The 62,372-nt window shown below is 43.7% G+C and overlaps 2 protein-coding genes across 2 annotated transcripts; one reads left to right on the forward strand and one right to left on the reverse strand.

Annotated features, from left to right (window-relative positions):
• The first annotated feature begins 9,320 nt into the window (after positions 1–9,320).
• Positions 9,321–26,462, forward strand: cabp4 (calcium binding protein 4). Its single transcript, XM_055924234.1, has 7 exons — positions 9,321–9,370; positions 9,488–9,647; positions 16,895–16,925; positions 17,606–17,749; positions 18,432–18,544; positions 22,015–22,162; positions 26,186–26,462. The coding sequence occupies exons 1-7, from the start codon at positions 9,321–9,323 to the stop codon at positions 26,212–26,214; spliced, it is 675 nt and encodes a 224-aa protein (XP_055780209.1). The 3' UTR covers positions 26,215–26,462.
• Positions 26,463–26,717: 255 nt separating this feature from the next.
• Positions 26,718–54,332, reverse strand: LOC129855872 (LON peptidase N-terminal domain and RING finger protein 1-like). Its single transcript, XM_055923966.1, has 11 exons — positions 53,539–54,332; positions 46,780–46,895; positions 38,304–38,426; positions 35,608–35,823; positions 35,176–35,407; positions 34,490–34,707; positions 34,081–34,202; positions 33,483–33,641; positions 30,955–31,117; positions 30,359–30,511; positions 26,718–29,133 (listed from the first exon to the last, which is right to left on the reverse strand). The coding sequence occupies exons 1-11, from the start codon at positions 54,158–54,160 to the stop codon at positions 28,975–28,977; spliced, it is 2,283 nt and encodes a 760-aa protein (XP_055779941.1). The 5' UTR covers positions 54,161–54,332; the 3' UTR covers positions 26,718–28,974.
• Between the last annotated feature and the right edge of the window lie 8,040 nt (positions 54,333–62,372).

Consider the following 62,372-nt stretch of genomic DNA (forward strand, 5'->3'; position numbering starts at 1 on the left):
TTGTGTTTACAACCACTGAGAATCTCAAGGCAGGTCTACTAATATGTTTGACCTGTAACGTGTACGCTGGGAGTCGGGAAGCAAGTACAGGAAGTGCAAATGTAATAATAAATAGAACAGAATACAAGACAAGAAAAGGGTGCAGACATGAAACAGAAACAGAGTCAATAACGCCTGAGGACAGAACCAAGAGGAGTGACAGATATAGAGGTGGTAATCAAGAAGTTGATGGAGTCCAGGTGAGTGTCATGAGGCGCAGATGCGCGTAATGGGGGTGGCAGGTGTACGTAATGATGAGACACCTGGCGACATCGAGCGTCGGAGAGAGGGAGCGGGAGTAAACGTGACAGTACCCCCTCCCTGATGTATGGCTCCAGCTGCCGGACGACACTGGCCAGAGGGACGGTCCCGAGGACCAGGAGAGGGCCGGTCACTTCTGCTGAGGCGTGGGAACCTGTAGAGTCGGGTAAGGCGCGGGAACTTGTAGAGCTGGCTGTCATGACGTGCCCCTTTTGGGTGAGGATCATAGCCTCTCCTCTCTCTCTCTCTCTCTCTCCCACCATAGGTTTATGACGGCTGTAAATACCGAAACTCCTTTCCCCTCTCTGGCAAAATGAAAGTTAAGAATCACTTTGCTAACACAGAGAAAGACTTTGCAGTACGGTAACCTCAAAAGGTTGAATAATGTAACAATATTTCTGTATTCCAACCAGTTGAAATGGTCCATGAACACTTAAGGAACAGTCATATCGAGTTTGTTTCATTTGGTGACCTCATGAAGGACAGGAGACACACATGACTGTTTCTTTGTTTGTATACACTTCTCAATGATGGGGTTTGCATCTGAATGTTGTATCAAATAAATGATTGAGTACAGGATTACTTTTGTAAAGATGTAATGTGATGTTGGTCTTCTAAATGAGAATTGTTTTCCATAGTAACTTATGATCAGTCAGTGGCTACGCCCCCCGTGAGCACAGACATTACACGACGTCATGGAACACCCCGTTTTCTACTGAAAGTAGAAAACCGGCGGGAACCTGTAGAGCCGGCTGAGGTGCGGGAACCTGATTAGCTGGCTAAGGCATGGGAGCCTCCCGAGCCAGCTGAGGCATGGAAGCCTGACGAGCCAGCTGAGGCATGGAAGCCTGACGAGCCAGCTGAGGCATGGAAGCCTGACGAGCCAGCTGAGGCATGGAAGCCTGACGAGCCAGCTGAGGCAACCCCGGTTGCTTCGGCAGCGGGACTTGGACCTGACGTCACCAGTAAAAAAAAGAAAATCATTGTTGCTTCCCATTGGTGAGGAGTTATTCTGTAAAGTGTATGCTGAGAGTCAGAAAGCAAGTACAGGGAGTGCAAATTTAATAATACATAGAACAGAGTACAAAACAAGAAAATCGAAAAGCATACAGACATGAAACAGAAACAGAGTCAATAACGCCTGAGGAAAGAACCAAGAGGAGTGACAGATATAGGGGAGGTAATCAGGAAGGTAATGAAGTCCAGGTGAGTGTCATGAGGCGCAGGTGCGCATAACGACAGTGGCAGGTGTGCGTGATGATGAGCGAGGGACCGGGAGTAAACGTGACAGGACCTCAGTGTCTGAGGTATTCTCTGTTGCTGTGTTGTGTTCTACTTTGCTGCTCAGCCTAAAGGGAAGGATCATTGGCCGCCTTGCGAGCGGTGGTGTTCAGTCGATGTCTCAGTGTCCCCTCACTGAGTCCCTTGGGCACTTATCTTTTCCCTCTCTCTCTCTCCCTCGCTCTCTCACTCCCTACACCCCCTCTACACGCACCTCCTCTGACAGAGACAGATTCTATTAACCCGACCAGTGAATTGTCCTTAACTCTGACTGGCAGAGGAACGACCAGACACGGCACTTTTCTCTCTCTCTCTCTCTCTTTTTTTCTTTCATCGAGCAAGTTTTCTGTTTCTGTTACATTTGTGACAGCGAAGCCAGCGGTGTAGAACAACGGTGAAATAACACGCCTCATGACAGATTGACAGACGCATTCCCCCGAGGATTTAAGCAAAAAAATATGATTTTTTTCCCCCCTCTCACTTTTGTGACTGTTCTCGTTTGCTGGAGCTTTAGCCTCGATCAAGAACCCTGTGGTATTCGGTGGCCTTATCATTACCGTGTCACGTTGTATTATGGAGGGAGAAGATTAGCATTACATTTTGAGTGATGCAGCGGGCCTACGTAGTAAGGGATCGGTTTGAAGAGCTGAGTGTGGCATCCGTGGGAGGAAGGGATGTTTGGGGTTCGCCTCAAATCCCTCTATCCTCATCTCTCCGGGCATTCAATTAGTCTCATGCTGGGGACGATGTGGTGCCGACCTCTAAGTCAAACTCAGCACTAACTCAGCCACTTTTATTTGCAACTGACCCAATTACATACTGCCAACCTCGTGACACACTTTTATACTTTTCCTCTCTCTCTTTTTCAACTCTTTTTTTCCTTGTTTCTTCACTGTCCATGATGAATGGTTGCTTGCTTTTTTAGGATAAATGACAGGTCAATGATTAATAGTACACTCTCTTTCGCTCTTCCTTCCCACCCCATCTTTTGCCTTCCACGCGCTCACTCTTCTGTTCTCTCCCTCGCTCTTTTCCCTTGTAATCTGGCGTATTTTGTTCTAAACCTATGTTAGCCCCATCAGCATATTTCCATAAATAAACGAGTAGAGCGCAGGGGGGAAGCATGGCCCAGAGGCAGGGCAGTGGACATGTGCAGTATGGAGGGATGGAGGGAGAACGGGATGAAGGGAGAGAAGCCAACTGCTCCAGAATGGAGTGTGAAGGTGACCGCGGAAAGACGTAGAGGGGGACATGGAGAAAGAGGGAGATGATAGGAGAGAGAGAGCTACAGTGTTTCAGAAAGGAAGAGACAGACAGACAGACGGATTCATATTGAGCCACAAATGGGAGAAGAGAGAGAGATCGAGATTAAGGAGAAGGGGCAATCAAGAAGGGAATGCCGAGACAAAGCAACAAAAGATGACGTTCAAAGGTTTTTAATTAAGTACGATCCGCGAGAAAGACAGGATGGAGGGGTAGAGGAAAGCAAATTAAGGCAAGGCCATCGGAAAAGATGGAGGGATGAGAGCAGGAAGAAGAGAGGAGGGAAGGGGAAGGAGGAGAGGGGAGATGAAGAGAGTGTGATGTGGCTGGGTGTTGTGGCCAACGCCCGACGGGCGGTGCCGTCCTGTTGTGGTTAATGAGGCAACGTCGCAGGTAATTAGCTCTCGATATGGCATTATCAGTCACCAATAATGGGACGCTTCATTATGCTCAACCCACCCGGCACACTTACCGAAGGCAAAGCACCTCATCGACGCAAACACAAATCTGTAACTACAAACACCCTCACACACAACATCAGTTTGAGCCCTGTCTTCTTACTTGCGAAGGCATTTCTCTCACCAGATAATCCATATTTCCACTTGAAAAGCACTCAAACACTATACGAGGCACAGTAACCTCTTGAAAAAGCAACATGAACTGGGCCTGGCCTGTCTTTGCACCACAGCCTTGAGGCAAGAGTGAGGCAGTGAGCTGCAATAGCGGATTTCCACTTTAGTAAACATTTCAGTGCCAAGGTACACAGTCCTCCGGGAGCTGACTGATGCGTGTAATGCGACAACATTGTTGCTACCCCATTTATTTTCCAGGTGGAAAGGGGGGTGTTTACTCGCTTTTCAAAAGGCAGAATGCTAAATAAGGGCTTTGTTTGGCCGGACTAAGCATATTTGAGCGTGGCGAGAGTTCGAATAGCGTTGGGAAACAGTTCACCTGCAAAGAACTCCCGTACTGCGCCACTGCTTGGCAAGAGAGGGCGGTATAGGACGACAGTGCAGTAGAAAAGGTAGGATAGAGAGGGGGTTCCAAAACGTTTCGCCCTCGCTGACTGCACGGTAAGACGAACGAACACGTTTGGCAGCCCACCAGTAGGCCAACGCAATTTTCCAGAAGAAGAGAGGTCTGACGTTCTGCATACTTAGCTATCTCGCACTCCACTACATTGATGAAGGTCATTTGAGCCAGGACTTACATAAACGGAAACTTGCACTGACATCATGTATACCTTTCTGCACCGTAGCACAGTTTAGTTGGTTGCGCGGTAGCCTAGATTCCCATGCATCTAGCTTACTGTGTTACAATTTTCCAGAAATGCATTTAAAGCCTTCTGACTGATGCCGAGGTAGCACCTCCAGGACCAACACTGATCCACAGACCACCATTTGGGAAGCTCTTTTGAGACATATTGTACCCTCAAACAATATGAGGGAAACAAAGTTGTAGCAGTGACGAAGCAAGGACAACTAAGTTTCGGACAGAGTAGCAAGGAATACAAAGTTGGAACAATGACACTTCGGTGAATCAATCAATGAAATGTATTTATAAAGCCCTTTTAACATCAGCAGGTGTCCCAAAGTACAGAAACCCAGCCTAAAACCCCAAAGAGCAAGCAATGCAGATGTAGAACTCTGTAGAACGTTGCAAGGGAGATGAGTTTGGAGGAGCGATACGGTCATCCACAATAACCAGGTAACTGCAATGGTTGTAACCTGAGGGTCAACAAAAGGACAAGCTCAGTGCTTCAGTCCATCAAAGGTCTACCTGAACAAATGTCCGCTTGTGAACCGGTGGCTCAAAGAAAGAGTTCCCCGAAAGATACACTGAAGGTTTTCATTGTTTACGCACAACACGACCACCCTACAATGTAATTACACGCCTCTGTCCTCAAGACAGTGACTCGGTCACGCATCTCAAAGTCTAATCCAGACATATTTAGCAAGATAATCACCCGTCTTATTGTATAATCCGGTGAGGCAGGGGAGGGGGAAGGTAGAGGGGCAGGAGGGGTTATACTGCTAATTTACATCAGTCAACACATCCGCGCCAAAACGGTAACGACTGGAATTGTCAGATAAAGGGGGGAAACTCTCTTTCTATTTTTCTTCCTTTCTACTTCTAGCTGCATATTGAAGGTAAGGAGGATAGAGGATGGGGAGGAGGTCAAAGGGCTGTTGACCATTGGCCAAATCGTGCTTGTATTTGTTTACGTCAATCGATCGGCTAATCAATAGATACATTTATCCATTCGTCAATAGGACTTAAATGTGTTGTAGCCCTCTTTTGGGGTTTCTCCAGAGAGTTTGGGCAGTGCGAAGTGTACAGTCTGAATGGAAGAGAACAATTACTGGTGGTAACAAACAGGAACTGACGGACAGACAGGATGCCAGCAGACGCCAGGACAGAAGGCGCTGAAATGACAAGCGCACAGGAGATTGATTGTGTGGGATGCGAGACGGCGGTGTACGGGTGGAAATGACAAGATGTAACCATTGATAGGAGGATGACAGGGCAGCCGGCGGACAAGAAAATCCACCCATCTCCCTCTCCTCTTCTGGACCCCAAGCTCCCCCCTTCCCTAAACGGTAACGAAGGGGAGTCTGATTTCTGAGTCGTGACACAAAATCGGTGGTGGAGATCGATAGGAAGACAAGGAGGCAGCCAGGCCTATTGTACCGTGGGTTGTTTTAAGACATTGGACGAGAAGAGAGTAGCTGAGCCATCTGGGCATTGATCTTCTTTTGAATGCAGATGAACAGCAAGGGAACAGGAGGAATTATTTTCTTTAAATAGGGAAAAACACTGAAGTGAAAAAAAAAGACAAAGGACGAGACCCTCAGCGAACCAGTTCTGGATCACAGCCGGTCTGTGACATCATCCGCATTACCTGAGCTTTAACTCCGCCCCCCCCCCCCCCCCCCCCCCCTTGATCCTCCGTTTCATTATTTCAATTAGCGTGATTAGGATCTGAAATTGCTTGTGTCGACTTGGTGATTGACAGCGATTGGCCACTTAGGGAGCGGCTCATGCTGTCTCTAACGGCTCATGTAGAAGTGTGTGTGTGTCTGTATGTGTGTGTGTGCGCGTGTGTGTACGAACGTGCACGCGTGTGTTTGTTTGTTTACCCTGATGGGTACTTTGCTCATTCAAGAGGAAAGCAGTTATTGAGGCAAACAACAGTTAGGCCTATTGTTAACTATGAACGCGCCACCATGGGAAATTGTATTGTGCGCAAGCCCCTCATTATCTTGGAATCCATTTTGTACAGTGGAGGCTGGTGAGGGGAGAACGGCTCATACTAATGGCTAGAACGGAGCGAATGGAGTGGTGTCAAACTAGGTGATGGATGTATTTGATACCATTCCACTGATTCCGCTCCAGCCATTACCACGAGCCCGTCCTCCCCAATTAAGGTGTCCCCAACCTACTGTGATTATGAGCAACAATTATACAGACAATATGGCACTAAATACCAAGTACCAGCCAACTGCTCACACATTCCTATTTCCAGTTGTTTACAGTCATTCCCTGAACCAGCTATGAGAGAAAAACAACTGTTAAGATAGGCTAGATGGGTGAAACACACAGAGAGCTCGAGGAGTCGGTAGGAAGACCAAAGATGATCTATAATAAAGATAGCCGAGTGACTGCTCCAACAATGGAAATACATGTCCTCAATGATTGAAGGCAGGCGAGATCAGGTGGGACCATTCTATCCAATGAGAGGGCAGATACGCGTGTATCACAACAGGGGCAACGAAGTAGTTTTTCCTCAAAGTTGCAGGAATGCATCCACTTATATCAGTGCATTTGTGTCAGACTAAATATTTCGAAACTTCTAGTCGATCAAATAAGCCTCACGCACTTGCTCATAGACGTCCACACAAAAATGGCTTATCTCACGCGGACCGATTTTGGGCGAGAGTAAATCCTCTCGCTTCGTCTCTTCCTCTCCGGGGAGACAGCATGCTCAGAGAGTTGCAATCAGTACACATCACCTGCGTGCTGCTCGCATTGCCGCTTTCGAGACAATCTCTCTCCTGTAATATTGCCGGACTGAAAAGGGGGTTCTGGTTTGTGCGGAGAGGCACATTTAGGTGGTTAATTGTAATTTATAGGGCCTACCTGTTCTGCTTGTCTCATCTCATTGTGATCTGTGGTCCCTGGGGAGGAGAAGGCAGACTAACACTGCCCTGTTGGCGTGTGTCCCTGCACATCACATGCCTTCAACATTCGTACAACGTATGTTCAAAACGGGGGGGGCATTAGGCACAACTTTATGAGCATCTGAGATGGTCGGGGATGTTAAGGTGTTCTGTTTTACGTGTCCGTGTCAACTGTCTTGAGAGGCAGTCTTGCATCCTGGGCCCTAGCTCTGACAACACAGTGCGATGACAAGGCATTGATCCGTCACTCAAACGTGCAGCCATAAGTCTCTCTGTAAACATCTCGCTCGCTACCTCCCTCACGCTTTCTCTTTCTCTTCTGCATCTCTCTCTCTCTCTCTCTCTCTCTCTCTCTCTCTCTCTCTCTCTCTCTCTCTCTCTCTCTCTCTCTCTCTCTCTCTCTCTCTCTCTCTCTCTCTCTCTCTCTCTCTTTTTCTCTTACGCATCTCTATCTCTCTCTCTCCCTCTCTCTTCTGCATCTCTCTCTCTTTCTCTCTTTCTCTTACGCATCTCTCTCTCTCTCTCTCTCTCTCTTCTGCATCTCTCTCTCTCTTTCTCTCTTTCTCTTACGCATCTCTCTCTCTTTCTATCTTTCTCTTACGCATCTCTCTCTCGCTCTTCTGCATCTCTCTCTCTCTCTTTCTCATCTCTCTCTCTCTCTCTTCCCCATCTCTCTCTCTCTCTCTCTTCTGCATCTCTCTCTCTCTCTCTCTCTCTTCAATTTGCTTTATTGACTTGACGTAGCAATGTACATATTGCCAAAGCTTACTTTGGAGATTTACAATAATAACATAATTCAAAAAATAATAATCAGGATTGTCAACGGGACAACAGTAACAACAATAATCAAGGGTCAAAATAACCATACATTGAAAAATAACAATAACAATGGCATAGAGGACATGTGCAGGTCAGTTGGTCTGTCAGACACTGTCCCTCGTCTTATGGCAGGCAACAATGTATAGCGCTGCCAACCCACAGCTCTCTGCGTCCTCCCCCAACAGGACAGGTAGCCTATTCTCCTCAGAGAGGTCTTTGAAACCTTGAATAAGTGTTTCAAATTTGGGGAAATGACACTCTAATTGTTTTATTTATTTTTGTACATTTTGCCAGGCAATGCAGCTTTGTCTCATGTTCTGCTGTAGTGCAGTGGTTGCACAGCCTTTCCTTGACAGGGAGACAGGTTTTCCTGTGTCTACCCTCACTGAGCCTGTACTTTGTCAAGGTTTTTCTAAGGTTTTGATCAGTAACCATGGTCAAATAGTTTGCCACGGTGTGCTGTCGATTTAGGGCCAGATAGCACTGCGTTTTGCTTTGTGCTTGTGCTTATGTTTCCCAACAAGTGAATTCGTTGTAATTTGTTTTATTCTGATTGATTGGATGTTCTGGTCCTGAGGCTTCAGTGTGTTAGTAGAACAGGTTTGTGAACTCAGCCCCAGGACCAGCTGAATGAGGGGACTCTTTTCCTTGCTCAGCTCTTGGCATTGCAGGTCTTGGTAACTGTATTTTAGATGTTTCCAAAACTTAAATGGTATTATTTGAGTTTTTATTATTAGTGGATATTGGCCTAATTCTGCCATGCATGCATTGTTTGTAGTTTTCCTCTGGACATCTTACAGAACTCATCGTACAGAACCTCTGGAGAATCTTACAGAACTCTGCATGCTGGGTTTCAATGGGGTGTTTGTCCCATTGGGTGGAATCCTGTTTTGCAGGTGGACCCCACACCTCGCTGCCATAGAGTGCAATTGGTTCAATGACACATTCAATTCGTTTTAGCCAAAACATTTTTTTATAGGTATTCAATTTTAATTTGTTTTTTTAAATGGCGTAGAATGCCCTGCATACTTTCTCTCTCAGTTTATTCACTGCCTCATTAAGGTGTCCAGATGAGCTTATTTTTAAACCTAAGGTATTGCAGTGTGTGCAGTACTCTATATATTTTGTACTTCCCTGAGGCCTGGATCTTCTCTGGAAAATCATATTTTTTTAAATTGGGGGGTGGGGGGGGGGGGGTTACTGCCAGGGCCCAGGTCTGGCAGTACTGCTCTAGCAGGTCCAGGCTCTGCTGTAGATCATGTGCTGTGGGTGACAACAGGCAGAGGTCATCTGCGAAGAGCAGGCATTTAACCTCTGGATTGTGGAGACTAACACCAGGGGGCTGAGTATTTTTCTAGAATAGTGGCCAATTCGTTGACATAAATATTGAAGAGTGCAGGGCTCAGGCGTTGCCTCTGGTTAAAAAATATCTCTCTCTCTCTCCCTCTCCCTTTCGTTCTCCCTCTCCCCCTCAGCATGTCTCAGAAAGGGACAAAAAAGGGAGGAGCGCCCTCACCCAGATCAAGGTAAGTGAGACCCACCCGCAGAGATGACGGTGATGACACAATGGCAAAGATGATGATGTTGACAAAGAGGAAGTCAGACCCTTTTGTCCTATTCTCTTTCTCTCCGTCCCCTAACAGCACGTCATCAAACACCTTTGGACATGGGACCCCTGGGCGCCCCGCGCTCCGCCAGCCCAAGTCAGGAGACAATGGCAACAGCTCCAAGAGCGGCAGGAGCCACAGCCAGGGCTCTGTAGCAGCCGTCTATCTGTCCTACCTCAACACTCTCTTTGGACAGGTCAGTAACACTGTCGCCTTTTTATACCCCTGGGGTGATTTACAGTTTTGATGCAACGCAACCTGGACACAGATCCATAAACCAACTGAAAATGAACAACAACCATATTTCTCACACCTCAATTCCCTTCCCTCGACCCTAAGCTGACAAGTATATATCAGAGGATTGGCAACAACCTCTACTCAATACTGACTCTTAACATAGGGGTCCCCCAGGGGTGTGTCCTCAGTCCTCTGCGGTACTTCCTGTTCACCCACGACTGCGTGGCTTTGCACGACACCAACTCCATCATCAAGTTTTCTGAGGACAACACGGTTGTAGGCCTGATAACCAACGACAACGAGTCAGCCTGTAGGGAGGAGGTAAATTAACTGGCAGTGTGGTGCCAGGACAACAACCTCTCCCTCAACGTCAGTAAAACAAAGGAGTTGATTGTTGACTCCAGGAAACAGATCCACATCAAAGGGACTGTTGTTTTAAGTTCCTCGGTGTCCACATCACCAAGGACTTGACATGGACCAACAACACTACCACTCGGCAAGAGGGCGCAATGGAGTCTCTATTTCCTAATGCAGCTGAAGGAATTCGGCATGCCACTCCGGGACCTATAAATATTACTACTGCACCATTGAGAGCGTCCTGACCGGTTCCATCACGGCCTGGTATGAGAATTGCTCCGTCCACGACCGCAAGGCCCTCCGGCATGTGGTGAAGACGGCACATGAGGAAGGCCCACAGCCATGAGCTGTTCACTCCCATGGGGAAGATGGTATGTGTGCTACACACACATCAAACTGATGCTACCAGACTTATTTCGATTGCTAAATAATGCACAATTGAAACAATTGCCCCCCAATCACCCCTTCCCCAAAACACGTGTAAATATTATAAATTGCGCCTTCTTGTATTATACTCATGGTAAAATTGTTATTCTATTCTACTGAGCCATTTACTTCACGTTTTTTAATTATTATCTTGAAATATTTCGTATTATTGTTGCATTGTCAAGAAGGAACCTGCAAGTAAGCATTTCGTTGAACGGTGTATACCATGTGTATCCTCCACATACAACTAAGAAAACGTGAAACTCAAGGAACATAGTGGGTAAAATCGGTCACAGAAAACCAAACATGACAATCAAAAGTGTGAGGAGCACTAAGCAGTTGGATAAAGCACAAACAGATTGACATCCAGGCTACCACAACCCAATTTTCCCAATTAGCAGCCGTATCTCTGCCCAAGTACCTCCCTTGGCCCACCCTGCCCTTGCAGTGACATTGCCATAGAGTATTTGTTTTTTTCTGTGCTTGGACACACACAGTGAGAGGAGGTTACCCCACCCCGTAGCATTCTAATCCCTGCCTCGGCGCAAGTATTAATAACGCCGTTAGCAAGGCTCACTGTCATCCTTCATTAGCCATAATGAGAACAGAGAGACAGACAAACAGACACAGTCCAGATGAATATGTTAGACAGTAAGACAGAGATATAGATATGTGTAAGGCAGAATTTATGGCATTTTTTGCCGCCAATTTCTTAACGTGAGTTTTAGCGTACATTTGTATGTGTGTGTGTGTGTGTGTGTGTGTGTGTGTGTGTGTGTGTGTGTGTGTGTGTGTGTGTGTGTGTGTGTGTGTGTGTGTGTGTGTGTGTGTGTGTGTGTGTGTGTGTGTGTGTGTGTGTGTGTACATGCAGATCTGTGTCCCCGTTCTTCATGTGTGTACACTGACTGTCAATGAATGCGCTTTGTGTGTTCATATGTCTAATGGTTATTTAAACATTTTGCTCAGCCACCCATGTGAAAGCAAGTAGATTGGAATGAATTGTTAATGGGTCTGTGTATTGACTGATGATTGGAAACTTGACTTTTGGCACACTGTCTAATCTTCTCTTGATGAATAAATCAAATGAATGTGTGCTGACCTTGCCGTCTAAACATGTCCTTGCGTACGCCAGAATCTCCTCTACAGTGAGCACAGGAGCACATAGCGTGTCTGTACACCGTTGGATAGTATATTGCTTTTACGATGCCTGACCATTTCGATAGGGGTATTATTTATTTTACATTGGCTCGTTGTTGCTGTTCTAATCTTTAGAAATAAAAACAAAGATGGCATTCAATGTTTACAAGAAATGATGCATAGTAACATGGGATATTCAAAGACTAGGCTTCTACCTAAGTATGTCATCAAAGCACCATTTTGGGGCGTTTATAAATTGCAGGTGCTTTACATTTGTAGAGGGACCTTTAACAGTAGCCTAGATGAACAACATCCGTTTGGCCTGAGTTTGTATTTATTTGACCTTAACCAGGAAGTCCCATTGAGGTCAGAGGACCTCTTTTCCAAACGAGACCTGCGAATGCGTTGTGTTTGTGTCTGCTGCTGACCTTTGGCATGACCCTGCATACATTCAGCTTGACCCTGATATGTCTGTCGAAATGTGATCCACATGTGTACTGTAGCATGTTTCCTGTGTTCTGTAACGCTTGTATTCCACTTTATAGCAACATCCTTACTGTAATGTCCATTGCGCACATCTTTCTGCCTAAAAACTTAATGTAGCAAGAATTCTTATAGGGCGGCAGAGTTGCTAGCTGCTTGTACAATTATCCTTGTTGAAATGTGCCATTCATGTACCTTCATGTACCTGATATGTTTAACAGCATACGTAAATGTGGCTAACATGTCTCGTTATGTATCTATTGAGCTACCTGTAGGCTATCTGTACAGCCTGGTCTCATAGACTTGACATAACATAGTAAATGTAAATCTGGGATACTCATATTAGTATATGTTACGTTTGGTGTGGTTACATAAGACAGATGGTTGCTTAAGGCAAAAAAGAAACTGGGGTGGATGTGTGGGCATATAACATGAACGTCTAGCAACCCAAAGGTTGCGAGTTTGAATCTCATCATGGGACACCTTTAGTATTTGAGCTAACTAGCAACTTTTCAATGACTTACTACTTTTTTGCTACCCTTCCCCTAACCATTTAACCTAACTCCTAAACTTAACCCTAACCCACAACTCTAACCCCTAGCCTACCTAACATTAGCCAGCAAGCTAACGTTAGCCACCTACCTAGAATTCTGGCAAATTTGTAACATAATGTATGCTTTGCAATTTCGTAACATATAATACGAATTGTAATTCATACCATATCGTACGAAGTGGGTGATGGACATCCACAAATGAATTGATCTGTATTCTGCGCCAATGCAAATTAGTTTTTGTGCTACCAAAATTCAGTGTTGTTTGTATGCTATATGCCTTTCTGTTTCTACTAGCCTGTGGGGCCTGTCTTTGTGGAAGAAAGATTCAACGTTATAAGTATCTTAACGTTTTCTATACTGGATCTACAATAGCCTATATATGCTGAGAGAGTTCAGCTTCACTTCTAGCCTGTTTCACTGCAACAAAATAGAAAGACATGAAGCACTAAATATAATTTTCGACTCAATAATTCCATCTGCATTCCAGTGGGATCCGCAGATGGATCCAGCACGCCGTTGTTTTCTATCTAGCCTACAGGCCTATGGGAGTCCAGTAAGACTTATTGACTTTAGCATGTCTCTGCCCCTAGCCTTCTAAGTACTGTGAATTGCCCCAGTGCTCTGAGCTTTGCCTGGCCTTACCACCAGCCACAGTCATAATATATATGTCATGACTAAGGGCGCATACATATATATATATACACAGTGCATTCAGAAAGTATTCAGACCCCTTATCTTTTTCAACATTTAGTTATGTTACAGCCTTATTCTAAAATGTTTGAAATAAATTGTTTACTCATCAATCTACGCACAATACCCCATAATGATGAAGTGAAAACAGGTTTTTTAGACATATTTTCAAATGTATTACAAATAAAAAACAGAAATACCTTATTTACATAAGTATTCAGACCTTTTGCTATGAGACTCGAAATTGAGCTCAGGTGAATCCTGTTTACATTGATCATCCTTGAGATGTTTCTACAACTTGATTGGAGTCCACCTGTGGGAAAGGCAATTGATTAGACATGATTTGGAAAGGCACACACCTGTCAATATAAGGTCCCACAGTTGACAGTGTATGTCAGAGCAAGAACCAAGCCATGAGGGCGAAGGAATTGTCCGTAGAGCTCCAAGACAGGATTGAGGCAAAGAGCTGTGGAAAGTTACCAAAACACAGTGGCCTCCATCATTCTTAAATGGAAGAAGTTTGGAACCACCAAGACTCCTCCTAGAGCTGGCCGCCTGGCAAAACTGAGCAATCGGGGAGAAGGGCCTTGGTCAGGGATGTGACCAAGAACCCTATGGTCACTCTGACAGAGCTCCAGAGTTCCTCTGTGGAAATGGGAGAACCTCCAGAAGGTCAACCATCGCTGTAGCACTCCGCCAATCACGCCTTTATGGTAGAGTAACCAGACGGAAGCCACTCCTCAGTAAAGAGCACATGACAGCCCGCTTGGAGTTTGCTAAAAGGCTGCTAAAGGACTCTCAGACCATGAGAAACAAGACTATCTGGTCTGATGAAACCAAGATTGAACTCTTTGGCCTGAGTGCCAAGCGTCACATCTGGAGGAAACCTGGCACCATCCCTATAGTGAAACATGGTAGTGGCAGCATCATGCTGTGGGGATGTTTTTCAGCGGCAGGCACTAGGAGACTAGTCAGGATCGAGGGAAAGATGAACGTAGCAAAGTAGAGAGAGATCCTTGATGAAAACTTGCTCCAGAGCACTCAGGACCTCAGACTGGGGCGAAGGTTCACCATCCAACAGTACAACAACCCTAAGTACACAGCCAAGAAAGCGCAAGAGTAGCTTAGGGAGAAGTCTCTGAATGTCCTTGAATGGCCAAGCCAGAGGCCCATAAACCCGATCGAACATCTCTGGAGAGACCTGAAAATAGCTGGGCATTAATATGGAGTTGGTCCCTCCTTTGCTGCTATAACAGCCTCCACTCTTCTGGGAAGGCTTTCCACTAGATGTTGGAACATTGCAGCGGGGACTTGCTTCCATTCAGCCACAAGAGCATTTTAGAGGTCAACACTGACCTGACCAAAGGTGTTCAATGGGGTTGATGTCAGGGCTCTGTGAAGGCCAGTCAAGTCCTTCCACATTGATCTCGACAAACCATTTCAGTATGGACCTTGCTTTGTGCATGGGTTATTGTCATGCTGAAACAGCAAAGGGCCTTCCCCAAACTGTTGCCACAAAGTTGGAAGTACAGAATCGCCTAGACTGTCATTGTATGCTGTAGCATTAAGATTTCCCTTCACTGGAACCAAATGAACTAGCCCGAACCATAAAAAACAGCCCCAGACCATTATTCCTCCTCAACCAAACTGTACAGTTGGCACTATGCATTCAGGCAGGAAGCAGTCTCCTAGCATCCGCCAAACCCAGATTCGTCCATCAGACTGCTAGTTGGTAAAGCGTGAATCATCACTCCAGAGAATGGTTTTCGCCAGACGTAAAGAGACCAATCTCATCCAAAAAGTTGAATCAAGTTTACGAAGAAGCACCTGGATCTGACTTAAAATTGCTTCAAAATCAGTCAATGGTGAAATATTGCTGTCTATCAATGATTCCCAACGAAATTTACTGAGCTTGTGTAATTTGGACAAAACCAGTACAGTATGTTTCCCGAAGAGTTGTAGAAAGTCAAATATTATTCAAAATGATTCACAGCTATAATGGCAGCCAAAGGTTCTTCCACCAAGTATTAACTCTGGGGTGTGTCGACATATGTTGCCAACACATTTTTCTTCATTTTTACTTCATTTGGAAAATGATCAATAAACATCTTTCACTTTGAAAATGTGGAGTAGGTTTTATAGATCTTAAGGGGGTGAAAATCCAACATAGTCCCTTTTTAGATGTAATTTAAGGCAGCAAAATGTGAAGACTGTGCTAGAGGTGTGTACACTTTCACTTAGCACTGGAGTCTGAAATTATTGATACCCTTGATAGAGATAAGCAGTAATGACTGTATAAAATAAATACTTCAAATACTGAGCTACAGTAAATTGCTCAAAATAGTACATCTTCTTCTCAAAAAGGTAAGGGTAAAAATTCTTGTCTCTAATCTCGAGTAAAGGGTGGTATTAATTTATGTATGTGTATATTAACGACCTGAGATGAGAGTGATATGATGTGTTAATAATTAATCTGTGTAGGTGCATATGCAATATATATATATATGAGAGAGAGAGAGAGAGAGAGAGAGAGAGAGAGAGAGAGAGAGAGAGAGAGAGAGAGAGAGAGAGAGAGAGAGAGAGAGAGAGAGAGAGAGAGAGAGAGAGCGAGAGAGAGAGAGAGAGAGAGAGAGAGAGAGAGAGAGAGAGAGAGAGAGAGAGAGAGAGAACGAGAGAGGGGAACGAGGGAACGAGAACGAGAGAGAACGAGAGAGGGGAACGAGGGAACGAGAACGAGAGAGAACGAGAGAGGGGAACGAGGGAACGAGAACGAGAGAACGAGAGAGGGGAACGAGGGAACGAGAACGAGAGAACGAGAGAGGGGAACGAGGGAACGAGAGAGAGAGAACGAGAGAGGGGAACGAGGGAACGAGAGAGAGAGAACGAGAGAGGGGAACGAGGGAACGAGAGAGAAAGAACGAGAGAGGGGAACGAGGGAACGAGAGAGAGAGAACGAGAGAGGGGAACGAGGGAACGAGAGAGAGAGAACGAGAGAGGGGAACGAGGGAACGAGAGAACGAGAGAGGGGAACGAGGGAACGAGAGAGAGAGAGAGGGGAGAAAGAGAGAGAGAGAGAGAGGGAGGGGGGAACGAGAAAGAGAGAGAGAGGGAGGGGGGAACGAGAAAGAGAGAGAGGGGGGGAACGAGAGAGAGGGGGGAACGAGAGAGAGGGGGGAACGAGAGAGAGAGAGAGAGGAGGAATGGGTTATTGAGAGTACGGTAGCTGCACTGTATGTGTGTGTGTGTGTGTGTGCGTGCGTGCGTGCGTGCGTGCGTGCGTGCGAGTGAGTGAGTGAGCGTGAGCGTATTCTTGCACATACTGTGGGTGTATATCATTGCTCAGATTAGAAAGGCATGTCGTGGAGTAATCCCATTAGGGTCTCTGTCAGGCGCGCTGGTGGTTGATATGATATGCATGTTACCTTAATACGCTATTTAAAAAAAAATTGATTCAAGTAGGGTGTATTTCTCAAGGGACTACTCTGCTTTAATGGAGCAGAGATTAACAGAACACACTCACGCTCTCTCTTAATCTCCATTCTCTATCTGTTTACTGCAGGATAGGGAGCTGATGCCTGAGGAGTTGGATGGTAAGTCTTTGTTATTGATGATAGAAATGTACTATGCAAGTGTAGCCCACGCAGTATGCGAGAGTCCATTTACCAGTTCACTTAAGGGTAGTGCCAGCAATATGATGTCTTCATACGCAGCGGTGCGACTACCTGCATACATAAATCAACATCAACTAAATTATAATCCTCCAAGAATGACTATTGGCTCGCCCCAACGTGGCCAGGCCTCAAGGGAGGGTGCCAATTTGGGCGCACCAATTTGAGGTATTCTTTGCGGATGTGAATGCAGTTGTTGTTGATGTCTGGAAGCAGGAAATCGGCCAACTGATGTCATATTGCTGAGTATACCTTTAAACCTTTGTTATTGACATGAATAGTGCTAACGCAAGCAATATTATAGGACGTTTTAGGAAACTAAATATTCCACAGGCACACAGTTTATTACCCAAAAGGCTTGAGCCTCTCATAAGCTACACTTACCCTTGTGAGTCATACAACACACAGTGGTAGCTTGTAAACGTTACTTGCTATTAGCTTCTTGAAACATTTCAACAATACGAATGTTGGAGCTGCTAAGCTGCCCGAAAACCACTGCACAACCATTTCTGATGACTGCAAATATTATAACATTATGCAAGTTGTTGTTGGTGCGTGTGTGTATGTGTGTGTGCGTGTGCGTGCGTATGTGTGTGTCTCAGAGCTGCAGGTGGCCTTTAAGGAGTTTGACTATGATGGGGACGGCTTCCTGCATTACAAGGATGTGGCCGACTGTATGAGGACCATGGGATACATGCCCACCGAGATGGAGCTCATAGAGATTATACAGCAGATCAAGATGAAATGTGAGCGTGTGTGTGTGTGTGTTTGCGTGCGGAGGAGTTAGTAGTGTGTGTGTTTGCGTGCAGAGGAGTTAGTGGTGTGTCTGTGTGTGTGTGCGTGTGTGTGTGTGTGTGTGTTCATGTGCATGTGCGTGAGTGTGTGGAGGGGTTAGTGGTGTGTGTGCGTGTGTGTGCACGGGGGGGTTAGTGGTGTGTGTGTGTGTGTGTGTGTATGGAGGAGTTAGTGGTGTGTGTGTTTGCATGCGGAGGAGTTAGTGGTGTGTGTGTGTGTGTGTGTGTGTGTGTGTGTGTGTGTGTGTGTGTGTGTGTGTGTGTGTGTGTGTGTGTGTGTGTGTGTGTGTGTGTGTGTGTGTGTGTGTGTGTTCATGTGCGTGAGTGTGTGGAGGGGTTAGTGGTGTGTGTGCGTGTGTGTGTGCACGGGGGGGTTAGTGGTGTGTGTGTTTGGGTGTGTGTGTGTGTGTGCGTGGAGGAGTTAGTGGTGTGTCTGTGTGTGTGTGCAGAGGGGGTTAGTGGTGTGTGTGTGTGTGTGTGTGTGTGTGTGTGTGTGTGTGTGTGTGTGTGTGTGTGTGTGTGTGTGTGTGTGTGTGTGTGTGTGTGTGTGTGTGTGTGTGTGTGTGTGTGTGTGCGGATGGGTTAGTGGCGTGTGTGTGTGGGTGTGTGTAATCTGATGTCTGTCCCTCTGTAGGGGGCGGTCACGTGGACTTTGATGATTTCTGTACTGAGCTGATGGGCCCTAGGATGCTGGCTGAGACGGCTCACATGATGGGGATGAGGGAGGTACGAAGTGCTTTCAAACAGGTGAGAGAAAGACACTAGGGAGTGTGCAAGATCCAAGGGAGGTTAAATGCAAGTAGAAAGGGTGATATCAGACAGGTGTGAGGACCCTACGGAGTGTACAGTGCTTTCAAATAACTTGATTAGAGGATGCAAGTGGTGCGTTCTCTAATCATTATGAATGATAACAGAGTGAAAGTTAAAGTGGAACTGACAGCGTTTAAGCAATGTGAATTTTTTTCATTTTCTTTTTTTTACATTTTCTGAAAAGCGAACGCTTAGATAGGGTCATTTTCACGTTTTCATGAATCCATAGAATGTTTGGAAATTATATAGAGAAAGGCATTCCTGAAAGTTCTATAGCAATATAGAGTGGGAAAGGGGCCGTGCGTTTGGACAATTAATAGACACTGCAGTAAATAAATCCTTTATAAATATCCACTTATGTACATGTGATGCTGTATATAGAATTTTAAGATATTACAACAAAAGATTCAAATAATATTTGTCCAGCTTTTGCTGCTGTGCTTGTAGATGTGTATAGTATGCTGCGACCCTCGTGAAAAAGTATTTAATAACTCCAAATAACAACAACGTAGCTATCGGTTGTTGTGACATCTACACTTAAAACATGTGGAATGCAGCATTGCTAAATGGTACACTCATTTTTTACATTTAAGTCATTTAGCAGACGCTCTTATCCAGAGCGACTTACAGTAGAGTGCATACATTTTTATTACATTTTACATTCTGAGACGCTATGCCAATTGTGCGTCGCCCCACGGACCTCCCGGTTGCGGCCGGCTGCGACAGAGCCTGGGCGCGAACCCAGCCCAGCCTGGGCGCGAACCCAGAGACTCTGGTGGCGCAGCTAGCACTGCGATGACCACTGCGCCACCCGGGAGGGTGATAGACTCACAGCTGCCACACACGCCACCCACTCAACATGTATTGTAGCCAGCCTAGGCTAATGTTCAAATGTTGCTGTGATAGGCCTACATGCTTCTCCTTTGCATGGTGCTTTGTTGCAGGTTATGTTTTCTGGTTATTCCCTCTCAAGCTTTAAAACCCAAGCCAGAGTGCAACCTTTCGGTAGACTAGCTAGAACTGTGTCTGTACACTTTGCCTCCACCGCACGCTGTAAGCAGCGCAGTCGACGTTGGATTCACCTATGCGAGCGGCACCAGGCTGTAACCTCTTAAAGGAGATGAGACAACTGTTGATTTGTGTGTCCAATTGGGCCCGTGGGCCTTATGTTTGACACGTGCCCCTTTCGGTTAGCCGGGTTATGTCTGCTTTCTGATCATAGCCCTGGCTAGTTTGATACATTCCCAGCCTTAGTTACAGTCATCCGTTTTCTTTCTCTCAAGATATTGAGTCATTGGAACTGGAACAGAGCATCCCGAATGGGTGGAAGCAGCAAACAATGTACCAGACCAGCTGTGATTTACAACCTCACTGGACTACACATAATACACCATAATGCAAAATAATCATGTTTTTTTTTTTTTTTTTTTTTTTACAAATTCATTAAAAATGAAAAGCTCAAATGTCTTGAGTCAATAAGTATTCAACCCCTTTGTTCTGGCAAGTCTAAATAAGTTCAGGAGTAAACATTTGCTTAACAAGTCACATAATAAGTTGCATGGACTCACTCTGTGTGCGATATTAATAGTGGTTATCATGATTTCTGAATAATTACCTCATCTCTGTACTCCACACATACAGTTATCTGTGACGTCCCTGAGTCGAGGCTCAGTCAAGGAGGGAATTTCAAACACAGATTCAAACACAAAGACCAGGGAGGTTTTCCAATGCCTCGCACCTATTGGTAGATGGGTAGACATAAATAAAAAAGTGAACATTGAATATTCCTTTGAGTAAGCTAGTAACTACACTTTGGATGGTGTATCAATACTCCCAGCCACTACAAAGACAAGGGCGTCCTTCCTAACTCAGGGAGGAAACCGTTCAGGGATTTCACCATGAGGCCCATTGTGACATTAAAAAAGTTACAGAGTTTAATGGCAGTCATAGGAAGAAACTGAGGATGGATCAACAACATTGTAGTTTACTCCACAATACTAACCTAGTTGACAGAGTGAAAAGAATGAAGCCTGTACAGAATACAAATATTCCAAAACATGCATCCTGTTTGCAACAAGGCAAAGCAAATAACTTTTTGTTCTGAATACAAGGTGTTATTCCTGGGGAAAATCCAATACAACACAAAAAAATATCTTAGAGACTTACCCAGATAGACTCACAGCTGTAATCACTGGCAAAGATGCCTCTACAAAGTATTAACACAGGGGTGTGAATACTTGCTGTATGTACAGGGCCTTCTGAAAGTATTCAGACCCCTTGACTTTTCCCACATTTTGTTACATTACATTACAGCCTTATTCTAAAACGGATTTAATTAAAAGAAGAACTCAGCAATCTACACACAATACCCCATAATGACAAAGCGAAAACAGAAATTTTGAATGTTTTGCACATTTATAAAAAAAATACAAAACTGAAATACCTTATTTACATAATTATTCAGACCTTTTGCTATGAGACTCTAAATTGAGCTCAGGTGCATCCTGTTTACATTGATCATCATTGAGATGTTTCTACAACTTGATTGGAGTCCACCTGTGGTAAATTCAATTGATTGGACATGATTTGGTAAGGCACACAGCTGTCTATATTATGTCCCACAGTTGACTGTGCATGTCAGAGCAAAATCCAAACCATGAGGGAGAAGGAATTGTCTGTAGAGCTCCATAACAGGATTGTGTCGAGGCACAGATCTGGGGAAGGGTACCAAAAAATGTCTGCAGCATTGAAGGTCCCCAAGAACACAGTGGCCTCCATCATTCTTAAATGGATGAAGTTTGGAACCACAGAGACTCTTCCTAGAGCTGGCCACCCGGCCAAACTGAGAAATCTGGGGAGAAGGGCCTTGGTCAGGGAGGTGACCAAGAACCCGATGGTCACTTTGACAGAGCTCTAGAGTTCTTCTGTGGAGATGGGAGAGCCTTCCCTGCAGGACAACCATCTCTGCAGCACTCCAATAATATGGCCTTTATGGTAGAGTGGCCAGACGAAAGCCACTCCTCAGTAAAACGCACATGACAGCCCGCTTGGAGTTTGCCAAAAGGCACCTGAAGACTGAATACTTATAGGGTCTGAAAACTTATGTAAATGTGATATTTCCTTTTTAATTTTTAATAAATGAGCAAACATTTCTAAAAACCTGTTTTTTGCTTTGTCATTATCGGTTATTGTTCGTAGATTGATAAGGAAAAAAACGATTTAATCAATTTTAGAATTAGGCTGTAACCTAACAACAAAAAAAAAAAGTAGAGGGGTTTGAATACTTTCCGAAGGCACTGTAAATAAGATATTTCTGTATTCCAATTTAAATAAATTAGCAAAAAAATCCTTTAAACATGTTTTCACTTTTTCATCATGGGGTATCCCCTCCTCTCCCCCTCCCCCAGTTTGACAGCGACGGAGATGGGCGCATCACCTTGGAGGAGCTGAAGGACAGCATGAAGGCCCTGCTGGGTGAGAAGCTGAAGAAGGGCGAGCTGGAGGAGATCCTCCAGGATATCGACCTCAACAAGGACGGCGGAATAGACTTCGACGGTGAGTGGAGGAGGTGGATAAGGGGGGGAGGATGGGGGGCGTTGAGGCTGGAGGAGAGAGGGAGGGGGTAAGAGGGACAGAGGGGATGGGAGAGGGGATAAGGGTCAAGAGAGGGGAGAGGATGAGGGAGGGAGAGAGGAGAAGGTAGGAGAAGGGAAAGGATAGGAGAGGGAGTTGACAGAAAGAAAGTAGGTCCTAGGAGAGAGGAGGGGAGAGGAGGAAAGAGCAGAGATTAGGACAGTGAAGGTAAGGTGTGTGGATAACCCAATCCAATCTCCTCAGTAGTCATCAGTACTCATCAGTACCCATCAGTAGTGCATTAAGGTAATCATTACAATGCACATATTGCGGACATGAGTCGGGTATGGCTGCTCATGGTCACATGATGAGGTAGCCCCGCCAGCAAACTTCAAAAGCAGTATCTGCTGTTAAACCAAAATGGAACTTCTAATCGTCTAAAAGAGGGTTCCCCAACTGGCGGCACGCGGGTCAAATTTGGCACGTGGGTGATTTTATTTGGCACCCTGTTTTCTGAGCAAAAAAAAATATATTGTTTTTTGTATTATTATTTTTGGTTGGACATAAAATACTGTAAAAGTGATTTTAATTTTGGAAATCTGTTCCAAAGTATTTCCACGCATAATAGAGAGATATATGTGATCGTATACAAATGTAAGCAAGGTTTGAAATTATTATGTTTTAGTCAAATGTTATATTTATTTGGAAATATTGCGGCCAATTTGCAGTCTACAAATGATTTGCAATTATGTGCCAGCCCCCTGACAATCCATTCAAGAAAAAATTAGCTAGCAGCTGAATCTAGATGATCCCTGGTCTAAAACGTTGGTTACACCTGTGGGAGACCAGGGTTCATATCCTGCACGTTACATTGGCACCCAACGTGGAGCGGTCTCTCATGGGGAAGTAGGTGTGATTGTAGTGGACATGAATCGGGCATGGTTGCTCATGGTCACCTGATGAAGTAGCCCTGCCTGCGAACTTCAAAACTAGAGTCTGCCCTCAGACCAAGGGAGTACTTTATTTTTTGTCTGAGACGGTTACTCCCGTGGGAGACCCGGGTCCACACATGCACAGTCACACATGGCACACACACCTTAGGACTGCTCAAAGACGCCACACTTCGCACGGTTTCAAACCAGCGCACACACACACACCTCTCAATAACTATAAAACAAGACCTGTCTCATGTCCCTCAGTAAGCACCCCCCAAAAAAATGCATGCTTGTGTTTGTCCAAGCCAATCGAAGTCCCAATCAATAATAATCATTGGAAACATGATTATTATTGAGTGCCTGCGTTAGCAGGGGATCAATAAGCAGGTGGCACACTCATTATCAACAATTAGCACATGGGGCGATACAACTAGCCTATCCCTCTTACTGAGCCCTCCAGCCATCTCGATAAATCAATTGTTGAAGTTTAGAAGACAAGACATTGTCTGAGATCCAAATGGCACCCTATTCCATACATAGTGCACTACTTAAGTCATTCAACAGCCAAGGCCTTAAAGAAGCATAATGGAAAATGTAACCAGAATTGACAGAGGGACTGAAATTATGGGATGGATGGGGCCTGCCTATGGTTGTTTGATGGCTACTACTGGCTGGAGCCATGTTGTGATTATGCTTGGTTAACCAATTGGTTCAAAAAACTAAACAGACAGGGAAACAGGAAGGAGGAAACGGGCAGCTAGACAGGAAGGGAGATTTATGAGAGGGGTGATGGGATGCAACCTCAGAGCATTTTGTATGATTATGCATGTAAAACCATAACACTCCATTTAGTATGACATATTATGGTTCGTATGGTGTCCGTCATCCATTTTGTATGATATGTTGCGAAATACAATTTATATTAGAAACTTAGCAAAAAATGAAACAGCCCTTTTTCAGGACCCTGTCTTTCAAAGATAATTCGTAAAAATCCAAAGAACTTCACAGATCTTCATTGTAAAGGGTTTAAACACTGTTTCCCATGCTTGTTCAATGAACCATAAACAATTAATGAACATGCACCTGTGGAACGGTAGTTAAGACACTAATAGCTTACAGATGGTAGGCAATTAAGGTCACAGCTATGAAAACTTAGGACACTAAAGAGGCCTTTCTACTGACTCTGAAAAGCACCAAAAGAAAGATGCCCAGGGTCCCTGCTCATCTGCGTGAACGTGCCTTAGGCATGCTGCAAGGAGGCATGAGGACTGCAGATGTGGCCAGTGCAATAAATTGCAATGTCCGTACTGTGAGACGCCTAAGACAGAACTACAGGGAGACAGGACGGACAGCTGATCATCCTCACAGTGGCAGACCATGTGTAACAACACCTGCACAGGATCGGTACATCCGAACATCACACCTGCGGGACAGGTACAGGATGGCAACAACAACTGCCCGAGTTACACCAGGAATGCACAATCCCTCCATCAGTGCTCAGACTGTCTGCAATAGGCTGAGAGAGGCTGGACTGAGGGCTTGTAGGCTTGTTGTCAGACAGGTCCTCACCAGACATCACCGGCAACAACATCGCCTATAGGCACAAACCCACCGTCACTGGACCAGACAGGACTGGCAAAAAGTGCTCTTCACTGACGAGTCGTGGTTTTGTCTCAGCAGAGGTGATGGTCGGATTCGCGTTTATCGTCGAAGGAATGAGCATTACACCTAGGCATGTACTCTGGAGCGGGATCAATTTGGAGGTGGAGGGTCCGTCATGGTCTGGGGTGGTGTGTCACAGCATGATCGGACTGAGATTGTCATTGCAGGCAGTCTCAACGCTGTGCCTTACAGGGAAGACATTCTCCTCCCTCATGACATGACCCTCCAGCATGAAAATGTATTTTTAAATGTTTTATTTATTTAACCTTTATTGAACTAGGCAAGTCAGTTAAGAACAAATTCTTATTTACAATGACGGCTTACCGGGGAACAGTAGGTTAACTGCCTTGTTCAGAGGCAGAACGACAGATTTTTAACTGGTCAGCTCGGGGATTTGATCTAGTTTCGGTTACTGGCCCAACGCTCTAACCACTAGGCTACCTGCCGCGACAATGCCACCAGCCATACTGCTCGTTCTGTGCATGAATTCCTGCAAGACAGGAATGTCAGTGTTCTGCCATTGCCAGCGAAGAGCCCGGATCTCAATCCCACTGAGCACGTCTGGGACCTGTTGGATCGGAGGGTGAAGTTGTCTGTGATGAGATTTGAATTAGCAAATTTGGGGTTGCTAGACATTCATATTATACATCAACCCATCCACCCCACTTAAGTAACAATCTTTCTGATGTAACCATACCAAACGTAACGTATCATACTAAATGCAGTGTGTTGGATTTACGAACAGAATTATACGAAATGTTCTGAGACCAGGTTGTGGGATGAATTCCAATGCAACCCCTATAGTCTCTACATCAACCCTATGCACACCTATGGACCTGAGGTGGGTCAGGTGTGTTTAAGAAATATGCCCTGTGATAGGTTGGGTGTAGATTACAGCATATTGCTTCATACCTGTCCATTTCTTCCAGATATACAAGTGCCCGGGGCCAGTGGTAGGTAGGTGTATGGGCTTGGGAATCGATTTGGAAACTCGAATTGGACACAAATGAACTGGTTATTTTACAGCCCCACAATGTACCTAGTTTTAACTAAGAAATGACTAGGTCGTTACACCTACTGAATTCTTTGGATTACTATCCAGTACCCACTAAACACAAGGTCCATAGAGCACAAACACTAGCGTAAAAATGACTGTCATATAGGACTGTAAAATCAAGGGTCACCCTCAAAACTAAAATAGTGCCCCCCCCCCCCCCCCCCCCGCCTGTCTTTTTTAATTAACTGCGTACAGAATGGAAATGACATTGTTATTATCATCACACCGTGAGTTCTATTGGCATCCAATGCATTTTAATGAGGGCAGGATGTAAACATGGTGTTGTGTCTTATGTTGCCCCCTGGTTCTAATCAATGGATCTGGTGCTGTGTCTGTCTCTCCCCCCTGCAGAGTTTGTCATGATGCTGTCGTCGCGGTAGCCTGCCTCAGCCATCAGACTAACTAGCAAGACGCACTGGATGAGGTCTGGATCACCAAAGTGACACAATTCTTGTGTCAATTTCCTGTAGCATTGTGCATAATGTCTGTATGAAATGATTTTGCATATTCATCAGATTTAGATCTGAATGATTTTCTAGTGGAAAGACTTAGATTGTAAGATAACAATTTAGGTCAAATTGTTGCCTTTTTAAAAATGATTTACAATAAACTGGTTTAAGCAATGCAACAGAGGGCGAAGGGTGAGTTATGAAATAAGACTAGTGTTGCATACTCACCACTGCTATGTAAGAGCCATGTCGCCACCTTGTGGAAGCATTCTGAACAACCAATTGAACAGAATGTCCTGAATGTACCAAGCGTTTCCTGATGACGTAAAACCCAATGTATACCACTGGGATCGGGATGGTTACATTGACAATGGGTTACATTCATGGGTTACATTTAGTCCATACGTTAACATAATACCACTTGAGGCTTCGAGTTGAAAAAATGAGTTCATTTATTATTGAAAATTGATAATTTAAACAATCGAAGAAAAAGCATGATCTGTCCAAAAACAAAATGGTTCAAACGAAACAAAGCCGCGATTGACATACATTATACACATTGTTAACGATTCGGGCCATGAGGCGGCTAAAGAAATGACAAATAATTAACACAAATATCAGAATTACTAGTACGGCAAAAGGAACGCTAACCAAGCCGTCGCATTGTGCCATTCAAAGCAAAACACTAAAATGGTATAAGGCAAAAATTAGTCTGAAATCGACCACCCCAGATATATTCACCTATATTAGTCCTTTTTCTGACAAAAGGCAGGCGACTGCTTTTTACTTGACAACAGGGGGACCTTTAACCCTTGCAGTGCTGAATGCAGGTCATTGTTTAGTGTTTTTTCTTTGTTCTTTTCACTGTGTCACAATATTGCAAGTTCCCCTTTTGTGATTTTGTACATACAAACATACTGTCAAAATATATATTTATATATCTGTCCTTAAAAATTACTTCCGTTAACTTTGAATTTAAACAGGAAGTTGAAACTTTTGGCCTAGAAGAGAGATAGGAAATACAACACTCGAGTCACATGGATGACTTTTGATGTTTCTCTCAAGAATCGATAACTCGGAATGGGAAACATCTCCAATGCAAAATCAATGACGCTTCCTAAGCTATCGGGATTCAAGAGGTTCGTATCCACTGAGAAATGACAACAAAAACAAAACCCCAGAGTAATTCATGTATATTGGAAGTGTGGATATTTTTGAGTTGTGCCTTGTTTTCAACTATGATAAAAACTCTTAAAGAGAACAGAACTTGGGAGCGTTGCGAGACCACAGTCCAACATCTGTAGCTATACTACAGACTGGACAAAATGGCTGCCACAAGGTTTTTCTTTCTGAAGTCTTGGAAGAGAACAAAACATTTATGAAAAAGTAAAAACTTGGGAGACATTAATAAAAAAGGGGGAAGCTCTCTTTTCCACCAGGGTTCACCACCGCCAGGTGGCAGCGGTGAAGGAAGTTGTGCGTTTAGTCAACAGAGAGAAGTGACAGAGGGGATTAATGATCGGAAGAGTAAGATTCACACTTTTTTTTTTTCAGTGTAATTGTAAGGCTGCACCATCCCACTTGTTGGGCTTTGTAGTACACAAACAATTCTTGTACCCCCTCCCTCCATATGTTTGTTACCACCAACCTTCTACAATTCACCCCCCCAACCCCCCCCCCCGTCAGAATTAATTTCAGCATTTGGGATTTGCACAGAAGCACCGTCCACCCATAGAAACAAACAAACATCCACCCTTCTACCCTTCAACAGTGACCAAATAGAGACAGAGAGGCTGCTTGGGTCGTCTTGAGTAGACAAGACAACGGAGACATCTCTTCACCAATTTCTCTCTTTCTTTCTCTCTCTCTCTCTAGTAAGCAAGCTGACAGTGGCAGGTGTTGAGGGTGGTTGGTGCCACTGTTGAGGCCAGCGTTGAGTATAGACAGAAAGTCCTTTCTTGTTTTCACCAACATCACAGAGAGAGAGAAAGAGAGAGACATCTATCTCAGCCTACCAAAAACCAGAGACAAGATCGCCCCTGGAGGGTGGAGAGAGAGACGGAGAGAGAAAGCGTCATTACAAGAGATAAGACCAGTTCTTAGAATTCGGCTGATTTCTCAACCGTCTGTGGATTCTCGCTGATGTAGCTAGCTGGTGTCTGATAGCTGTCGTGCTGCTAAAGCTAGCTGTCGTGTTGCTAAAGCTAGCTGTCGTGCTGCTAAAGCTAGCTGTCGTGCCGCTAAAGCTAGCTGTCGTGCTGCTAAAGCTAGCTGTTGGATCGCTAAAGCTAGCTGTCGTGCCGCTAAAGCTAGCTGTCGTGTTGCTAAAGCAAGTTGTCGTGCCGCTAAAGCTAGCTGTCGTGCCGCTAAAGCTAGCTGTCGTGCCGCTAAAGCTAGCTGTCGTGCCGCTAAAGCTAGCTGTTGTGCCGCTAAAGCTAGCTGCTTATGTGACCGGGATCTTGCTGGTGTCTTAGAAGTGTTGTGTGACTGTCTTCTCAGGGAGATGTCTCATTGATGTCTCACTGTCCAGATGTCTCACGGATGTCTTGTGGCGGACACCTCAGCAGCAATAAATAGCGAAATCCGATGTATGGAGTCATAGGACTCTGTGTTGTTAGATGTGGTATGGAGGTACATGGTGCAGGAACCAGGGTGTAGTAAGTAGTTGTGGTCAGGTGGAACTCTACTCTTCTACTCGTTGGGGATGCTCTGCAGGTAGGAGAGGATGTGCTGGATCTTGACCAGGCGTTCGCGCAGCGTGGTCATGGAAAGCACCGACAGCTGGTAGCGAGGGTCGATGGGCAGCACGGCCAGCAGCCACCAGCAGCAAGCCGGACCGTTGGGTGTCGCCTGGAAGAGAGGAGTAGAGGAAAGGAAAAATCACTGACCAGAAACATATCATCACTCACCCAAAACAATGGGTAGACAATGGACAGACAATGTGATTGGATAGGTTTAAACACTATCGTCATGACCTTGCCATCTGAAAGACTAGGTGGAATAATTGCCATATTGGCTACTCCAATCCAATCATTTCAGATCTATAAGGAACTTGAGAGTAGAGGCTAGCGAGTCAGCCGCAGTTCAGTACATGCCTTACATGAGACAGATATAATGGAGACACTTTAGATTTACAAGATGTAGTAACACATTTAGAGAGTCGGTATCTTAAATAGGCTGTTCTTATAATTGAGCCAAGAATCTCAGAAAATGACTGATGTGGTGAATTAGCATCCATCTTAAGCAACTTGAAACTAATCTGCCATTTATTGGATGTTGCTGTGTCAGTTACATGTTGGTTATTATAAACTGGGTGGTTCGAGCCCTGAATGCTGATTGGTTGAAAGACGTGGTATATTAGACCATATACCACAGGTATGACAAAACATTTCTTCATAGAAACACACACACACGCGCAGTGGAAATGTAATCTATTCTTAACTATGGTTCATCCCCAGACACTCATCATTAATCCTAGTATCTCCATATATAGCCAGGGTCCAGCCACACATTATCCCAATTATATAACTGTACCATTCCAAATGTTCCATGAAAAATGCTGTGCCTCCATTGGATATTGCGCGTCCAATTGTATATCTGTGTGTGTCTGTGACGTAAGTGTAGAGGATAAGGGGTGGACACCTTCCTCCAGAGGATTAGTTAAGAATTACCCACAATGATCTATTCTAGATCAGCGGAGAAAGCATAGAAATAGATTCTGTTTCTATGGGAGCGACACTCCACACCATTCTCTAACACGGCATTAACGAAGCTACTTCCTGTCTGTAAACCTGGGTCGTATTCATTTAAGAACCAAAATGGAAGAAAGCCTGAAACAGGGAGGGGGACTAACTGAACTTGTCCAATTAAGAAACGATCATGTTCATACACTTTTGCAAAACATTTTGCTACAGTGAGCCCTAATGAATGATCCTGAAAAAGGAGAGGGGGGAAAAAACACTATATGATGGGATGTGGTTTGTGTCTTAGCTCACCTGTATGCCAGTTAAAACCTGGACACACACACACACACACACACACACACACAATGTACGGTTTGTGTCTTAGCTCTTACCTGGATGTCGGGCTCTCTCTCGGGCATGGCCCCGAAGTGCTGAAGGATCTGGTTGCGGAAGCGGTTCTTGAGGTTCTGGAACCAGGTGCGCGCTTGTTCGTAGACGGCGTCGTGGAGCTGCTGCAGCTGTGTCAGCTCCTCGTCGTCGCTCACCTGTCAATCAATCAATTCATTTTAACCATACAAGAGGGATGTTAGCTTTGAAAGCATAGATTGGAGTGTAGGATTCAACAAAACACCACACTACCATAATCCATGAACAGATAGACGGCCTCTACAATTTCGTTTTTACAGGAGGCCTTCTAAATCAAAGGGTGAATAATGAAATGAAAAGTGGATTATTCAAATTAAAATATGAGGCTAATTCAAGCTGTGCTAAACTTGTAAGCGGGTGTGAGTGGGACTTATTATCAAGGTATTCACACCTATGGAAAATGGATTTCAATATCATTTTCTCTCCATTTGTGTTTTTTATTGTATAATAGAGGATTATTTTGTGATCCTTTCTTTACAAATAAAAATATAACCAAATATATGACATATTTTTTCTTCTTATCCGAACCAATATTTTCAGATAAGAGAACATGGGTTCTTACCCTGGTATCCTCCAGGTACTTGATGTCGGCGATGCAGTACCCGTCCTTCATCCCGCGGGTCAGCACCCGGAACCTCTTCCCTCCGATGGTGTCCACCACGGAACGCCCGTCCGGGAGGAAGTGGACGCTCCGGATGATGAGCATGCAGCCGTACTCCACAAATCTGAAACGGGAATATTCCGAATTTTACAGTTATAATCATATAGTCATTTAAAGGTGATTTGCCAATGGTCTATATTGCTAAATTAAAGTTGCATACATAATTACACTTAGCAGGAGCTTTTGTACAAAGCGACTTAATCATGCCTGTATACATTTTACGTGAGGGTGGTCCCAAGAATCGAACCAACTATCCTGGCATGGCAAGTGCCACGCTCTACCAACTGAGCTACAGAGGAGAACAAATACACTGCTCAAAAAAATAAAGGGAACACTTAAACAACACAATGTAACTCCAAGTCAATCACACTTCTGTGAAATCAAACTGTCCACTTAGGAAGCAACACTGATCGACAATAAATTTCACATGCTGTTGTGCAAATGGAATAGACAAAAGGTGGAAATTATAGGCAATTAGCAAGACACCCCCCAAAACAGGAGTGATTCTGCAGGTGGTGACCACAGACCACTTCTCAGTTCCTATGCTTCCTGGCTGATGTTTTGGTCACTTTTGAATGCTGGCGGTGCTCTCACTCTAGTGGTAGCATGAGACGGAGTCTACAACCCACACAAGTGGCTCAGGTAGTGCAGTTAATCCAGGATGGCACATCAATGCGAACTGTGGCAAAAAGGTTTGCTGTGTCTGTCAGCGTAGGGTCCAGAGCATGCAGGCGCTACCAGGAGACAGGCCAGTACATCAGGAGACGTGGAGGAGGCCGTAGGAGGGCAACAACCCAGCAGCAGGACCGCTACCTCCGCCTTAGTGCAAGGAGGTGCACTGCCAGAGCCCTGCAAAATGACCTCCAGCAGGCCACAAATGTGCATGTGTCAGCATATGGTCTCACAAGGGGTCTGAGGATCTCATCTCGGTACCTAATGGCAGTCAGGCTACCTCTGGCGAGCACATGGAGGGCTGTGCGGCCCCACAAAGAAATGCCACCCCACACCATGACTGACCCATCGCCAAACCGGTCATGCTGGAGGATGTTGCAGGCAGCAGAACGTTCTCCACGGCGTCTCCAGACTCTGTCACGTCTGTCACATGTGCTCATGTGCTCAGTGTGAACGTGCTTTCATCTGTGAAGAGCACAGGGCGCCAGTGGCGAATTTGCCAATCTTGGTGTTCTCTGGCAAATGCCAAACGTCCTGCACGGTGTTGGGCTGTAAGCACAACCCCCACCTGTGGACGTCGGGCCCTCATACCACCCTCATGGAGTCTGTTTCTGACCGTTTGAGCAGACACATGCACATTTGTGGCCTGCTGGAGGTCATTTTGCAGGGCGCTGGCAGTGCACCTCCTTGCAGAAAGTCGGAGGTAGCGGTCCTGCTGCTGGGTTGTTGCCCTCCTACGGCCTCCTCCACATCTCCTGATGTACTGGCCTGTCTCCTGGTAGCGCCTGCATGCTCTGGACACTACGCTGACAGACACAGCAAACCTTTTTGCCACAGTTCGCATTGATGTGCCATCCTGGATTAACTGCACTACCTGAGCCACTTGTGTGGGTTGTAGACTCCGTCTCATGCTACCACTAGAGTGAGAGCACCGCCAGCATTCAAAAGTGACCAAAACATCAGCCAGGAAGCATAGGAACTGAGAAGTGGTCTGTGGTCACCACCTGCAGAATCACTCCTGTTTTGGGGGGTGTCTTGCTAATTGCCTATAATTTCCACCTTTTGTCTATTCCATTTGCACAACAGCATGTGAAATTTATTGTCAATCAGTGTTGCTTCCTAAGTGGACAGTTTGATTTCACAGAAGTGTGATTGACTTGGAGTTACATTGTGTTTTTTAAGTGTTCCCTTTATTTTTTTGAGCAGTGTATATTGCATATGGTCACTGCATAGTCAAATCAGACAGCAATTCGTAGTATTGTGAAAAAAGTATTGGCTCACTGTAAGCAGTCGATTGCAGTGATTTGTCAACGGCCTATTTTGTTTAAGTGAACTTACACAGGGCCGTTGCATAGTCAAGTCAAACGTCAGCATTCAACTCATTTGAGAGAAGGTATCTTGAAACACATAAATATTAGCGTATAGCTTAAATCTCATTCAATATTTTGAATCGTCAATTTCCATCAGGAGGATGCTTCAAAGTTAAATTTGATTTTATATATTCAGTCAAAATCCTATTAGCTAGTATTTTCATAATTCCGCAGGCCCCGCCCCCTCCCTCTCTCGCCCTTTAACTGGTTCTCCAGGGTGAGTTGACAGAAGGTGACGCATTAGTGCGCAGCAGAATGGTGTGTGTGTGTGTGTGTGTGTGTGTGTGTGCGCGCGCATTTGAGGGAGTGTTTACGTGCCAATGTGCGCGCGCGCTTGCCTACGTCAGCAGGTGCTTGTATCGGACGCCACCGCGCCACTGTTCCTACCCTTTCTGAGCGTCGTTGATGCACATCCCAAACTGGCGCGTGCCGGTCTCCATGCAGCGGCGGATCATGAGGCGGTAGCGCGGTTCGAAGACGTGCAGGGGGCAAGGCACGGTCGGGTAGGCCATGGTGCACACAAAGATGGGGACATTCTTCATCAGGCTGCGGAGAGAGAAAGAGAGAGAGAGAGAGAGAGAGAGAGAGAGAGAGAGAGAGAGAGAGAGAGAGAGAGAGAGAGAGAGAGAGAGAGAGAGAGAGAGAGAGAGAGAGAGAGAGAGAGAGAGAGAGAGAGAGAGAGATGATGCTGAGACACTCGAGCATCTCTCACAAGTTAAAGTGATTCAAAGGTGACATGTGCGTTCCAAAGACGAAGTAAAAGTCTATATCAATAGAATTCCATCTAACAGTCAGTGCTAACATTAGGTGAACCTGTCTGCTGTGTGTGTTTTGCATGATCTCTGCTGTATTCATTTTTTTTTTTGTTAAAGTAGGACAACAAGGGTTCAGAGAGAAAAGGGTTCAGAGAGAAGGCAGAAGCCATAGCAATACAATTACCAAAATGGACATTCTAGGTGAATTCTATGTAAGGAGCACAACTCACTCTGCGAGCTCTTGGGTCTCCTCCAAGTGAGTCTTCTGCCGTTCCGACTGCTCCTCAGACAGGTACTGCTTTATGACTCGGTCCAGCACACTGGTGACTGTGTACTTCCTGGCTGCTAGGTACTGGGGGTGGGGGGGTGAGTGAGTGAGAGAGAGAGAGAGAAGGAAGGAAGTAAGGAAAGAAGATTAAGGTTAAGCTTTCTTTTTGAGGACATGCCCTTTAAGAAGAGGTCTTCCCCAAGTTAATGTCCCCTATTTAGTGCACTACTTTTGACCAGGGCCAATCAAAAGTAGTGCACTATATAGGGAATAGGACGCCATTTGAGATGTGCCTTAGCAAAACTAAGGACTCCCTTCCAGTTCTAAGAAAAGCAGGTGCTGAGTCGTGGTTGGTGCTGGTCTCCTCTTACCTCTTTGAGGCTCTCCTTGCAGAGGGGGCACTGGGGTGTGTGGTCCAGACAGCGCTCCAGGCAGTTTTTACAGAAGGTGTGACCGCACGGCGTGGTCACCGGTTCGTAGAACAATCTGATGCAGAGGGAACACTCCAGGTCGTTGGGGTCCAGTAGGTCCCTGGGTACGACTCTGTGAGCTCGCGCTGAGGCTCCCTGGCTCGACGCACCACAGGCCCCTACAGAGGAAGCCACAGGAGGACGTCAAGCACTTCACACACACAAGTAAGCATAAAAACACAGACAGAGCAAAGGTACCTGGAAATGGCTAATGGGACCGTTGCTAATTGATACTGTGGCGACTCCGATTTATAATCCAATTTAAAACAATATAAAGAGCCAGCACTTAAGCTAAACCAGGGTTCCCCAACAGGCGGCCAGCAGGCTGAATTTGGCCCGTGGGTGGTTTTATTTCGCCCCCAAAGTTATTTGATCATACACAAATGGAAGCCAGGTTTGAAATAATTATGTTTCAGTTAAACATTATATCTGTTCGGGCTTCTTGAGGTCAATTTGCAGTCTACAGATTATTAGCAATTATGTTCCGGCCCCCAGACCATCCGCTAAAGAGGAAACTAGTTGATGATCCCTAAGTTTAAATATTCCCTTTTTAATTACGACATACTAGCAGCGGTCTTGATTCCCACCTCCTTGTTTCTTATGCTTGCTCCCGTGACTGTAGACGACGTGGGGTCCGCCCTCGGAGGCCGACAGCTTCCTCTTCAGCAGCACGCCTTTCTCCTGGTCCCCCAGCTGGGGTGCGGAGCACACACGTTTAAGACCCTCATCCAAGCTGCCCAGACCCAGGCCCGGCCCGTGGGCTCGCATCGAATGAGCGCGGCTGAGGCCCGAACGCTCCAGGCTCCCGGAGCGACCCGGCTTCCGGACGGAAAGAGAGGAGGGGGAAGAGAAGTGTGAGAAAGCGAGAGAGTTAAAAAAAAGTTAAAAGGAGTGTTAGACATTGTTGATGCATTTGAAATGAACAAACACCAAACAAATATCAAAACATAATTGACTTTGGAAACTTTTAAGGCCACCCTAGTGATTCAGGGCTGTATCAAGCACACCAGTTAGCGTACCTCGTGTTGTGCGACGGTGCTAGGCTGTGCCGAGGAGGTGCGAGCCTGGACTTGGTGCAGGGCAGGGTGTTTGGCTTTGGCCTGATGCTGTTGGGCTCTGGCCTGGGCGTCCGCTACCACAACTTTACTACGCAGGTGAGGCGATGTGCTCTGCGCCGTCTCCCTCAGGCCCACCTTCACGTTCTCGCCGGCCGGAGACAGCAGGTCGCACAGTATCTGTGGTACACATTGCGTTAGCCATTGGAGCAGTGCAACTGGATCGAAAAATCGGACAAACATGGAGGAATAGGAGCCTAGATCACAAGGAACTTGTAACACGATATCATGACAGATTCACATGAACAGTGTATAAAGAAAATCCCCCAAAACAGTGGATTAGAAGCCAAGTTCTAGAAGAAGGTAATAGTACAATAATAATATAACAAAGTAACACAACGTCCTGACTGAGTCACACTAACACTACACAGTACCGAGCAGGGGACATGAGGCAAGGGTCATTCTCTTTCTAGGAATGCCCTCTCCAGTCAGACAGAGATGTAGTTAGGGGCTAAGTTTAAGGTCTTGAAGCAGTGGGGGGGGGGGGGGGGGGGGGTCTAGGCTATGCCAAGCATGTGCCCCCCGACTAGACCGCAATGCAGTAAATTGGCTGGCCAAAACTGGGAGTGACCACTGGCACCAACGTGGGTTTAGACGCAGAAAAACTTACTTGTCCAGACAATGTGGAAATGTGCCTTTGGGCTTCACAATAACACGATTGACGTCAAAAACTTAAAAAAAAGTTTCAATCTGCAGTCGGGATCACTTGTCGAAAATAAACGTGTGTCAGTTGTTGCACCCGCTCTGTCACTCTACCTCCACCCAATCCCTCTCGTCCTATATATGTATCAGTTATTCTCCTCCTCTTCTGTGTTTCACCTTTCTTTCGCTCTCTCAGCCCATTACATGTTATTAGATGCTGACGAACCCGCCGGGCCCCGTTCCAATCGCTTTAAATCCATCTAATCCTCATCCATTCCCCCATTACTCCCAGAACGGCCAACTTTCGTATCTGCTAACCTGGGGCCCGTCCAGGATCACAAGATGGGGAATTTGTGTTTACGTCGGCATTTAAAAGGAGATGTATAAAGCCCACCTTATGATATTGGCTACTCACCGTGTTAGAGGAGTTCAAGAAAACACAAAACACACCTTCGCTCAGGCACACAGGCACAAACATCCCACGGACAATCCCACATAGCTCTTGTCAATCAAACCTCGAGAGCAGGTTGCAGACGATACCCTTCCTGGGCAGAAAGAGAAGCCATTCGCATTCGACAACTCAACCAAACAAAGCTCTTCCTCAAGAGCGAACCAACAAGAACGCAAAGCCACACGATCAACGACACGATCAAAGTAACACAGGCCTACTTCCTGTCACTCCGCCAGAGTACTACCCTGACGTTGCACATAGCCTCGGAACACCCTGTCAGCGATTGAGATCGGACAACGGTCCACAGTGTCTCTGGCTTACATAACAGTACTTTGTCTCAGTCCCAAATTACACCCTAGTCCCTACATAGTGCACGACGTAGGTCTCTGGTCAAACGTCATGTCCTATACAGGGAATAGGGTGCCATTTTGGGATGACGATTTTGTCTAATGCGGTTTGTGTCATTACAGGAGGGGAGACTCACGAGGGCCGACTCACTCGAAAGTAAACGTATGTCATTTGGTTACAGAAACTGCATGAAAACACAGCCTTCGGTCGAAGCTTCAAAAACATGGGAGTCTAAGTCGGGATGTGGCGTTGAGGGAGGGAGGAAAATATTTGGAACGCTTTATTTTAACTGAGACACTATGTTAATTAGTGAATATAGCACAATTGATTACTACCCAAGACTTACTTCTTCGTCGTGGCGCTTCAATTGTAACAAATAACGTAAAGTACCAACTGCTACCAAGTACTTTTATAGCACGTACCAAATAGATACAAGTGGTAATAGGACAATAAAGTGTAACCAAAAAGAGGAGCAAAGCGATGGATAGGCCTAACTATGCCCATTCCAACTCTTTTTTCAACAGGGTGTCAACAAAAACAAGAAATACGCTTTACTGCGCTCTGAACGCTTTACTGCTTTACTGCGCTCTGAACTTCAACTAAGTCTGACAGGTGATTCATCATGGAAGCAAAACTCACAGTGCACCATAGGCACTGCATTTTCCGTCACCCGCAAAAACAGACGCTTTTCTCTATAAATAATGTGATGTTGTTATTAAGGCCGCTGTCAGCCCGATATGTTCCATCTCTCACGCAAGAGCCTAAGGGCTTGATTCCATTAGGCCGATGCTAAGGATAATAACCTAGCTAGCCGATGTGAGGCTATCAGCAAAGGAAGGCACACAGTGTTCCTTTTCATGGATGGTAAGCAAATCTGTACCGGGAAACGCATGGCTTAAGTAAGACAAAAGGGGGTACTCAGAGAGCAACTGGCTTCTTATGAAACGGACTATGGCGCTAAGGGGTCAAACGCTCCTAGCAAACTCTTCACAAAGCAAACTCTTCACAAAGAAAAGAAAGACATTGAGAAGATACAATATCTCCTTTCACTCATGGCAAGTCCCAAAGCTTCCAGGAAGAGTAAGGGGACTTAACCATCCGTGCCAAAGCAAATGAGTTCAACAACAACATCACTCTCCCTCCCAACTCCTTCTCTCACCATTTCCACCTCTCGTTTTGCCAGGGTGAAGTCCTCGTCCAGGGCCAGACAGTGGAGGAAAACCTGCAGCGAGTCGTCCACCTGGCCCATGTCCTGGAGCACCTTGGCCTTCCAGTAGAAACCCTGGGAGAGAGAGAGAGAGAGGGACGGGGACGGGGTTATAAAGAGTGTAAGACTTCCAGTGGAGACTCTGGGAGATAGGTTTATGTCGCTGCATTTCAACTGGAAGATACTGTAATTGAACGACAGTCAGAGGGTGAACCGCTAGAGAAAATGAGAGAGAGAGAGAGAGAGAGAGAGAGAGAGAGAGAGAGAGAGAGAGAGAGAGAGAGAGAGAGAAAGAGAGCGAGAAAGAGAGCGAGAGAGAAAGTGAGAGAGAAAGTGAGAGAGAAAGAGAGAGAGAAAGAGAGAAAGAGAGAAAGAGAGAGAGAGAAAGAGAGAGAGAGAAAGAGAGAGAGAGAGAAAGAGAGAGAGAGAGAATTTGGTATTTTACTAGGATCCCCATTAGCTGTTGTAAAAGCAGCAGCTACTACTCCTTGGGTCCACACAAAACACTAAACATGACATAATACAGAACATTATAGACAAGAACAGGTTAAGGACAGAACTACGTCAATTAAAAAAAAACATATTTTAAAAAGGCACAATATCAATACATACACACAAACTATCCAGGTCAAATAGGGGAGAGGCTTTGTTTCCGTGAGGTGTTGCTTTATCTGTTTTTTTAAAACCAGGTTTGCCGTTCACTTGAGCAATATGAGATGGAACGGAGTTCCATGCAATAATGGGGTTCAATATAATACTGTGCGCTTTCTTGAATTTGTTCTGGTTGCATGTCTGGTGGGGTAAGTGTGTGTGTGTCAGAGCTGTGTGTAAGTTGACTATGCAAACAATTTGGGATTTTCAACACATTCATGTTTCTTATAAAAAGAAGAAGTGATGCAGTCAGTCTCTCCTCAACTCTTCGCCAAGAGAGACTGGCACGCATGGTATTTATACCAGCCCTCTGATGACAATGAAGAGCAAGACGTGCCGCTCTGTTCTGTGCCAGCTGCAGCTTAACTAGGTCTTTCCTTGCAGCACTCGACCACACGACTGGACAATGATCAAGATAAGATAGAACTAGAGCCTGCAGGACTTGCTTTTTTGAAAAGTGGTGTCAAAAAAGCAGAGCATCGCTTTATTATGGACAGACCTCTCCCCATCTTTACAACCATTAAATCTATATGTTTTGACCATGACAGTTCACAATCTAAGGTAGCACCAAGTAACTTAGTCTCCTCAACTTGTTCAACAGTCACAGCATTCATTACCAGATTCAGCTGAGGTCTAGAACTTAGAGAATGATTTGTACCAAATACAATGCTCTTACTTTTAGAGATGTTCAGGTCCAGTTTATTACTGGCCACCCATTCCAAAACTGACTGCAACTCTTTGTTAAAGGTTTCAGTGACTTCGTTAGCTGTGGTTGCTGTTGCGTATATGGCTGTATCATCAGCACACATGGACACACAGGCTTTGTTTAATGCCAGTGGCAGGTCATTGGTAAAAATAGAAAAGAGTAGAGGGCCTAGAGAGCTGCCCTGCGGTACACCACACTTTACATGTTTGGCATTAGAGAAGCTTCCATTAAAGAAAACCCTTTGAGTTCTATTAGACAGATAGCTCTGAATCCATGATATGGCAGAGATTGAAAAGCCATAACGCATCAGTTTGGTCAATAATATCAAAGGCCGCACTGAAATCTAACAGTACAGCCCCCACAATCTTCTTATTATCAATTTCTTTCAACCAGTCATCAGTCAATTGTGTGAGTGCAGTACATGTTGAGTACCCTTCTCTATAAGCATGCTGAAAGTCTGTTGTTAATTTGTTTAGAGAGAAAAAACATTGTGTTTGGTAAATTTTTTCCAACAGATTGCTAAGCGTTGTGCTGCTACCATGTCGTGCTAAGAGTTGTGCAGCTACCATGTTGTACTGCTGTCATGTTGCTACCATGTTGTTGTCATGTTGTGTTGCTACCATGCTGTGTTGCTACCATGCTGTGTTGTCATGGCCTGCTGCCATGCTATGTTGTCGTCTTAGGTCTCTCTTTATGTAGTGTTGTCTCTCTTGTCGTGATATGTGTTGTGTCCTATTTTTATTTTATTTGTTTTTAATCCCAGCCCCCATCCCCGCAGGAGGCCTTTTGCCTTTTGGTAGGCCATCATTGTAAATAAGAATTTGTTTTTAACTGACTTGTCTAGTTTAATAAAGGTTAAATAAATAAATAAAATCAATTAATTAATAAGTAAAGAGCTGACAGCATAGAACCAGTAAAGGCCGCCTGGGTAGCAGAATTACTCCAGGCCCGAGGACAAATATTTTCCTCTAGGCTCATATTTAAGATATGACAGATAGGAGTGGCTGTAGAGTCAGCTACCATCCTCAGTAGCTTTCAATCTAAGTTGTCAATGGCAGGAGGTTTGTCATTATTGATCGATAACAATCATTTTTCCACCTCTCCCACACTAACTTTATAAATTCGAACTTACAATGCTTTTCTTTCATTATTCGTTTTTTTTATGCATGAATACGATGGCTCACTGTTCATTGTTAGCATTTCCTGCCTAAGTGTGCCCACTTTACCAATTAAGTAATCATTAAAATAATTGGCAACATCAAATGGTTGTGAGGAATAAGCCATCTGATTCAATAAAAGATGGAGTTGAATTTGTCTTTCTGCCCATAATTTCATTTAAAGCAATCCAGAGTTTTTTCCCATCATTCTTTATATCATTGATCTTGGCTTCATAATACAGTTTCTTGTTTATGTTGAGTTTAGTCACATAATTTCTCAATTTGCAGTAAGTCAGATGTTTGGCCAGACTTGTTAGCCACTTCTTTTGCGCCATCTCTTTCAACCATTACAGTTGTTCAATTCCTCATCATTCCATGGAGCCTTAACAGTTCTAACAGTCAGTTTCTTAACAGGTGCACGTTTATCAATAATTGGAAGAAGCAATTTCATAAATCCATCAAGTGCCAGGTCTGGATGCTCCTTATTAATCACATCAGACCTACAAATATGTTTAACATGATCCACATAAGAGTCACAGCAAAATATGTTGTATGATCTCTTATACACTATTTTAGGCCCAGCTTTTGGAACGTTGGCTTTCCTGGATATAGCCACTATATTGTGATCACTGCATCCAATGGGTACGGATAAGGCTTTAGAACAAAGTTTTACAGTATTAGTAAAAATGTGATCGATACATGTGGATGATCTTGTCCTTGTAGTGTTTGTAAACACCCTGATTAACAACCTGAACCAGATTACAAGCACTGGTTACAGTGAGAAGCTTCCTCTTGAGCGGACAGCTTGATGAAAACCAGTCAATATTCAGGTCCCCAAGAAAGTAGACCTCTCTGTTTACATCACATACACTATCAAGCATTTCACACATATTATTTAGATACTGACTGTTAGAACTTGGTGGCCTACAGCAAGAAAAGGCTTTTGATGTGCCAAGTGAACCTGCAACCACAACACTTCAATAACACTTGACATAAGATCTTCTCTAAGCATTACAGGGATATGGCTCTGAATATATAGAGCAACACCTCCCCCATAAGTGTCTCTTCTATAGATGTTATATCCTTGTATTGCTACTGCTGTATCATCAAATGAAGTATCTAAGTGAGTCTCAGAAATGGCTAATATAGGAATGTTGTCTGATGTTAGCAAGTTATTGATTTCATTAACCTTATTTCTAAGGCTACATATATTAATATGGGCTATTTTCATCCCTTTCCTGGGTAGCTTATCAGAGATAGACATAATATGGAAGAGAGCAAACAAAACAAGAGAATAAATATATACATTCAGCACTCCATTAATCAATTGGTGTGTGTGTGTGTGCTGAGGGGTTGAAGCTGCAAACCCATAGACTTGGCTCTCTCATCCCTTCCAGGCTTCTGGGAGGGAGGGTGGACAATGAGCCTGTCATAGCAGATGTAAGCAATTTCCTCACGTGCTCTGGCAGCTTTCATGGCTGGGATAATGTTATGACTTTTATGAATAATGACTAAATAATGTATACATTTAACGTAGAACTATAACTAACAGAATTCTACCCTGTCACTGTATGATTGTATGACATTTATTAGAATCATAAATCTATAAATCTGATGTGTGCAGTTTTAGCCAGAATTAGAACAAGGACTTTTTGTTCCTTTTTAGTATGTAAGCAGGGTGCAAGTGTGAAACAAATGATAAGAGGAGCTATCGACAGACAAGCTGTACTACTGTGTTCCTTTCAGGACATTCTGTCCCCACCCAGGGAGGGGTGAGACCTTGGGCTTGTAGTAGATTGCATAACAGGTGGCAGACAATGTATGAGTAGGAGAAGACTTGTGAACTATATTGTCATTGTCTCTGAGAGGAGGAGGGACATTTATGAGGAAATGTGAGGTATATAGACCAATGTACAGGAAATGATAAGCAGAGCTCTCGTAAATAAACATTCTGACTATTGTAGACTGGCCTCTGTTTAATTGAAGTTCAGTTTATGAACATTGAGAACATAATAATCTTAACAGATAAGTTCTTTCCTTTTCTGGAGCACAGCTTCAGGATAGTCCTCATTGAGGAAGAGATGCGTTCCTCTCAAGTTCTTGGCTCTTCCCAGAACAGCTACCTTGTCTGTCACGCCCTGGCCTTATTATTCTTTGTTTTCTTTATTATTTTAGTTAGGTCAGGGTGTGACATGGGTAATGTTTATGTTTTGTTGGTTTTGGGTGTTTATTTGGTAAAGGGGTTATGGGGTGTAGTAGATGGTTTTGTGTTGAGTGTATATGTCTAGCGTTGTCTATGTTGGTTAGTTATCTAGGAGAGTCTATGGTTACCTGAATGAGTTCCCAATTAGAGACAGCTGATTTCGGTTGTCTCTGATTGGGAGCCTTATTTAGGGTAGCCATAGGCTCTCATTGGTTGTGGGTAATTGTCTATGTAAGAACGTTTGTAGCCTGTTTGTATGTGCACAACGTTTGTAGCTTCACGGTCGTTTTGTTGTTTTCTTGTTTTGTTAAAGTGTTTTTGTGTCTTGTTCATCTTCGTGGTATAATAAAAGAAGATGGCTTATTTTCCAAAAGCTGCATTTTGGTCCGTTAATCCGCCACACGATCGTGACATTGTCCTTGAACCTCGGGAACTTGACCACTATCGGCCTGGGCTTGTCACCAGGGCCGGTGGTGGGTTTTCCAGTCCTGTGGGGATGCTCCACCTCAATCTTCCGGTGGGCCATCTTCAATTTCTCAGAGATCATTTCCCTCACCTTGTCTTCAGATACCAGGTCTCATGTGGGGATTGTTCAATTCCATCCACAACTATGTTGTTCCACCTTGATTGTCCCTCGAGATTGTACCTCAGAGATTTCTCCGTCATTGTTATCATGGATTCACACACAGAACTGATGTCCTCTCTCAATGACTTACAGATTGCTGTCACCTTGCCGTTCTCCTGTTTCCTCTCATCGAGCTGACCCTGGGAGAACTGCAAACTGTTCTTCAGGTCCTGGACCTCTCTGGTCAGGTCGTCCATTATTTTATTCGTTGAAACTACCAGTATTTAGACAAAACACTTGAAGCTATTTTCTTGTAACAACTGCTTGTAGAACAATTTTTGTTTGTTTAAAAGACCCTTCACGTGTGATAGAGACACACCACTGTCCTCAACGGTATTCCCGCTGGCTTTGGTCTTTGTCATGGTAGCTAACAACGTAGATTATGCTGCTAATCCTCACAGTTGCAGACAAGGCAGGTCACAGGGAAGATTGAACACAACAAACAGCAGGGATCTAGACAGCCACAAACCCGGGACAATCCGCGGTGCCAGGCACAATGGCTAACTGCGACGCGGGCTGTGTTCAAGCCCTCAAGAAACCCCGCTAGCTTGGAAGGCAGAAAGTCTTCGAAAGCCAAGTTAACAAACAGATCACCGACCATTTTGAATCCCACCGTACCTACTTCGCTATGCAATCTGGTTTTCAAGCTGGTCATGGATGCACATCAGCCACGCGCAAGGTCCTAAACAATATCATAACCGCCATCGATAAAAGACAGTACTGTGCAGCCGTCTTCATCGACCTGGCCAAAGCTTTCGACTCTGTCAATCACCACATTCTTATCGGCAGACTCAACAACCTTGGTTTCTCAAATGACTGCCTCGCCTGGTTCACCAACTACTTCTCAGATAGAGTTCAATGTGTCAAATTGGAGAGCCTGTTGTCCGGACCTCTGGCAGTCTCTATGGGGGTGCCACAAGGTTCAAATCTCGGGCCGACTCTTTTCTCTGTATACATCAATGATGTCACTCTTGCTGCTGGTGATTCTCTAGTCCACCTCTATGCAGACGACACCATTCTGTATACATCTGGCACTTCTTTGGACACTGTGTTAGCAACCCTCCAGACGAGCTTCAATGCCATACAACTATCCTTCCGTGGCCACCAACTGCTCTTAAATGCAAGTAAAACTAAATGCATGCTGTTCAACCGATCGCTCCCCACACCTGCCCGCCCGTCCAGCATCACTACTCTGGACGGTTCTGACTTAGGTATTTGTAGTTGTCCACATATTCTAGGTGTCTGGTTAGACTGTAAACACTCCTTCCAGACTCACATTAAGCATCTCCAATCCAAAATTAAATCTAGAATAGGCTTCCTATTTCGCAACAAAGCCTCCTTCCCTCATGCTGCTAAACATACCCTTGTAAAACTGACTATCCTACCGATCCTTGACTTCAGCGATGTCATTTACAAAATAGCCTCCAACTCTCTACTCAGCAAATTGGATGCAGTTTATCACAGTGCCATCCATTTTGTCACCAAAACCCCATATACTACCCACCACTGCGACCTGTATGCTCTCGTTGGCTGGCCCTCGCTTCATATTCATCGCCAAACCCACTGGCTTCAGGTCATCTATAAGTCTTTGCTAGGTAAAACCCCGCCTTATCTCAGCTCACTGGTCACCATAGCAGCACCCACCCGTAGCAAAAGTGTTTATAAATATTTTTTATTTACAATAACTCCTTCCAAAATGACACAATCAATTATTTACCATTCATTTCTAATGGGCACAAAAGAATCCTAAACACAACCAAAACGAACTGCAAATACATTCAACAAGTTTGTAGAGTCACAAGCTTGATGTAGTCATTGCGTGCTAGGATTATGGGATCAAATACTCAACTTTGGACTACTTTATTTATAAGATTATTTATGGTAACGGTCAAAAGATTATTTGAAAAAAATACATTGTTAAACAAAATCTCTTTCTCTGAGCAATTGTATTAGTATAAAATATTATAATTTCCCATTTTTTTTGAGCATACAATATAGCTTAGTATTAATTATTTATTTTATACAGTCATTATTGCTCATCTTTTTCACGGTGTCAATAATTTCAGACCTCACTGTATATCTCCACACTATGAGGATGGAATAATACTGTGAAATTATGATATTGCCCTTTGAGAGTAAGAGCTGTTTGAAACGACCACCTGAAATTTCAGACTTGCGGGGATGGAGTTTTGGCCTGCCTGGTGACATCACCAGGTTGTAAATTAGTTAATAGACCTATAAGAAAGGAGAGTTCCAAACCTCTCTGCAAATAACAGCTAGTTTTCAGAATTTCCCCTGACCACTCCCAGTCTTAGCAAAATTCTTGCTTGTGAAATTGCTGCTAATTAACTTTTTCTTTTTTTTTTTTTTTTTTGACCATTGTAATTGAAAACAGTGACAGTAATGCTCTTAATTTTTAACCCAGAAATGATTTGGTATTAAGATAAAAACAACTGCATTGAAACATTAAAATAGCTCAAGGTACAGTGAAAAGAAAGTGTGACCAAATGTGTAACAAACAAATGCACAACTCCCAAATGAGAGGCTCTGAACCCTCCATCAAAAAAGTTATGTATAGGAAAAACTAATCAACATTTGATAACAGAAAAAAATTCTAAAGGTATTGAAGGTTGTACAGTAATATTATATAATTTATCAAGACTTAAAAATAGAATTAGAGGAGATAGTGAACAATGCTGTTTCTAGCGATAAGACATCCTAAAATATATCCTACCGGTTCGTATTCAGGATGGCCCTGCTAACACGTTTAGACTTACTAACACCTGACTGAGCCTCTAATCAGCCTCCACTTTCCCTCCATGACGCATCACACGGTGTCGTAAAGCGTAGAGGATATAACCGGAGCTATAGGCTTATAGTTTCCTGTTTAAAAGTGCCACAGGGTGCCTGGTAAGTACTAAGGATAATGATAGTGCTGGGGAGCAGACAAGTGAATGAAGTAGGCCTCAGCAAACTTAAAACCTCAAACAACAACATTTCTTTTAATTTCCTAAAAAAAAAAAAAAATCTCCACTTGTGCCTACTGAACTCAACACACAGTTTGCCCCATTGGTCCAGTAACCTACCTCTGCAGAGTGGGTGGAGCTAAGACAGAGTTCAGCGTCCTCCAGGGCCAATCGGTACTGCTGGAGCCCGGTGTAGGCCTTGACACGTGACCACCGCACTGCCTCATCCCTAGGATCTGGGGGAAAAAGGAGGGAAGGATAAAGGAGGAGAGCAGAGACAAATAATTTGATTTAAAAAATTGAAAAGTTTTAAATTTCAGACAAAGCCCAATTTCAAAATATTTTTTGATCTGTCACTGAAGATGACCATAACGCTAGGGCGAAATATCCGTGTCATGAGAAAAGCATACATTCAACATAATAGCAAATTATGACAGAATGAAAGCTTAGGCTACATGCATAGAAGGATTCCATGTCAAACACATGACATGAAGACCCATAGACATTAAAACCAGTAGATAGTGATAGCACTTACAATGCATTCGGAAAGTATTCAGAGCCCTACATTTTTTCCACATTTTGTTACGTTACAGCCTTATTCTAAAACTGATTATTCGTTTTTTCCCCCCTCATCAATCTACACAAAGTACCCCATAATGACAAAGCAAAAACAGGTTAAGACATTTTTGTTATTTATAAAAAATTAAAAGCAGAAATATGACATTTACGTAAGTATTCAGACCCTTTACACAGTACTTTGTTGAAGCACCTTTGGCAGTGATTACAGCCTCGAGTCTTCTTGGGTATGACACTACAAGCTTGGCACACCGTTATGTGGGGAGTTTCTCCCATTCTTGTCTGCAGATGCTCTCAAGCTCTGTCAGGTTGGATGGAGTGCGTCGCTGCACAGCTATTTTCTGGTCTCTTCAGAGATAGTCGATCAGGTTCAAGTCCGGGCTCTGGCTGGGCCACTCAAGGGCATTGAGACTTGTCCCGAAGCCATTCCTGCATTGTCTTGGCTGTGTGCTTAGGGTCGTTGTCGTATTGGAAGGTGAACCTTCGCCCCATTTTGAGGTCCTGAGCGCCCTGGATCAGGTCTTCATCAAGGATCTCTCTGTACTTTACTCTGTTCATCTTTCCCTTGATCCTGACTGGTCTCCCAGTCCCTGCCGCTGAAAAACATCACCACAGCATGATGCTGCCACCACCATGCTTCACCGTAGGGATGGTATTGGCCAGGTGTGCAGTTCCTGGTTTTCTCCAGACGTGACGCTTGGCATTCAGGCCAAAGATTCCATCAGACCAGAGAACCTTGTTTCTCATGGTCTGAGAGTCCTTTTGGCAAACTCCAAGCAGACTATCATGTGTATTTTACTGAGGAGTGGCTTCCGTCTGGCCACTCAACCGTAAAGGCCTGATTGGTGGAGTGCTGCAGAGATGGTTGTCCTTCTAGAAGGTTCCCCAATCTCCACAGAGGAACTCAGTAGCTCTGTCAGAGTAACCATTGGGTTCTTGGTCACCTTCCAAGGCACTTCTCCCCCGATTGCTCAGTTTGGCCAGGCGCCCAGCTCTAGGAAGAGTCTTTCTTGGTGGTTCCAAACTTCTTCCATTTAAGAAAGATGGAGGCCACAGTGTTCTTGGGGACCTTCAATGCTGCAGAAATGTTTTGGTACCCTTCCCAAGATCTGTCCCTTGACACAATCCTGTCTCTCACCTCTACAGACAATTCCTTTGACCTCATGGCTTGGTTTTTGCTCTGACATGCACTGTCAACTGTGGGACCTTATATAGAAAGGTCTGTGCTTTTCCAAATCACGTGAGCTCAATTTCGAGTCTCAAAGCAAAGGGTCTAAATAGTAATGTATATAAGGCATTTCAGTTTTTTTTTTTTCAATAAAATTTGCAAAAATTTCTAAAAACATGTATTCGCTTTGTCATTATGGGGTATTGTGTGTAGATTGAATCCATTTTAGATTAAGGCTGTAACATAACAAAATGTGCAAAAAGTGAAGGCGTCTGAATACTTTCCGAATTAACTGTACGTCATCCACATATTCGCACGGAAAACTCATGATGGCGCATGAAGCCGGAAATATTTGAATTTGAAGCGCCCCATATTGCTGAATGGAGCTGAATGGCACCAAAAAATGTCTTAGGATCATGGTCAAAGTGGCCGTGACTAGCAAAGGATGATGGTCGATGTAGTCGTTTTCATCCTACCCGAGAGAGTCAACCCAACGCTGCTAGATGACGTCGGCGTCAATACCACGTGCAATGAGCGTGCATCAGGGTGCGATCACTATTTAATTAAATATCTCGATTGGTAGCAAACTTTGAAAGAATTTACCGAGGGGATCGAACTAGATCATAATAAACACATTTTAGAGCCCAAAATGGGCATCAAAAAAAAAATGAGTCTGTTCTAGTGGTCTTAATTTACATAGGCTTTCTAGTGCAGACCAGGGTTTTTGGCACCCCTAGGTTGCTACGCAGTAGCCAACCAGCAGAGCTCGTGACTTCACACTCCAGACCGCACACTGGGGGCCTGTGAAGACCGTGGCAATCCTGTCAAAGAGTAGTCCTAGTTAATGATCCAAGGCATTAAATTGGTCCAGAAGGTCTTAAATTAGTCTGGAATTGGCGACAGAGAGAAGCATCGTGCAATTCTATAAATGAGAGAAACTTCTGCAGTGTGAAAGCTAATTTCCTGCAATTCTATGCATTTTGCCAAGGCTATTTCTGTGTTCTCATGCTCAAACATTTTTTTTTTTTAAATGAACAGGGACCGCAATCAGGGCCCCTGGGCATATACCCTACGTAGTCTGTCAGTAATCCAGCCATGCCAAAAATACTCCTAAATTCAACGTTTTGGAAATTTCCGATTAAACCTGACTGTCATAGCATTTATTTGGTGATTTCCAATTCTCAAAGATTACATTAGAAAACAAGTATGTAGGTCAATTATATGTTCTACATACTTTACATACTTTCTACATACATACATATATGTTCTACATACATATCATTTACGTTTAAACTGAAAGCGTTTCTACACCCCGAAGAGTGTTTTCAAAAAAAAAAAAAAAGATATATATATATATATATATATATATATATATATATATATATATATATTTTTTTTTTTTTTAATATACTGTTTATATATAAATAAATAATTGTACTTTTTGTTGTTGTTGTTGTTGTGTGGCAGCTAAATGAATAGAGGGAAAACACTGTAGACCAGGTTAAGCTTCCCAGCTTTCAGCTGAGGTCATAGACTAGGGCTATTTGGTCTTCTATGATGAATGTTCAAAATCATGTGCGTCGCTGGCAAGATAAAGAGACACACTGTGGCATCTTGTTCGCGGTCCAAGATGGGCCTCTGTGATTCTGAGCCTGCGGCTAGAAGTGACATGTCTACAAAACGCACAAGGGTTGCATCTCCATAGTTCAAAGTGGCTTCCTCTCCCGGTCTCCTTTCCTTCACCCACACTGTCTCCTGTCCAGCATGACCCCTGGATAGGAGACACTGTCTGGTTTGCTTTAACCTAACATGTCTTTGTAGATCAGTACAGATGAAGTACAAGGTCAAGAAAACTAAGCCCCTTTAGACTATTGAGATGCACCCCGGTGGGTTTTCCGTTGTATGGGGAAAAAGACAGATAATGAGATAGTGTGATTCACTTCACTAGATTGGGGATTACTCCATATTAGCTTATGTGCTTCAGGCTTGGCTAGCTCACCAAGTCTCAGACAGATACAGTGATGTCATAGCGGTGGCACCTCTAGTCTGGTTCTTGCCGCTCTGTGGCGGTGACCGACTGTGCCTGCAGCGTTGGCACTGCAACTGTGACACAAGTCTGGGCCCCAAAACCAAAGTCACCTCAGCGAAGTCCTTAGCTGACCCAAAATGCCACACTGGCTATGGGCTCTTACATTTGCTACCGTGTCTCACAGTTGGCAACATTTCCACATGAAACAATGTTGAAAGATAAGGGCATAACTTTCCACCTCGACACCAAACAATGTTTTTTGCGCTCATTTAGACTCAAATCTAAGGAAGTAGCTTTAGGCTACACTTATATACAATAAGTGCTCATATATTTATTATTGGGCAATATATAATTTGTAACCCCTTTATTAATAAATGAGATCAGTTTAACGTCAAGAGAGAGGGGAGCCTGTGCAGTTTGAGGAGTCATCTTCAGTGACAGAAGGGCAAAGGTCTTGGAGGTGACCTTATAATATGGCTGAGGCTATGAATAGGGAGTTTTTGCACCCCGCCCCTGCCCCTCTGGAAACGTATTTCTCAAATCCAAAGATGCGAATCCCGTTCTGCACGTGTTATTTTACACACACATTCGCGGTTCTCTCTTTACTTACCCTCTTCTGAACCCTCAACAAATTTGATCGACATGGTGATGTAGGCTGTCTCTGCCTAATATTTCTGGACAGCTGCGATTTGAACAAACTTTCCAAAAATATATATGAAGGCTACATTACAACCTTCTCGTTCTGTTGTAATGGATATTAGCGTAGCACAGGCAAGACGCAGTCTACATATTGCACTGGGGGAAAACATTTAGCGTTATGTGTGATGGTGTAATCTTTATAGTTATGCTGCCATATAGCCAGCGGCCTGCTTCCTGTTTAGCCAATGTGTGTAATGACTGCCTGTCTGTGTCTTGCATGTTTGATATGCGGTGCAGTCTCTAGCTTCTGTTGTGCTTATGTCTACAATAGTATATAGTGTTTTTTGTTGTTCTTTTTTTACAGTCAAAGAACTATGTTTATTCAAACTATTTTGTTTACAAGCGGCAGCAGAGTCACGGAGTGACTGAGCAGTAGCTGAAAGGAGGTAGGCTAGCGGATCTTGCATGGGCAGAAATCTTCGTATTTTTAGCAATGGCAAGTCAGGTTCTAGAAAATCCAGAACACCCCCTTTTTAAATGTATAAACATACACCAGTTTAGCATGGCTTAGAACGGATGACTTTATTACTCTTTAGCATTTACTTTTTTTATATATACAAATAAATGTCTTCTGAAGAAACAGCTTCTGCATATTTTGGTCAAATTGTGAGGTCAACAACATTACAAGAGATTGTTAGACACATTTATTTCTCAACGTTCTCGCTCTTATCGTTCAATAAGTATTTACATGACGCGCTAGGGCTACATTTAGCATGTTATTGTGCAAAGCATACTACTCGATGTAATAACACGCATCTACAGTACATAGGTTCCATTAGAATTCCTGAGTAGGCCTTCACATTACGGAGAGCATTGCCTTGGTTAGTATCTGTAACTGTTGACCTGATCGATTTCAGACTTATTTTCCAGGAATAAATTGCTTTCCGAGAAGCTGAACCATCAAACAAGGCTGTCATGGTGAGATTTTGAGGGCGGTTCGGTTTCGGTTCGATTGTTACAAAATAATAAATAAATAAATATTTTGGTTTCAATTATTATTTTTTACATCAAATGCACTATGCATTATGTTGGTTGAATGTTGTAACAACACAGAATAAAAATGAAAAGTCCCATGATGTTAGTGACTGCCCATTACTTGTTATCAATCATTAACCATAATTTACTCACATAACTTTAATAAAATATTTAAGTTGTTGTGTATATTGATTTTGTTTGATTGGTCAAAATAACAATTAGCAAAAGAAAATATCAGAATTGGGCTGCCTGTGTTAATGCAGCTGAAGAAACAATGGATGGACAAGTAGGCAAGCAATGGATTATGGTAATTTGTTCTTAATTATGATGTTTCCTGCACTAAACTATGTAAAATATTGGCCTGATGTAGACTACAACTCCCTACTGGGCCTACATCGCACAGTTTGGGCTTGATGTGGTTTCTCTAACGAAACAGCACTGAGCTCACAGAAGAAAAGAAAATATGGAATTCAGATAATTTAACAGATGTCGGTCAATAAGTTGTTTAAAAACCGAAAAATAAGCGAAATGTTGGTTAACCGCTCAGTATTACCCATAGGAGACAGAATGACAACTTTCAGGAATCTCTTAGGTATTTATTTTTTAAGTATCACTAATTGTATGTCTGGTGTCATTAAAACCTCATCTAATATTTGAAGGAATCTAGACACAGCCTACAGCAATAACTATAGACTTCCGTGTTGTCACTTTTTATTGCCTTCGCAATATTTGCATTGACACTCTCTCAGTATTTTGACTTTTTAGTGTCTTATGTACCAGTAGAGACTTGGCAACACACAGGTATACACCCGTTTGTTACGTAAAAATGCCATCACGTGAACTGCACCGCCATGCCTTGATTGGGCAGCACATTTAGCCTTTTTTAGCGTCTTTTTCGGACTTTGAGAAGGGACCAAACGTTATAACATTACTGTTTGGCAAACCCATCCCCCGCTACTTAGTTACAAAACGTTCCACTGTGTCACGACCTGCCTTATGAAACTCGCTGTTTGTGCGCATGCCCATTTTAAGAAATGTCGTAACAGGGTGGCACGAGGGTTACATCAGTGGCACAAAGGCTGCGTTCACGCAGGCAGCCCAATTCTGATGTTTTCCACTAATTGGTCGTTTGACCAACCACATCAGATATTTTTCAGATCTAATCGGTCAAAAGATAAGTTAGGGAAAAAAATATCAGAATTGGGCTGCCTGTAAACGCTGCCAAAAAAAGCTACAGTCAAACACATGACAATATTGGTCAGTGGAATTCCCCTTCCCTACTCTTTGATAATAAATACCAGAAACAGTAACAGGGAATTGACTAAAATAACACTCTGTTTTCATGCTTTGACAGATATCCTAAATGTCTCATCATAGCATACAAAACAAGGATGGGAAGTGGTATCCACAAGCGTTTCCTGCCCCCACTCACCAGATTCAATCATATCTGTCGCTAGTGATACGGCCTCCTCGAAGTGTTTCCTTCTAGACAGGTCTTCAATTTCACTAATAGCTCTAGACCTTTTCAGCTCCTCGGGAAACCACTTTTCCAAAAGTCCGAATAGAATCACATTCGTTTTAAGCTCCGTCGGCCTGTCTCCTACCTCGCTACACAGCTTGCATTTAGAGAGCAGCTGGTGTTGTAAACATCTTTTACAGTACGAATGTCCACAGCCGATAGTCACGGGCTCGCTTAGAAATCTATGACAATTCGGGCAGTCAAAAACATCCTCCTCCCCGGCGTTATCCAGAATATGTAGCGTTCGTTCCGAAGGCGCCTCATCCTTTCCCAGTTTTCTCTTGAAGTTGCGCAGAATACAATCCACTAAAGTGCTCATCTGCTCCGGCCCTACAGAACCATATCTCAAGGCCATCGAGTAAACATCGATGGCTTCTTTGAGACGGTTTTCTGATGCCAGTGCATCGGCTTTTTGTAAAATAAGTGTGTGGTGGTCTACATTGTCCTGCTCCTCGTCCCAGTCGCATTCTGGTTCGATGAAGAATCCTTTTCTTTCTTCGACGTCATCCTCTCTTTCGGGGTGTTGGACCGACATTGTAGGCTAGATGGTCGGCATACAATGTATGCCGGTTATTATAAACGTATTTAAAAAATGTGTTTAGCCATAGCTGTAGCCTACAATGTGTCTCTAGTTTATGTGCCAGTAGAGACTTGGCAACATACAGGTGTACACCCGTTTGTTACATAAAAATGCGATCACGTGAACGGAATCACAGTTCCTTGATTGGCCAGCGAGACTCGATTACAAAACCTGAGTTTAGAAGTTTCATAACTACGAAAAGCATCTGACGAAAAGTGCGCAGACGCAGAGTGTATCACATTGGGATATTTTTTTTCATTGAAATATAAAAAGAGGCGCGAACAGCTTTTTTCGCTGTGCCATCACTAAATAATAGTGGCGTCATTTCAGCTAAACCTAGGGAATGGCAAAGTAGGGTGTGGTGGGGGGTGATTGCAAAGTAGGGTGTGGTGGGGGGTGATTGCAAAGTAGGGTGTGGTGGGGAGTGATTGCAAAGTAGGGTGTGGTGGGGAGTGATTGCAAAGTAGGGTGTGGTGGGGAGTGATTGCAAAGTAGGGTGTGGTGGGGAGTGATTGCAAAGTAGGGTGTGGTGGGGGGTGATTGCAAAGTAGGGTGTGGTGGGGGTGATTGCAAAGTAGTGTGTGGTGTGGAGTGATTGCAAAGTAGGGTGTGGTGTGGAGTGATTGCAAAGTAGGGTGTGGTTGGGGGTGATTGCAAAGTAGGGTGTGGTGGGGGGTGATTGCAAAGCCTCCACGGAGTTTTTGGTAAGTCGAAGCTCATTTAGGCATACTGCATTTCTACACAATTTAAAAACTTTAAAATGGTATGTGGAGAACAGCAAAAACAAACAAAAATGGACCAGCCATTAATTATCACCTCAATATAACGTTTAAAGGTCTGTGGACGGTGTGTAAAAGGTTAGCTACTCAACCTCAACATAAATTGACTCATTTACTTGTGGAATGTCGCATACAGTGCGCCAAGAAATAGATGCGTAATACGCGCTATCAAATAACAAGGCCGACTTCAAATATCAATGTGAAAATAACCGATGCATGAAACAGTTGACAGGGAAGGCAAACTATGCCAGATAAATTCTACACATGCATTGAAATAAAACGCATACATTAAAGGACTTACGCCTACTTAGGCCTACAATCGACAGGGACGCAGGAAGACAAACAAACTCGACCAAATAATGACGAAAATCACGAAAGGAAAATCTACACATGCCTTTTTAAACGGAGCTAAGGCCTCACCCATGATTCAACTGAATGGACAGTGCCTCCGTACAGGTAGGCATAGTGGAGCTCGTTGGTTTGGTGCTGAATGGACAGCGTCTATGTTTAGTTGGCGGTTAATAGTATTATTTCGTTTATGGACCGTTAGAGATTTTTGGGGCACAGTTAGGTAGCCTACAATGAGTATATGAAAATCATCACACGCACGCAGATATTTAGAAATGGTATGTAGGAAATATTGTAAATTGTCACTCCTCATGAAAAAGGTTGCAATCCCGCTGCTATAGGCTTTATGAAGCCAACGTTTCGGAACGCCAAAACAGTGTAGCCTACTAAGACAGTGTGTCTGCGCTTCCCACCGACATTGTCTCTTGCGCATCCCGCTCATTTCTGCATTTGCCCGTCAGCCTTATTCGCCAGGGAAGGAGAAAAACATTCTGCGAACATTGAAGCGTTGTATCAACAAGGTGGCCCTGAGAATATCGAAACAGCATATCAATGAATGAGGCTGTTTGGAGAAAATTTTAAAATGTAGTAGCTCAACAAAGGCAGTTCCGAGAACATTGATTGTAAGATAGTAGCCAACTAGGGGTCGGCTCGCACATTTATTTTTTCCTGGCCAACTTGTCTCTGATATTATGCAGTAGTTGCACTATCTGAGTGCTCATTATTATATATATTTTTAAACATCCCTACATCCACACTATAGCTAAATATTTAGATAATATTTAATGACGTTTTGCCAGCAGGATTGATTTGTAAGAATAACTCATTTTAATTGAGGAAGATGGACAAGCAAGACTGATAAAGTGAGAGGTGGAAATTCGTTAGACCAGAGGCAGATAGGGATTAGGGATGCAGGCAGAGGATGATGTTGAATTAGGTCTACAGCAAGCAACAACAAAAAGTTAGCCTGACTAAGTAATCATTCATGATTTGCATTATCATTTAGGCCTATCATTCTGACAATGCTCATTTGTTATAGCCTACTAAATGTTATCGTCTATAAGCCAAAACCAGGACATGTATTTTGGGGAAATGCTCTAAATAGCTATTTGTTCAGTTGTGTTTATTTTCATACCAATACATGAAACCAAAATTGTGCTAGCCAAATGGGCGAATAAATGAAAATATATACTGAACAAAAATATAAACGCAACATGTAACAATTTCAATGATTTTACTGAGTTACAGTTAAGGAAATCAGTCAAATGAAATAAATTCATTAGGCCCTAATCTATGGATTTCACATGACTGGTCAGGGGTGCAGCCATGGGTGGGCCTCGGAGGGCATAGGCCCACCCACTTGGGAGCCAGGTCCACCCACTGGGGAGTCAGGCCCAGCCAATCAGAATGAGTTTTTCTCCACAAAAGGGCTTTATTACAGACAGAAATACTCCTCAGTTTCATCAGCTGTCCGGGTGGCTGGTCTCAGACGATCCCGCAGGTGAAGAAGCCAGATATGGAGGTCCTGGGTTGGCCATTAGCCTACTTAGCTGCTTCTCTATGTCTATTCTTTCTGCCCATCTCCATCAGTTTTAAGATGTTATTTAGCCGTAATGGCAAGCTGGGGTGTGCAGACAGTAATGGGTTTTCTGTTGTTATTACATTTGTTTATTTATTGGAGTGAAGTGGGTAGTTATCTTTTCCTTTCGCCTGTAAGAACATGCAGTAACAAAGTAATGCCAAACCGATTCAGATTGATTACAAAAGCGTAAGAGGGGTTATGTCACTTGCAGACAGATTGGATGTTTGCTGAATGCTGATACCAGACTAAATCCCAGACTAAATGTCTGTCCCTTTCCCAGAATATTTAGACTATAGCACAGCAATAGGCTGTCTATAAAATGTCATTCTGTCAATGAATCAACAAGGATATGTTAGTCATGCATCCGGGATCTGATATGACTTCAAAGGAATCTTATGACGTTTAATCACTCTCATACTGTAATTCCATTGTAAACAAAGCACACTAGCATAATTGCCCCTTTAATGTAGCACATTACATGAACACATTGAATATAAATTACATAGTTACATTTTTTGTTGACTAGTCAAACAGCTGCTTGGTAAATGCATCAGTATTTATGCTCCAGTAGTTAAGAATAGGCTATGTATGTCTAAATCGGGGATCAAAACCCCCATTTTTGTTTTTCTTGAGCGGATGGTTAGGGGGCCAGAACATAGTACAAATAATTTGTAGACTGCAAATTGACCACAAGAAGCCCAACAATATATAATGTTTGAATTAAACATAATAATCTCAAACCTTGCTTACATTTGTATACGATCACATATATGTGTGGGAATCACTTGGAGCTCATTTGCTGGTGTTTTTACAGTCTTATGTCCAACAATTTGCTCAGAAAAGTTGGGGGGGCCAAATAAAACCACACCAGTTGGGGACCCTGATCTAAATGAAGTACATTGCACATGGAAAACTAAATTCCTTTGCTGAAACCTTCAGAATTCCTCAGAAGTATCTACAGAAAGATTCTGGGCCTTTCAAAAAGCTTTGAATAAATTGGCCTTGGTGGGCACTGCCCAATTGGCCCATATACAGTGCATTTGGAAAGTATTAAGACCCCTTCACTTTTTCCACATTTTGCTATATTACAGCCTTATTCTGAAATGGATTAAATTGTTTTCCCCCCTCATCAATCTCCAGACAATACCCCATAATGACAAAGCAAAACAGGTTTTTAGAAATGTTTGCAAATGTATTTTAAATAAAAAACAAATATCACATTTACATAAGTATTCAAACCCTTTACTCAGTACTTTGTTGAAGCACCTTTGGCAGTGATTACAGCATAGAGTCGTCTTGGGTATGACGCTACAAGCTTGGCACACCTTTATGTGGGGAGTTTCTCCCATTCTTGTCAGCAGATCCTCTCAAGCTTTGTCAGGTTGGATGAGGAGCGTATTTTCAGGTCTCTCCAGAGGTCTCTCCAGAGATGTTTGATCGGTTTCAAGTCCAGGCTCTGGCTGGGCCACTCAAGGACATTCAGAGACTTGTCCCGAAGCCACTCCTGCATTGTCTCTGCTTTGTGCTTGTAGTCGTTGTCCTGTTGGAAGGTAAACCTTCGCCTCAGTCTGAGGTCCTGAGCACTCTACAGCAGGTTTTCATCAAGGATCTCTCCGTTCATCTTTCCCTCAATCCTGACTAGTCTCCCTGTCCCTGAAAAACATCCCCACAGCATGATGCTGCCACCACCATGCTTCAACGTAGAGATGGTATTGGCCAGGGGATGGGCAGTGCCTGGTTTCCTCCAGACTTTTTGCTTGGCATTCAGGCCAAAGAGTTCAATCTTGGTTTCATCAGACCAGAGAATCTTGTTTCTCATGGTCTGAGAGTCCTTTATTTGCCTTTTGGCAAACTCCAAGCGGCCTGTCATGTGCCTTTTACTGAGGAGTGGCTTCCGTCTGGCCACTCTACCATAAAGGCCTGATTGGTGGAGTGCTGCAGAGATGGTTGTCCTTCTGGAAGGTTCTCCCATCTCCACAGAGGAACTCTGAAACTCTGACAGAGGGACCATCGGGTTCTTGGTCACCTCCCTGACCAAGGCCCTTTTCTCCCGATTGCTCAGTTTGGCCTGGCGGATAGCTATAGGAAGAGTCTTTGCGGTTCCAAACTTCTTCCATTTAAGAATGATGGAGGCCACTGTTCTTGGGGACCTTCAATAATTTTTTGGTACCCTTCCCCAGATCTGTGCCTCAACTCAATCCTGACTCTGAGCTCGATTGACAATTCCTTCAACCTTATGGCTTGGTTTTTGCTCTGACATGCACCCTCAACTGTGGCACCATTATATAGACAGGTGTGTGCATTTCCAAATCATGTCCAATCAATTGAATTTACCAGTGGACTCCAATCAAGTGGTAGAAACAACTCAATGATGATCAATGTAAACAGGATGCACCAGAGCTCAATTTCGAGTCTCACAGCAAAGGGTCTGAATACTTATGTAAATACGTTATTTCGTTTTTTTTTATTTTTAATACATTTGCAAAAATGTATCTTAAATAGTCCTCCCCCTCACACTTAACCTGCTCTTGACCCCACCCCCACCCCACCCCACCCCCCCTTCGAGGTCTGACTCTACCGACAGCTACGTTATTGAGGAAAACTTTACTTTCTATGCCTGTGATATGTGGTTGTCCCACTTAGCTATCTTAAGATAAATGCACTAACTGTAAACCGGTCTGGATAAGAGTGAGAAAATGTGCATGAAAACGATTAGTCTCTTCTTGTACAATAACAAAGTCTTTATTGAAGAATCACTACTCTTGACCAATCATCGACGTAGGGGCGTATTCTTCGGCTCCGAACTTCGGCTTGCCTCTAGAAAAAGAAAGCAAAAATTGTGTGCCTGAACAGCTGAAAAAACTCTCACCAAAAACATCACAAAATCTTGCCATAATATATGCACAAACTCTTCCGAACTGTTTCAGCTGAGAAGCATGTGGACCGCTTTTGTGGAGCAAGATACCTGCCAAAAGGTTGAACGTACGTATCGTTAGGATCGTAAGAAAATCCATACGCAAATTTTTAGTATAGTAAGAAAAGCCATGTGTGAAATATGAACTTAAACGTGAAATTTCATCTGTGAAGATGCAAACACCAGGCTACGATTATGGACTAACATTTTAGGCCTGGACAAATCGTGTTGCAATTCTGACATGCAATAATACCTTTCAGAGTTTTGGCAGTTTCATCTCACCAACAAAAAAACGTACACCAAACAGCCTGTAGAGAGTGCTACCCAAACAAGCGTAACATAGTATAACACCGGAAAGAGCTGTCCTGCACGTTTTCAAGTTAAAAGTCTCCATTGTCTGTTACTCCTCAGTTGAGTTTGCTTCACATTTAGGTTTCTAATGTAATGGATTTGTTTGCCACCGCAAGTCTAGATAGCACTAGCTGTATTGTGCCTACAACAGTGAAGTTTCAGTCCTCTAGATATATCTCTACAGCATGGGCATATCTCTGGATGACGTGACCATCCCCATGCATGCACCTTATCAACTTACGACTATTTCAATATTGTATCATCCCATTCTCTGGGCTCTGTCTTTAATCATAACCAGTAGTATATACCAGGAATAATGAGTTATAACCAGTACTCTACCAGGGATAATGAATCATAACCAGTACTCTACCAGGAATAATGAATCATAACCGGTAGTCTACCAGGAATAATGAATCATAACCGGTAGTCTACCAGGAATAATGAATCATAACTAGTAGTATCTACCAGGAATAATAAATCATAACCAGTAGTATATACCAGGAATAATGAATCATAACCAGTAGTATCTACCAGGAATAATGAATCATAAACTTTAGTATCTACCAGGAATAATGAATCATAACCAGTAGTATCTACCAGGAATAATGAATCATAACCAGTACTCTACCAGGAATAATAAATCATAACCAGTAGTATCTACCAAGAATAATGAATCATAAACTTTAGTATCTACCAGGAATAATGAATCATAACCAGTAGTATCTACCAGGAATAATGAATCAGAATAATAATAGCTGTTTGGTGAATCTATGAATTATGTATGACCACTGGAGTCTTTGCCACTCAAATCATTTTTTCATTGAATATTTTGATATTTATTTCATCACTCCAAATCTTGCCAAAGCATATTCTGTAGGAGGGGTTAATATGAATTAAAAACAATTTGACATGATTTATATGAATCAGGTCATGAACATATGGATTTTGAAATGAACAAGGGAGAGGTTAAACGTAGGCTAAGTCTGGCATAAGCTTATTCCCACACTTTACAGTATCTCTGTTGCCGTGGTTTTAAGTAGTCTCTGTACAGGCTATTCCGTCCATCACGACACGGCTGCCAAGTCGAAGAGCTTGTGATCTCCATGCAGACCCACAGCGCCATGCCTTTTGGAAAAGCACTCCTCAGCCTCAGAAGATGCCTTTTCTGGAGGAATGCCGTAATAGAGTCATTATAACCTAATGTAGGCCTATTTGCCTACTAGCCAAATAAAGTGCAGAGCATGCGTTCTAAAACAAGCTCTAGACTTTTATTTTGGAAATGAAACCAAAAGGTAAATTGTAGTAGGCTAGGAGTTGGAGGGTTGTTGAAGGGAGCCGGCCTTGATTGCACAAGTTCTACTTGGCAGCAGACACATTATCTCCATTTTGCCCACGCTTGTTCCACTTTTATGGTCACAGTGTCCGAAAACAAACACTTTGTTTTTTGGTTGGGATCATGAGGCGAGCGAGGGTGTGTTGCATTGTACAGAGGAGGAGGTGATCATTTAAACGGCCAATAGGTCTGTGATGTGAAGCTTTAAAAAGTTAAAAAGCTTGACATGATGTAATTCACAGATGAGGAAGTCATTCAACTGAATTATTAACAAGGTGATAACGCCCTCTGCTGGACAATATGATTATCTCACCACATAGATGGACAGATTTACTCAATGGTTTAAATTCCAGTAGTATTTTTTTTTTTTTTAAGTGCAGTAATCATCAAGTGTAAAACAGATTCATGTCATAAGCGAACTATGACATGAATCTGTTTAACGCTTGATGATGGTTTTTTCATGTAATGACATGACATCTGATCTGCACAAAGAAAATATTGTGACTGTAAACAATGTCATGATACAAATTTCTTGAACGTCTTATCTCAGGGTTCCCCAACTGCCCCCCCCCCAAGTTTTCTGAGCACAAAAATAATAATTTATATACAACTCAGCCCCCCAAAAATTTATATATATATATATTTAACTCAGCAGAAAAAGAAACGTCCCTTTTTTAGGACCCTGTCTTTCAAAGATAATTCGTAAAAATCCAAATAACTTCACAGGCTTTCATTGTCAATGGTTTAAACACTGTTTCCTATGCTTGTTCAATGAACCATAAACAATTACTGAACATGCACCTGTGGAACGGTCGTTAAGACACTAACAGCTTACAGACGGTAGGCAATTAAGGTCACAG

This window comes from Salvelinus fontinalis, chromosome 5 (assembly GCF_029448725.1).
Source record: "Salvelinus fontinalis isolate EN_2023a chromosome 5, ASM2944872v1, whole genome shotgun sequence".
In the NCBI taxonomy this organism is placed as follows: Eukaryota; Metazoa; Chordata; class Actinopteri; order Salmoniformes; family Salmonidae; genus Salvelinus; species Salvelinus fontinalis.

What these genes read in the sequence shown, in the direction of transcription:
- LOC129855872 (XM_055923966.1), bottom strand. Translation starts at nt 54,160, where the DNA reads ATGTCGGTCCAACACCCCGAAAGAGAGGATGACGTCGAAGAAAGAAAA. An exon ending in GCTCCACCCACTCTGCAGAG is followed by an intron (nt 38,427 to 46,779) that starts GTAGGTTACTGG and finishes TCTCTCTCCCAG; the next exon opens with GGTTTCTACTGGAAGGCCAA. An exon ending in GCAAGGAGAGCCTCAAAGAG is followed by an intron (nt 34,203 to 34,489) that starts GTAAGAGGAGAC and finishes CCCCACCCCCAG; the next exon opens with TACCTAGCAGCCAGGAAGTA.
- cabp4 (XM_055924234.1), top strand. Translation starts at nt 9,321, where the DNA reads ATGTCTCAGAAAGGGACAAAAAAGGGAGGAGCGCCCTCACCCAGATCA. An exon ending in GCGCCCTCACCCAGATCAAG is followed by an intron (nt 9,371 to 9,487) that starts GTAAGTGAGACC and finishes GTCCCCTAACAG; the next exon opens with CACGTCATCAAACACCTTTG. An exon ending in TCAACACTCTCTTTGGACAG is followed by an intron (nt 9,648 to 16,894) that starts GTCAGTAACACT and finishes TGTTTACTGCAG; the next exon opens with GATAGGGAGCTGATGCCTGA.